The 72,089-nt window shown below is 37.1% G+C and overlaps 1 protein-coding gene across 4 annotated transcripts; it reads right to left on the bottom strand.

The window, feature by feature from the left end:
• Nucleotides 1–30,165: 30,165 nt before the first annotated feature.
• Nucleotides 30,166–52,025, bottom strand: Spam1 (sperm adhesion molecule 1). Of its 4 annotated transcripts, XM_048786057.1 has the most exons (5): nt 51,925–52,025; nt 41,284–41,367; nt 35,679–36,828; nt 35,128–35,217; nt 30,166–30,970 (listed from the first exon to the last, which is right to left on the bottom strand). In XM_048786057.1, the coding sequence occupies exons 3-5, from the start codon at nt 36,630–36,632 to the stop codon at nt 30,350–30,352; spliced, it is 1,665 nt and encodes a 554-aa protein (XP_048642014.1). In that variant the 5' UTR covers nt 36,633–36,828; nt 41,284–41,367; nt 51,925–52,025; the 3' UTR covers nt 30,166–30,349. The 4 variants fall into 4 exon arrangements, with proteins under 4 accessions (XP_048642014.1, XP_048642015.1, XP_048642013.1 ...); XM_048786058.1 differs by lacking the exon at nt 41,284–41,367 and having other exon boundaries at nt 51,925–52,004; XM_048786056.1 differs by lacking the exons at nt 41,284–41,367; nt 51,925–52,025 and adding an exon at nt 44,844–44,942.
• Nucleotides 52,026–72,089: the final 20,064 nt, after the last annotated feature.

The raw sequence follows: 72,089 nt of genomic DNA, 5'->3' as shown, positions 1-72,089 counted from the left end.
ACCTTAGTACACCTTGCATTGCCACTAGGTCACTATTTTCATTGGTGATCCCACTTTCTGTTACTATAACAAAATATCTGAGACTGAGTACTGTATAAATAAAAGAAATTTATCTAGGTCACAGTTTTGAAGGCTCTAAGTCCAAAATCAGGTGACTCTGAATTCAGCCCCTGGTAAGGGTCTTTGTGACTATATCACATCATGGCAGATGGTACCAGGAAGGAGCCCATGCGAGAGGGAGAGATTACAAGGCAAAAACAGGAAGCCAGAGATCAGGGAGGAACTGATCTTGCTCTTTTATAACAACCTACTCTCTCAGGAACTAACTCCTGCTAATCTCTTCTGTGAGCAGTGCCCCAGTGACCTAATCATCTCCCACTAGACTCCCCATCTGTTAAGGGTTCTACCACCTCAACACCATCACCCTGAAGACAGAGCTTCTGACATAGGAGTTGTTTCTTATGAGTAACCACTGTAGCAGTGGTTAGAAATCCCAGTCTCTAGGTCATTCCTTTTTCCTTATGAGCTAATCCTCATAAAGCTAATCTGACAAGCTCCACCCCTCCCTAACCTCCCAAACCCTTTCACCATGTCTTTTGGATGCCATAATCTTCTATGAGTACCCCCTCCCCCAATATTGTCAAACTCTTTTCTGAATGTTCCCTGCACCCTCCTGCAGAACTGAAGCTTAGCTCTGCTCTAAGGATAGCACCTTCTGAAGCTTTCTAGGGTGGTGAATGCTTTTCTGCTGCCACATTTCATGTGTCTCTGCCCAGAAGAGGGGGTGAAGAGTTTCCAGCCCCTGGTTAATGTTCCCAGACCATTGTCTTTTCTTCTTACCCCCATTTTACCAGCAATCTTGGTGATCATATCATGAGAACGGCCTTCTTTTCCCTCCCATGCTGCAGAAGTCTGCTGTCCTTCCAGGTCCTCCTGTCACCACCCCAATATTACTCATTTCATAACCCTAGTGGTGGTAATAGCTACACAGCCAATGCGAGCAACATCCTAACCTCCCTGTCCTTGGGCCTTTTAACATCAGTGATCCTGCTCTTTCATTAACAAAATCATGTCTTAGACCCCAGGTAGCCCCTGCCAAAACTTTAATTGTAACCATTTCCTACTCTGACTACCACCTTTTTCTTTTTTAATTTACTTTTTGACTACTAAAAGCTACTTGTCTATTATTGGGGGCCTGATAGCATAAGAATGAGTTTCCAAAAACAGACTTCCACGTGTGTGTGGACATAACAGGACCCCACATTTAAATGATTCCTGGTTTTCCTTATTGTTCCACTGTCACAGTCTTAAATTTATTCAATATTTTTTTTAACAAATGGCCCTACATTTTCATTTTGCACTGAGACCCACAAATTAAGTGACCAGTCCTAGGTGTGTAGGTGTGAAAATCATCGACATCGCCTCCCATTTTTCTGCTTTCCTCTTTTTCCACTCCAATTCCTGTTCTCACACCACTCCACCCAGCTCAAATGGCATGAACTATCATTATGGTTACTGGTAGTCATATATGGTGGGGGGGGAGTTTTGCCTTTCTTTCACTCTTACTGTACATTTTTCCCCCCAAATTCCAAACCTAGATAAATCCACTCTTTGCCTATTGCATGCCTTCATTTAAGCTACTAATGATGGATAGAAATGAGTTGACGGTCAAATACTAAGTTTAGACTTCAAAACGAAACTGGGCCTCAACACTGATAAGCAATATCAATAGTCTCTCCTAGTCAACCAGTTCTCTGACAACTTCCTGGCTTCTCCTTTCCTTTCAAATCTCTGATGCCCCATCCCCTTCTCACTTACATGCTGGCCTACTCCTATGCACTAAGAAATAGAAACAATCATAAGTTTGTAGAAAATAGAAGAATGAGAGTAGAAAATGTCCTCATCTTCCTACCATCAAACTATCAGCCTTATTGTGTTTGTATATTTATATGTTATGGGTTCTATTCTCAAGAATAAATATCTTGGGCTGGGGATGTGGCTCAAGTGGCAGCGCGCTCGTCTGGCATGTGCGGGGCGCTGGGTTCGATCCTCAGCACCACATAAAAATAAAATAAAGATGTTGTGTCCACCAAAAACTAAAAAATAAATATTAAAAAAAAATCTCTCTTTAAAAAAAAAGAATAAATATCTGTATCCAATATAAGGCCAAGTGTCACTAACATACCTCGTCCCATCACTTCTTAGATCCATGAGGATTTTTACCTGTATCATCAAATTTTCTGTCTCCATTGGATCATTCTCATTAGCCAACAAACATACTTTAATAGTTCTCTTCTTTAAAAAAAAATAAACAAATAACACAAAATAAATAAAATCCCCCTTTCAAAAATCTATTTCTCATTTCCCAATTCCCCTCTGTTCTCCTTCACAACAAAGCTCCATGAAATATTTCCACACTCGGAGTCTCCATTTCCTCATTCTTATTCTCAATCTACTCTGTTTTGTCTCCACCACCCATGGAAATTGCTCCTCCAGGTTTCCAAACCAGTGGTCAGTCAGTCTCATTTCCCCTGACTTCCCTGCAGTGAGGCTGACAGTAGTGCTGATGCTGGGCTGAATCTTTTCCTCCTTTGCAACATTTTGCATTTGGCTCTCCAAGAATTGGACCGACCACCTCCTCTCTAACATATCCTCAACAAGTTTCTAGAGTTTTTCTCCTTTTAAAAGATAAAATTGCTCTTTTACTCTGATATTTCCAATGGCTCCCTCATTTCCTTTTTTCACCTAAAAATTCCTCACCCTGGCAAACAATGCAGTGCAAAGTCCAGCATGGACTCCATCTGCCTTGTATGGTCTTTCTGTGGGATCTTAAACTTCATTCAGCTTGCCCTGTCCCTCCTTACTCACATGTGAACGGAGAGCAACCCTCCCTCCCCGGTCCTTATTAAATTGCTATTATGAAACATCACATTTCATTGTGGTTAATATATACCCTATGTATATTTATATTTGTTCCTGTAGCAGATTGCAAACAGCTCCCTTAGTGAGAACCATATCATCCCTTGTGTTACCTTACAGCTTTGTGTAACTGCATCAGCCATTGCTACCATTTGAGGGGACTTCTCCGTGGAAGAAGTTTCTGTCTTGTAGCCTCAACCTGTTTCTGGAAAGTCAAGTTCCTCTTTCCGAGTTCTCTGTTTGCTGTCGCTATCGACATGTTAGTCTCAACGACAGGGTACGTGGTTCTGCCTTGAAGTATCCTGGTTAAACTGTCTCTTCCTCTTCTACCCTTCACATAAGTGGACAAGATGTTTAAATGACTGCCATTTAAGAAAAGGAAAGGAAAGAAAAGCAAATTTAGGGATTAAGAAAAGAAAAACACCTCCACACAGTAATGTGGGTACTATGAATTTGGGATGCAGGGTGACACATTCTCTGTGCTCCAGCCCTCATTTCCACACAGAGGGGCTGATTGGCAGCCCTCACCCAAGGGCTGATGACCAAGCCCCTGCCTCCCAGATTGTCCAATCTGGAGAGAAAATGGTCAAGTGTGGGGCAGGAATTCCTTCTCCATCCTATCTAAGGCCAATCTTTCTAGTCCCATTTTCCTGCCTAAGCCTCTGTCTTTTCCTAAGAGATTGACACTAAGAATGCCCACCTGCTTTAAAGGAGACTCCACCCCCTTTAAGGGAGACTCCACCCGCTAGGCACTGGACTGTGGCCTTACACTGGCTTTACCAGGATGTCCAGATCAGAAAAGAGGCAAATTCATGTATTGATGGAAGTTATGTGTTGCCGTGTGATGTCCTGGATTCAAATGTTTGCTTTGCCAAGTATCAGCAATGTGATTTGGGGCAAATTCCTAGATCTCTCTGTACCCCAGTGTCCTCTTTTGTAAAACAGAGATAATAACAGACCCTACCTCATGGGGTCATTGTAAGGATGAAGTGAGATAATAAATGTCAAACACTTGAAACAGCACGTGGGACATGGCTAGGACACGTAATACTAGCTAGATGTTGTAGGGACAAATGAGGCAAGGCACCAAAGATAGGAGGAAACAGTTTTATTTAGCTGCAGCCAGGTTCAGAGGTCACAGATTTTGCTGTAATTAGTCAATCCCCTGAACCCTCAGTTCAGGCAGTTTCAGAATTTTATACCCAACATGTAAGGGGAGGGGCTCAGAAGTTCACAGTCTGCAGAAGTTCACATAAAAGCAGCTTTTTCTTTCACTGTTTTGGGCAAGTTAACCCTTCAAGGACAACACCTGAGAAGGGGAGAGCTTCTTCTCCCCTTTCTTTCCTTCCCCTGCCAGATGTTACCATGGAGTCCAGTTGGTAATTTATCTTAAAAATGTAGACATCTCTGTGAAGCCCAGCTCAATGCCAAAGGTCTTGTTTGTACATTTCTAGAAACTACTATACTGGATACATTTGTAAAAAACTAGTAAGGGGGTGTCCAGCACCTGGGGTGCTGGTATCTTCTCAGCCAGTGGCCAAGTAAATAGGGCGACATGAAAATAAGAAGTCTATCTACATTGGACTCTTTCTCAGAGACTCTTTTGCCGACAGTCCTAAAATCAGCCATGGTGAAGAGGGCTTTTCTGTAGAGAAAGGGGGTGCCATTTCAATGTGACTACCATCTGCATTAGTCAGCTTTTTCTCAGCTTTTTCTCTGCTGTGACTAAAGGACGCAACCTGCACAACTGGACAGGAGAAAAAGTTTATTTGAGGGCTCACGGTTTCAGAGGTCTTAGTCCATAGAAGGCAGACTCCATTCCTGGGGGCTTGGGATGATGCAGAGAACCATGGCAGGAGTGGGTAGCAGAGAGAAGCAGCTGGCACCATGTCAGGAAGTAGAGAGACTACACTCACCAGCTACAAATGTCTAACCAAAGCCATACCCAAATTCCCACCTCCTCCAGCCACACCCTACCACTTCAGTTACTACTCAGTTAATCCCTACCAGGGGATTAAATCACTGATTAGGTTAAGGCTCTTAAAATCCAATCATTTCTTCTTTGAACCTTTTTGCATTGTCTAACACATGAGCTTTTGGGGGACACCCCACATACAAACCATAACACCATCCATTCACAGGACCAATGCAGGTAATCTAGGAGCAGTGTGCTCTTGAGAGAGTATAGAGGGTGGAGAATATAGTCAGAATATATTTGCTAAATTGAAACAGAAAATGAGCTGGAGCTCAGCGAAACCTTGAAGGACAGATGAAGTGATTTCCAGAGGTGCCCTGCCTCCTGCTGTTCTGCATTTAGGAGTGAAGGCTCCCAGTGTCCCCTGGTCCCATCCTCATTTAGAATGGAAAGCTATTGACTTTTCCTCCTGTACCAGGATCTTTTGAAGTGCAAGTTTTACTCTAATCTTTAGTGGAGCTTCAGGGCCTCAGTAACTCATCTGCCCCTTTTATTATGTCACAGTGTTTGTGATCAAACAGAATTTGAGAAGACAGAATCTATCCTGTCAAACAGTAAACAAAGAGACTCTCATAAAAGCCCAGTGTTCTCACATGGCCTCAAGCCTTTGGTGTCCCGGGATGCTCCAGATCTGCAGAAAGGCACTAGACTGTTCTGAATGCAAAAAGGGACAAAGTAGCACAGGTCTGGATGTTAAATGTATCTGTTTCTTATAAAGTCATGACTACACCAACCATTAAGCTTTTTTTTAAATGCTGTAATATTCAAGGGGTAATAATAATAATGTTAAAGAGAGATCAACTAACTATTTCTGTAAAGGGCCAGTCTTTCTGACCATTCAGTCTGTGTCTCAACTGAAAAGCAACATAGACAATAGTCAATGAATGGGTGTAGCTGTTCCAATAATATGTTATTTGCAAAAGCAGTCAGAGCCAGATTTGGCCTAAGGGCCATTATTTGCTAAACTCTGGCCTGCTATAATGTTTCTCAGACCTGTGTCCTGTCCTTACCACCATCACAGTTTTTGGAAAGTCGGTGCACATGTGTCATCATATTTATTGTAAAATTATTAAAGTTCACTCTATTTTTAAATAAAATTAATGTTATTACCATAAAAGGAAAACTAGTAACAAAAGGGCAGTCTTAGGAAAGTCACTCAAGCCCAGGAGTTTGAGGCCAGCCTGGGAAACATAGTAAGACACTGTCTCAACAAACATAACAACAAAAAAAAGTAGCCTTGAACTGGGAATGTGGTTTAGTGTCAGAGCACATGTTTACATGCCCAAGGCCCTGGGCTTGTTCCGTGGACTGGCACTATTGGGAGGTAGTAGAAACTATACGAGTTGATGCCAGCCCTAAGTAACTTAACAGGACCCTGTCTGTTAAAATAAAAAAAAAGGGCTGGTGATGTGGCTCAGTGGTTAAGTGCCCCTGAGTTCAATGCCCAGTACAAAAAAAAAAAAAAAAAACAGAGAGAGAGAGAGAGAGAGAGTTGGTGCCTAGAGAGAGGTTTCTTGGTAAATTGTAAAATAGAGACAATAATAAAGCCTTCCTTGTGGGGTCACTGTGAAGATGTCAAACACTTGGAAACAGTGCTTGGGACATGACAAGGACTCACGACGTTAACTAGCAGCAATGCAGAGATATGGCTACTATCTAGTCACAGGACACACACAGGTAATCAGAGCTCTATTCTTTTGCAAGAATACTGAGTATTCTCCTGACTCCATGTCTCAGAAGACAGTGGGACCCCAACCCCTTCTTCATCCTCTCTTTTCCCACACCAGCCATGAAGTGAGCAGCTTTGCTTCACCAAGTACACTTCCTGCTATGATATGCTGCCTCACCACAGGCCCAGGAGCAATGGGACCAACAAACCTTGAACTGAAAACTCCAAAATGGTGAGCCAAAATAAGCCTTTCCTCTATGTAAGTTACTTATCTCAGGTGTTTTATTATAGTAATTAAAAGCTGACTAATACAAGTATAGCCTCTAATAAATTTTTACTACTTAGGATGAGTAAATAAAATAACATTTAAAATTATGTAAAAAGTATTTAGTTGTGATTTTTCTTTTTCATAATATAAATCTGCATTTTATTCCACAGGTCCTGTAAATCTTTATTCTGATAAGTAGGTGAAAGCAACCTTTGCATAAGGGAAATGTTTAGCTGTTTCCAGTAAAGTTTACATCTTCAAGACATGAAGAAGTGAGTGGTGTGTACAGTTCTGACAGTTAGCTTCCTTCAAGTCCTCCCTGATGTCAAGATTGCTTTCTTTCTTGATCAGTGCCTTCAAGTCTCATGAGACCTTGTAAGAATATAAATTTGATATTTTAAAATGAATAAACTTTTTTTTGTACCAGGGATTGACCCAAGGGCACTTCACAATTTAGCCACATCCTCTGCCCTTTTTGAGACTGGTTCTTACTAGCTCATTTACAGCCTCTCTCAGTTTCTGAGGCTGGCTTTGAACCTTCAATCCTCCTGACTCAGTCTCCTGATGTGCTGGGATTATAGCAGTGTACCACCACATTCAGCTGAATATAGTCTCTTAAGACAAAAAGTGTTCATGCTCGTACCATCTGAAATTGTGTTATGTATGTTTTAGGAAACAGTAGAAAGTTAAAGAACACATTTCGGAATAAAGCTGACATGGGTTAAAATCCTAGTCCTGCCCTTTACTAACTCCTGTGATCTGAGTTTCCTTACTTGCAATGCATATGAAACAAGAGCTACCTTAAAGGATTATTCCAAGGATTTTATCCTCTTAATGACATAGAGCAACACTTAGCCCAGGAGTCTTACCAGTAGGTGGTAAACATTAAATAAATACTCATTATTGCTGTGATTATTATTGATAAAATTTACATTCTACATTTTTAAAAGGTAAAAGAAAAGGATTAATCAGTGTATCTTTTCTAATTTAAGATACAGCATCATTTCATCAACATTTCTTTTGTCCTTCATTTAGTACGAATTTAATAAAATGATATTTGGAAAACAGTAAGGTAATAGGATATATTTTACATTTAAGCAGCATATGTATGAGAAGAACAGAAATGTAGAAACTGTTAAGCCATAGATCTAGGATTAAAATAAAAAGACACTCGGTACTAGGAAATTTATAACGCTTTCTTAATATTTATAAAGAGCATTGTTTTAATGAAAGGCATGCTGTTGCTTTTAAATAAAATCTTCTTTCGAGTCCTTATGCAACTACTCCCAAGTCTTTGCTCATAGACCACTTCTCAGTGAGGCCCACCCACACTAAGAATCCCATTAACAATTGTAACCTGCCCCATGTCTGCCCCAGGAATGCCTGACTCCCCTGTCCCACATCCATTTTCCTGTTTTCCTTAGCACTCACTGCCTTTTCACATTCTGTTTCATCTGGTTAGTTATTATAGTTTACCTGTCCACTAACACTTCCGCAAACAGAGTTTTGTCTCTTTTCTTCACAGTGTCCCTACTGTGTACAACAGTGCCTACCCCATATTAGGATCCAGTAAATACAATGTTGGATAAAAGAATCCACAATGACATGGATTACAAAAGGCCTTCCCATAGAAGGCTCTCTCTCCATTGCCAAGTTTGGAGGATTAGCAAATTATTCTATCAAGAGAACTGGTAAGTGTCCCCAATTTTTTTTCAATTTTCAGCTATTCCTTTATACCTTATAATCATGATAAACTTCCAAGTTTCACATCCAAGATTTTTTCAAGACCTTTTCCCAGGCATCTTAACTATACATGTACCATATTTACTTGAAATATATTTAGAGAGAAAGACTGAACCCAAGGGCCTTGTGTATATGAAGCACTCAACTCTACAGTGAACTACATGCCCAACCTGAATTATATCTTAAAACATACATATGAAGATACAGTTTTTCAGTTAGATGGGGTTTTTTGGTTGTTGTTGGTGGTAGTTGATATTTGCCCTCATGCTCCAGCATGTCAAGATCATACATCCAGTTTTAGGATGAATGAATTTAGAGCTTGTGAGGCCTCCCAGCTTTAGCCATACACAAATTGAACAATCAAGTGTATTGGATGTCTCCAATCAAATGATTTATTTTAACAAAAGATAGATAAGATAGGGTCAAGGGTAGAACCTTGCTTTATTTATTTGCCCAGCCTTGAAACTTGAATTCATTTGGTATTATCTGGTACATGTTTCATAATCAGGTTGTCAAGGATATCATAGGAGGCTTGTCAAATGCTTTGCTACTCTCTAAATAGACTGTTTCTATCATTCCTGGATAAGCTAGTAATCTTACTTGAAAAAGAAAAATAAACAATAGGTTTATTTGGCTATTATCAAATCTATCTTATACTCTTATGATCAGTTTTTTTCCTAAAATACCAAACTCGGTTTAATACTTGTTTTATACTTTTATCCCCAGAATCAATTTCACCATTAATAAAATTCACATCCCCATTTTTTGGAACATGTGAAAAACATCCCCTCAATTCACTTTCTTCTTATAAAAGAGAAAAAACAGCAATGCACCAGAGAGCTCCTCCCCGACACCCTTCCTTGCTATTTCTAGAGATGAGACAGCAGCAACACAGTAAGAGAGATACAAAGCCAATTATCAGAGACAAGCTTCCTCTATTCTAGTAGTCTCCAAATGACCATTAGAACCAAGTGGAGAGTGCTTTTCTTTTTAATTTGTTTCTTTATTTTGATTCATATTCCTTGGATTCACCCCTCATGATACACAGATTTAGCAAGCAAAGAGAAGAATCTAGAAATCCCTAGGTAGTTATAATGCAAAGCTGGATTTGGAGACTACCATTCTCATACCTATATTCCTTTTTATTCTTAGAAATGATGGAGAAAATCATTCAGATACAGAAATGCCTTTACTGCATTTTAGAGATTCCAGGAAACTTTATGTATTTTAATATTTTTTAAATTGGGACAGAGCTTACATTCGATAGTGTTTCATCCTTTGTCAAGGACATTCCTTTTTGTTGTTGTTCGTAGTGGTGCTTAAAATGATGGTGCATTTTACAATTAACGGCACGTTCACTTCAATGAAATGTGCATGGTACAAGTTGTAAATTAATTTCACTGTGTTTTATAATTACAAATTTATCTAACTCTTTAAGCTGATAGCAAATACATACATGCTTTCAGTCACAAGGCAAAAATCAGCTAAGATATTTCCTTAGGACTTATAAAAAATCAGCAATCATCTTTATATTGCAACAAAAGTCAATTATGTCTAGGAATTTTTTGGTAACAAAATATGGTCATAGAGGTTTGTTAGTAAATCAAAGAGGGTAGAAGTTTATTGTAGGTAACCTTTTATTTTCCTGCTTTCAGGGAAGTTTCCTTGATTAGAAAATAAAGCTGAAAATGAATTTAATAATCAGAAGGTCGTCTGTGACCCAGGTGTGATCCAAGACTAAGTTGCACAATGAACCAAATTTGATACATTCACATCAGGTAAAAACTGAACTGCTGATCTGATCCAATGAATAAGAGTGGCAGAACTATTCAGTGGCAAAGCATGAGAATGAATCCAGGAGCCCAGCTCCAAGTTCAGGGTCCTTTCAACTCTCATCATACATCTAAGCAGAGTGTGTGACTTCCATGGATCTTGAAAGTCAACACTTTTTTTAAAAAAGTTTACATTATTTCAATGATCTAAGAAACTTAAATATCTTCCTATTATATAATGGTAACTACATTTCAATGATAAATCTGTTTTCTTTTTCTTTTTTAGAACTCCATACTTTTTCAGCAAAAATATACTTTACCTTGGGAAAGAAGTTTGACCTCAAGCATTTCCCTTTCATTTCCTGACAATTACTCAAAAAGAAATAAAAGCAAAACAAAAACCAATTTAAGTTGCTTTCTCAAGACCATGGCACAAATCCAAAATGATGATCAAATCTTGTGGTGGTCTTGGTTTGAGGATCATTAAAATAGATCTTAGAAAATAAGTCTGCATTAGTAGAAAAAAACTTAGAGAAAACTTTTATGATAGATTCCAGATAGATATTTACACAAATAAAAATATATATAGGCAATGGAAAAGAACATTTTTCTCAGCTTTTACTCCATTTGGTGAGTGTTATTTAAAACACTCACTATGGGCTAGGGAAGAGGATGAGGCTGTGTTAGCATGCACAAAGGCAGCACTTCCCAGCACCAAAAAATAAAATAATGAACAACAGTGTTATTTAGGGAAACTTTTTTTTTGAGGGTGCTGAGGACTGAACCCAGGGCTTTGTGCATGTGAGGCAAGCACTCTACCAACTGAGCTATGTCCCTAGCCCCCCATAACAGTGTTATTTAAAAGGTTAAGTTGATACTATAGAGCAATAGTCTGATTAATATGGTGCTAGTTAAATTGGACATCCATTTAAGATTCAAAAAAAATTAATTTTGACCCCCCCCCACTAACTTTCACCATATAAATTCTAAGTGAATTGTCGGTTTAAACATGAGGAGTAAAGCAATGAAGATAATAGAGCTAACAACATTGTTGTCTAGATAATAGTCACACACAGATGATCAGGTCATGAGGGCAGAACCCTCATGTCTGGAATAAGTGCCCTCATAAAGGAAGTGTAATTGATCCGCCTTGCCCCTTCCACCACATGAGGACACAGCTAGAAACTACCTCATGATAAAGGTTCCTTATCAGACACTGAATCTGCTAGAACCTTAACCTTGGACTTCCCAACCCCCAGAACTATGGGAACTAAATTTCTGTTGTTTAAAAGCTACCTACATTTGTGGTATTTTGTTATAGCAGCCAAACCAGACTAAAACATTACCACTACATCCTATTTGAGTTTGACCAAGAAAAGGATGAAAGAAAACAAAAGGTTTCAAAATAAAAATGCACTAGCCAACAAAGAAGGTCTTTGGTCCAGTGTTACTCTTCAGAGGGCCTTTAGGCTTATAAAGCCTGTTGTGGGATCAATGTCCCAAAGAGATATCTGCATTCATTGCAGCTTTATTCAAAGAAAATGGGAAAGATAAATAGGGAAGCAATTTAAATATCCATTGACAAATAGATAAAATGGAAATCTTGCTGTTTCTAACAACACACATAAACTTTAAGGACATGGACCTGAATAATCAAAAGTTGCCATCAACTGTTTAGAGAGAAATCACTTGGGGTGGAAAGAGACCAGATAACCTATAAGAAACCTATTTTATGAAGGACATCTTGCTAAGTGAAATAAGCCAGGCACAGAAAGACAAATAGTGCATGATTTCACTTACAGAGATATTCAAAATGGTCAAACTCTTGGGAGCAGTGGGTACAAAAGAGGTTACTAAGGGCTAGGATGAAGAGTGAAGGAAACAGGGTGATGTTGGTCAAAGGCACAAAGTTTCAGTCATGACGATAAAGAAGTTCTGGCCTGGTGTGGTGGCCCAAGTTTGTAATCCCAGAGACTCAGGAGGCTGAGGCAGGATGATCAAAAGGTCAAAGCCAGTTTCAACAACTTAGTGTCTCAAAATGAAAAATAAATAGGACTAGGGATGTGTTGCGCCCCCTTGCCCGCAAGGAAGACGCAATACTCAGGAATCTTCTTTCAGTAGTTTATTTCAGGCCCTTGATAGTTCTTCTTCTTCCCTCGGATGCCCCTCCCAGCCTTAATAAAGCATCTCAAGCCCCAATGCAAAGCAGCCACGTGGAGCTTTCTCATAGGGTGATGAAAAGTCATGCGCCAACTCTCCCAAATAAGGAGTTGTTTGTCACAGACCACAGTGGAGCCAGCGCCATCTTGTAATGGAGACCATAATTTGCATAAACGGCAGAAGCGGCTCACCACAGGGATGTAGCTCAGTGGCTAAACGCCGCTGGGTTCAATCCTCTGTCTCCCATGTCCCAGAGTGAATAACTTTTGGAAATCTAAGAACAGCAATGTGACCATAGTTGAGGCTGTACTGCATACTCAAATTTGCTAAAAAGACAGATCCTAAGTGTTCTTAACACACACAAAAAAAAAGAAAAGAAAAGGGTAACTAAGTATGTAAGGGGATGGATACATTGATTAGCTTGATAATGGTGATTATTTCACAATGTATGCATATATCAAACCTTAAGTTGTACATCTTAAAGACATACAAATTATATTTGACAGTTATACCTCAAGAAAGCTGGGAAGTGAGGAGAAGAGTAGACTTAGGAGATGGGAGGTAAGGCCAGATGCAGAGACCACTAGGAGATGCTGCAGTTGTCCAGGCAAGAGATGAGAGTGGCTCACACTGGATGAGTAGCAGCAGGGGCTGTGAGAAGTGGTCAAGGTCTGGACAAGTTTTGAAAACTTCCAACAGGATTTCCTCGTGGATGCAAAAAATATAGAGAAGTATCAAGAGTGACTTTAAGGACATGGACCTGAATAATCAAAAGTTGCCATCAACTGTGTAGGGAGAACACACATGGAGTGGAAAGCGACCAGATAACCTACAAGGAAACTATTTGATAGACTGTGTTATTGCTGTCAGACAAAAAAAAAAAAAAAATCTAACTATCAAGTTAGAAGTTATCTCTGAGAGAGAAATAGAATTGCTACTGAAAATGAATTTTTAATAGAGTCATTTGCTTCGGGGTTAGAATGTGTCTGAGCAGCCTCCTAAACACAGATGACATCCCATCAAAATTTAGAAGATGAACTATCACTCTTTCTTGCTTCTGGGAGCTGCAGCCGATGGAGAATGAATGATCTTTCCTTCATCACAGTCAATGCTGACTTCCAGGTCTCCTATTGACCCTACACTACACACATCTTTAATCCTGAAATACTCAATTCTTGTCAAATGGGAATATGATTTGATAAAATTATGAGTAATGATAAAGTAAAAGTTATACATAAACTAAATTAGGAATTATCTGTTGTAATAATCCAAGATAATAAAATAACTGGTGATTTATTTCCATTATTATCACAAAGCACTTCCTCTATGCAAGGCATTGTACTCTGTTATTTTATGCTTCACCTTATGTAATCCTCATCATGATTTCCTGATTTTGTGGATAAAGGGGGCTGAGATGAGTTAATATGTAGCCAGGGGCCAAAGGTCATAAGTGTGTTTCTAGACCTGAAACTTTCATGCCTGCTTCCCCAATTTGAGCAGGCAAGTTAGTCTACAAGAACAAGCTGAACAATTTAGAATTATTTATCTGTCTCTAGCCCACCTTCTCATTTTGTTCCATTTTGATACTTATTTTCATTTGCTGGACTTACAATTTCCCACAAACACATCTCAAAATGGTAGCATTAATATGGAGTGAGGGTTTTTGACAGGTTTCATGTCTGAGGCTCCTCAAGGGCTACTTTATCATAGGAACAACCTCTTTGTAATAGTATATGGTATAAAAGAGAGATTTTCTGGAAGACCTTGAGGTCCTGTTCCAAAAAGTGGGTTGGTCCATCTTTTAAACTGTTTTCTAATCTATTATCCATTATCTTAATTTGTCCTCACAATGATCACATGCATTCAGTAAGAATTTGTTAACATCTTCATGTTAGAAAGGACATTGCCTAAGTGATTTGCCTAAGGTCAGAGAGTGCATTGATTGTATTTCTGAGACTAGAAATGTTTATTTTTATAAAGTGAGCTGTGTATTATTTTTGTTTTTAAAATAAAATTTGCTAAGTTTTACTTTGTATGCAATAAAATTCATCAATTTTTAATGTACATATCAATAAGTTTTTTAAAGGAATGTGACTGTGTACCCAACACTACAATTAAGAATTGGAAAAGCTGTTTCTTATTTTCTGCAATCCATTTCCTCTCCTGACATCCAGCATGCAGGAACCAATCATCTGCTTTCTGTCACTAGAGAATTTCTGTTCTAGAATTTCATAGAAATGAAACCACACATTCTATAATTTTTTGTGTCTACCTCTCTTTTATTTGCATAATTCTGTTATTACCTATATCAGTAGTTTTTCCTCCTTATTGCTGAAAAATATTCCACTGTAGGGATTTACCACAACTTATTTATCCATACATCTGTTACTGGACATTTGGGTTTTTGCATAAAGCTATGGTGAACTTTCACTACAAGTCATTGTGTGGACATGTGTTTTTAGTTTTTTTTTTTTTCCTTGACTAAATCCTAGAAATTGAATGCTAGATGTTAGTTTTCTAAATTGATGGTAGCATTTTAAATTCCACCACCAGTGTGGGAGAGTCCAGTTCTATACCCTCACAGTACTTGGTATTGCACTCATTCTAGTGAATGTGCAATGCTATCTCACTGTATTTACAAAGCCTGGTGAGAATGGAAACTAGAAATAGGGCTTACTTTCCAGCATCATAGACAAGTTATTCAATATGCCTTGGTTTCCTCATCTTGAAATTGTGTCTAATAATGGTACCAACTTCATAGGATGATTGTGAGGACTAGGTGTGTTAAGTTTGTGAAATACTTTGAACAATGTCTAATGAATGTGGCTATTATTTTTGTTATTATAAGTTTTTACCATTATTATTTTAGCTCAGAAATGAGTTGAAAACTTTTGCTATGAAATTACATTGCAAATAATCTTTCTACAGCTGTGAGACCTGATGCTAATGCTCCTTAGCATAGGAGAAACTATACTATGTATCCATCTTCACATACTCCAAATACCAGATGTATTGGCAGGGAGTTTCCTCTGATTTCTATTTGTAGAAAGAGGAATTTCAATTCAAGAAGCCACAGACATTGGCAGAACTGGGGTTGGAGTTAAAGATAAAAGAAAGAAGAAGGAGAAAAGTGCTACAGGATAAGATGCTCCTGGTACAGGAGAGGAAGAAAGAGGAAGGAAGTAGAAGAGTTAGCCAGTGCAGGCCCATATCTGAAGCAAAGCCTGGGCAAGCTCAAGAGGCTTTGTGGACAGCTCTGAGAATAAGGGTTTGGATGAGAAGAAGACAGATGGAGAGGATTAGAACAACAAACTCTAGATCCAAATCAGGAAAAGACTGAGTTGGTGCTGGAAAATTAAACCAGATTCAAGAAAGGAGGAACCTAGCAATTTCCGTGGACTGAAGAGGAAATCTTTTCTAAAATATACCAGTTTCTTCAAACTGAGAATTATAAACTCTGTTATGCATCCAAAGAAAGCCAGCAAATATTTCCACAGACAAAATAGCAAAAGGTTCATGGTAGATAGAACAACCCCACACTTGTGACAGACTGTGGGTCCAAGCCTTTGGCAAACAATCTCCTCACCCACCCTCTCCATCCTAGTCACTAAGCATTACAGTCTGGGTGACATGGACAACATGCCCACCCCTGCACTTTGACCTCTAGACTAATAATATTTCTTCCACAACCCTTTCTAGTTCTGTTTCTGACTCATTTTTTATTCCACCTCCAAACATCAAGACTCCCACCTTAACCCTCAGTACCTCTCTACCTACTCCTCATCCTGACACTTGGACCTTTGAAACCTGCTTTCCTTTCTGTCCTGCACTGTCTAATCCTCATCCTACCCCATTCTCTGATGTCTTCTCAGCCCCAGGAAAGGCACCACACATATATTTAGCCTCTTGTGTCCTGAATTGTAGTAGCATCCCTGTAAAGATGCCTAGTGCACCCCACGTCCACCGCGCTTGTCTCCTTGCTGGTTGAGTGACAGGATTTGGTCTGACATCAAGCTCAGTAGCTATTTCTGTCTTCTCTGGCACAGTGTCTCTGTGACCTTAAACAAGTCAAATAAATGTTTTCACCTATTGCCTGGAGGCAGATGAAAAATGCCCCACTTCACAGGAGATTTGAGAGGACTCATTAAAATCTCCAAGTGTTTTGAGAAACTTCCTGGTTCTCAGGAAGCATCAGTTCATGACAACAGGGCTGACAGTGTTTGCTGTCAGACTGGCAGGTCATAACAAGCTCTCTCCTCTCGGTTTTAAAACAGGTAGGACTGGACTGAAATGAAACCAGTGTGAACAGCCATCACTTCACATGCCACCCTGGTACAAGTCTCCATGGGTGCTGCCTACTTTTCTGTGTCCAAAGTGCTTCACATATAAATATAGCATTTTCCTTATTCTGATTTTCTCATTACAGGCTTTCACACAGGGGACCTAATGGTCAACACAAGTAAGAGTGTGTAGTAAGACTTGCTATGAAAGAGGTTTCAGAGAAAAGCTTCTCTTATGTTATCTGATGGGAGAAATCACTTTCTAAATATATATCTGCAAACAGACCTTTGAAGAGACAAAAACCCAGACCAAAACATGTTGTGTAATCAAAATGTGGAAGAGGGATGTGAAGCGAAGCAGATGATGCCACCAAGAGGGTCCACCAAGGTGACTTTGGGCATAACTGTCTTATGCAGGAAGAAACATTCTCCCCTCTGGGACAAGGGGGCATGAAACACCATTTTAGAATCAGAATCAGGACTCCAGACCATTACAGGTCTGCAGATGACCACATCCTTAGAGCATATCTCAAGAGTGGCAGGGCGGGCAGGAAGCTAAGGCTAGCAAGCCAGAGCCACATCTTCTGTTTCTGTTCCTTGTCACTCTTTACCATGTGACTGGACAGAATCAACCTCAAGGCATAATTCTATAACCTTGAGCAAGATGGAGAGGATAATTTTATACATGAAAAGGGGGAAGAAGGAAATTCAGAAATGTAAACAGTGGTCAAATTAAACTAGATCCAGCAAACATCGTTTCCAGCAGAGCGAGTTCCTCCCATTGATCGAAACTTGATAAAAGTCCTCAGACAGCATGAAAAGCAATGAAAAGGAACACAGTGAGCCTGTACAGACCGTAGAGAAATGAATACTTTGCCTCCTCTCCACGAGCACCTTCTAAAAAATCCATTTTAATATTGGTTGCTTCTTTTTCTTATGCTTTTCTTTCCTGTGCTTAGTTTCCTGAAAATACAGGCGAGACCCTGGGAGTCACAGCTATTCCTTAACCCAATTTCATGTCACTCATTTCTACATTTCAGAAGAAAGTATTTCACTTGAGCCTGACCACAGTGCACAAGTGCCTGAAATTCTGTCTCCCAGACAAGCCGGAGTCCTATGGCGCTGAAGCATGATAACCCTCACGTCCAGGTCTCTTCGCACAGGGGTCACTCGCACAGTGCCTGAGGTGTGAGCAACTAGAGGCGGACCTGAGAGGCAGGCTCCTGGAAAGAAGCCAAAGTGAGCAAACCACACCAGGGAAGCCTCAGGCTGAGCTAGGCAGACTGGGTGAATCCAGGCATGAATTTTACTGGACACGACTGAAGAGTGAGCAGCACCCCGCCACAGTAGGTTCCCGCTCAGGAGGTGTGAGCTGCCTGAGAAATATAAAGACTGAAATAATTAGTAAAAAATAGAGCCAGAGCCAGAAATTAGGTATAAAAAGGGGAACGACTGATAGGTCTTCCAATCCTGATAGGGGCTGGAACTGAACAACTGAAAAAGGGCCCGATTTTTTATTTAAGGGGTAGTACCTCAAAGCAGGTTTCAGTGGGAGGAGTCCTGCTTCTCTATCTGGTAGGGATCAGGCAGTAAGCAGGTTGATTGGCATTTTGGCAAGCCACACCCATCTCCGAGAGGCCTTGTGGCTCCAGCAGGTCACCCCATGTCCAATCCTGTGCTGAACTTGTGGTGGAGATGGATGGGAAGTCACATGAACCGAGCATTCTCACACCAGCAGGGTTGCTGCTTGGAGTCCCTGATACCAGGCTTTCCTGCCTAATGGCTTCAACAGCATTTTAGTTCACGCAAAGTTCATGGATGGCAGGACATAATTGATACCAGCCATCAGAGGGAATTGAAACCAGAGGGTGGAGTGAAGATCCTGAATTTAGTTCTTGCTCCCCTCATCATGGACAGAATGATGGTTCTCACCTCAGGCTTCATGAGGATGAACGTTAAAAATGCAGTAATAGATTACTTGGCAGAAAGCAGAGGTTTTTGCTATTGTTTCTGTTTGGTTTGGTGGTACTGGGGATTGAACCCAAAGGCATTCTACCACTGAACTACATCCCCAGTACTTTTTATTTTTTATTTTAGGTCAAGGTCTGGCTTGTTGCCCAAGCTGGACTCAATCTTGCGATCCTCCTGCCTCAGCCTCCAGGTTGCTGAGATTACAGTCATGCACTACCATGCCAGGCTGCTATTTTTGTTTTTGATATTCATCTCTAACAAAGGAGAAGAGGGCTGTATCCATTTTTATTGGACATTCATGGAATTGGTGTGACATTTGGACAAATACAAGTTTACTGACACAAGTTGATCCCCAATTGTTCCCCTCATACTAAGAATGAGGAAATTAAGGCAAAAAGATATGAAATCCCTTGTCAAGGGTCTCACAGATAAGCAGAAGTGTTGAAATCAAGCCGAGAGTTTGTTCTGTCTTTATAATTGAGCATTTCCAACAAAATTCTTGCTTTTTTAGGGTCACTACACTCCCCACATTCCCCACATTATGGCATCTCCCTTTTTATTTTCTGTCTGAAATATTCTGTCTCCTCTTCTCAACATAATCAACTACTAGTCTTAAAGTTGTAACTCTAGTATCTACAGGGCCCTTGTGATGGATTTTCTAAAGCCATCAAGAAAGTGGGCTTCTGCCACCATTAGACTCACATCAACCTTTATTATCACATTTGATTTGGGGTTTGGTCAAAGCTGATGTCTTTGTTTACACCAAGATTCTTAACTGGATGTTCACGGAAGGATACCAGAGGGAGGTCAGGCAATCGGGCATGTGGATATCACACAGACCCATGTACACACAGAAACATACACAGCAATAATTTTTTATTTGGTTTTCCCAAATCATCTTGGCATACATGTTATTTCTATGTCTATTATGAGTTGCTCCTGTGGACAGGTACTCAGTACCCTTCATTGTTGTCTAGAGCAGTTTCCCACTGGCAGAGATGAAAGAAAATGTGTCCTGCCATTGTTGACTGGCTTAACTTAGAAAATGTCAATGAAACTAAGCAAGAAGAAATATTACATCTCCTTTGGCTTTGCTTTCTTCTCTGTGTGTTAGAAGACCAAAGCCCGTGTGCTGTTTGTTTGACAACATTCTTGCCAACAGAAGGAGCATGAAGCCAAAAAACGATGAAGGGACGTCAGGTGCTTTCTGTTCCAAAAACAGAGTAGAGAGTAGATTCATTTCAAGAAAGGAAGGATAGAGTTTAAAAAGACAAAATTCTTCCCAAAGTTCATCTTCCCTGATGCAGCAAGGTAAGCTTTAAAAGAACAACAGGTAACTGGTAAGCCAGAAATGGCCAAGTTAGTGTGTAATTTGAGAAGAGGAAGTAAATTGAAGTAGTGCCTCTGTAAAATGAAATTATCTATTGAGCGATGGTTGGCTTTTAAAAATTAATATTTTTGAGATGGAGGAATTGAAAGTTTCTTTATACAACCAATTCATGTCTAGAAGGATGGATTTCTATTTAGCAAGTCCTTTATGAAATTTCAAATCCATGAACATCTTAAGAATCCATGTTTCTTCTGCAAATAAACCTAACAAGACATTTGGTGAATAAACAGGATGCTTAGTAATAAATAAACAGAATGCTTAGTGGTGCTTAGTAATGCATTTCAGAGTTTCTCTGCTCTCCCTGTGGAAGTATCTCCAGGAGGAGTAGGCCCTGTACTCTCTGTGGTCCTGCTCTAGGCACCAACTGATGGTCATTGCCTCTTCAACATGTTTTTATGATGTGAACACTGAGTATGAACTTTCTCTTTTATAAACCTGTGATACAGAAATATGCAGACAACTTGAAACTCAGCACAACTCTTTAAAGTACTTCTGCTCAGACAACCTTAAAATTGAAATGTGGGTTCTTAATCTTCCCTTTGCTGATATTAAGAGCATCCCCTTGCTGAAGATAAAGCTCAGTGATGTGAAGCCAGTAGAAATTAAAGGAAATAAATCCCACACAGTCTTCAGATCTCTTGGTGCTCCCTCATCACGAGCCTATTGCCATGAACATGAGCTGGTCCTGGTGGCTACAACCTGTGGTTCTGAGCCCTACTTTTCAGTGTTACCATCAAAATAGAAAATCTTCAGGAAAGTGCATGTGCTACCATGCTAAACGCCATTCTGTAATTTCAGTTTCTCATTAAACCCAGGGGAAAATTCTCCAATGGCTATTTATTAATTTAAGTTCTAAAAATTAAATCCAGGGCCATGCACATGCGAAGCATGCCAGTATACCATCGAGGTACATCCCCAGTCCTAAAATTTATTTTTTGCCAAAATTAAAGTTTATTTTTTCTATTTCATTTGCACACCTTGGGAGGATATTTCCCCTCATCCTTATCTTTAAGAATTTTGCCTGAGACCAGGCGTGGTGGCCCAGGCCTGTGATTACAATGGCTTGGGAGTATCCAGTTCAAAGCCAACCTCAGCAGTTTACTGAGGCCCTAAGCAACTCAGCAAGATGCTGTCTCTAAATAAAATATATAAAAAGGATTGGGGATGTGGCTCAGTGTTTAAGTGCCCCTGGGTTCAATCCCCAGTACCAAAAAGAAAAACAATAAAAAAGAAGTTTTCCTGAAATTAATTTTTGCACACAAATATTGATGAAAAAGGCAGAATTTGTTATAGAAAGTATTTTAAGTCAATGCAACAAAAAGTCAAATATGTAATTTTTCTTATCATCTTATGCAAATATCTTTGGGGAAAAAAAGTCATAGCTTTTGTCAAATACCCAGAGCCCCCATGATGCAAAAATCATCAAGAACAATACCATAAAAATATGACTTTCCTGAGGAAAGTACCATCTTTGTGACCTGCCTTCTCCCCAAAGAACAGGTAAGTGACCAGTCATAATTGGTTATATGAGTCATGATTTTTCCCATCCTCTACAGGATATTGACCACCTGGCTGAATGAATAGGCATACCTATGAATTTTAATCTAAAAACTGGATGTAAATCTATTTCTTATCAAGAGAAGGAAGAAAGCCTCTTCATATGTAGGACCTTGTAGATTAGAGAAGGAAGGTATTGGCCAGGAGGATAAAGAAGAAAAATTTATTTAGCTTCATGAAATTATAAAATAGTGGGGAAGAATATGTTTCTTTACTCCATAGTTCAGTTTTAGATTGGATTCATTAAAACTGAAGGCTTCAGTGATTAACATAAATGTTAGTTATCAGTGGAGCATGGGGCTGAGCATTGGACTCCTTCAAAATTCACATGCTGAAGTTTTAAATCTCAGTATCTCAGAATGTGATTACATTTGCAGACAGGACCTTGACAGATGTAATTAAGTTAAAATGAGGTGTTGGAGGGGTACTAATCCTATATGACTGGGGTCTCCATATGAGAAGGAAATTTGCGTACCAACAGGGACATAATGAAGACATGAGGAGAAGACCATCATCAGCAAGCCAAGGAGAAAGATCTGGAACAATTGTGTCCTCACAGTCCTTGGAAGGAAGTCATTTTCCCAACACATAGACCCCAGGGTCCCAGCCTGCAGAACTATAAGAAAATGTCTTTGGTTTTCAAGCAACCCAGTCTGTGGTACTTTGTTACAGCATCCAAAGCAAACTAAAACACATCTACAGAATAAATTCCAAGGGACTCAAGGCAAAAAGTGAATCCAGACTAAGGCAGCCTGAAGGAAGCCCTGAGCTGGGCACAGAGCAGCAAAGTTCATTCATCTCTATAGCCAGTCTGGGCACAACCCAAAACTCTTAGGACTTGAAAGAGATCAGCAACTCTGAGGTTCTACAATGAAAGTGCTTCACAGTACAGTGAAGGTATTAGATAATGTGATGCCTCAGGCCTAGGATTAAAGATCCATGTGTCAATTGGCTTTTTTGTTTGTTTGTTTTAACATCTAAGTATGAGAAAATGGTTTTTTTGTTTGTTTGTGGTACTCTACCACTGAGGCACATACCCAGCCCTATTTTGTATTTTATTTAGAGACAGGGTCTCACTGAGTTGCTTATCACCTCACTTTTGCTAAGGCTAGCTTTGAACTCGCAATTCTCCTGCCTCAGCCTCTCGAGCCACTGTGATTACAGGTGTGCACCACCACACCTGGCAGAGAAAATGCTATATTTTTTTAAAAAAAGAAGGATAAAATCTCAGCATTAGGGGTTATGGATGAGGAGAATTTATAAGAACAGACTCAAAAGAAAATCTTACCTGACTGGGCCACAGTTGCAAATGACTGCTGACCTGTTCTCCTCCTGCCTCCTGCACTGAGCATTATCAATTGCTTCTCTCTGCCTTCACCCGCCAGCCATTGAGAAATGCTGGTGTTTCTTGGATCCCCGGGAGGTTTCATCCATTCTCATGGTCTCAAATATCATTAAATGGATTTAGATTCCCATTGTCCTTCAGAGCTGGGTTTGCATCCTGGCTCTGCCTTTAATTTCCCTTGGGTTACTTGGAAAAAATGCTCAGCCTAATGTCTCAGTTTCTTCTGATAATAACAGTTTCACTATCATAAGGTACTATGGAGATCAAATGAGAAATTGCTTGGAAGATACTTGCACAGGTTTGCCCCAGAGCAAGTATTCAATAAATGAGAGTTAAAAGCAACAGCAATACAACAAACAAACATATGGTGCTTCCTATGAATCAAGTGCTTATCTAAAAGCATTACATGTCAACTTATTTAATTCTCTCATATATGAGGAAACAAAGGCACAAAGAAGTTATGTAACCTGCCCCAACTCACACAGCCAATAGCTAATGGGCCGAGAACTCAAATGCAGCCTGCCTCTAGAGAGCTTGTTCTCAAAATGGGTTATGACTCTCAGTCATTATCCATTGTTCAGATGCAGCCCTCAACTATCCCTTGAACTTTTAAATCATACAGCTGAAAATTAAAAATTTAAAAAAATAAAAACAGTCTGGATAATCCACAGGCAGTTAGACTGCAACGTGCCCAAAGCAGAGTCCTGGAAACTAACTCTTCCACCTGTGCTCCTTTTTGGAAGACAGTGAGTAGCCCTAGCAAGGAACCTGGTGTCAGATTAGAATCCCTGCTTTGCCTAGACCATCCCCACATTCAATCAGCCAATCACTGGTTCCTAATTTAATTCCCTTCTCTCCATCCCTAACACTTTCTAGTTCAAGACTTCATATTCTCTGGCCTAGGATAATGACAAAATGTCTCCAGTTGTTCTTACTGCCTCCTGGCTTACAGACCACTTTCTCCTCAGTGCATCTTCTCTGCAGATTTAAAACACAAACCAGTCATTCTAATCCTGCTTAAAGGATTAATTACAGGTAGATTAGCGTCACCAGGAAGAAGATGCTTCTCATCTGACACCTATCCACATTCCAGCTCACCTCACCTCTTCTGAGTCCCACCTGTCCCACTCACAAATTCCCAGAGGCTGTGCTCTCTCCATCTCTCTCTCCCTACACACACACACACACACACACACACACACACACACACACATGCACCTACACCACATTGTTCACAAATACTATACTACAGTCTACATTCTAAAAACTTAGCATGTTGAGAAGACTACATAAAACAATAATAAGGAACACATGATCAATTTCCTACCCTATCCATTCCCTCACCGCCAAAATATCCACAAAATTAAATTTTTGCTTGTAAAAATAATTCATTTTAAACTCTTTCACTAATAGAACATCCAGGACAATGAAACCCAGCACCATTATTTATGTATTCTGTCTTTAGCATGGTAATATGTGTTTTTTTTTTTTCTTGGTCTGATTAGACTGATTTTTTTTTTCTGGAGTGGTAATGTGCTGGCATGTGATTAAGTTATCATTCTGTTTACAGAAACCAAAAGACTTCAAGGACACAGAAACATTTCTGTTGAAGAAGCCCAGGGGACTTGACACCATTATCTTACTGTCCCCTGCTGCTCTCAATGCATAGTTCATTGTTTTATGTCCTGAATGGGGCCCAGAAAATGTTGAAGGATGTAAACTTCTATATTAAACTGAGTTTCTTTTATCTTCAATTGCCAGTTTCTTCTTTAACCCATTAAAATCTATATTGAAAGTATGTATAAACTTAAGTGCCCCCCTCTATTACTTGTTTCCTATGGTATGGCACTCTGAACATTTCTTGGTAGTGGACACATAATTATGGTCAGATGCCATTTTGGAACCCTAACCGAAAAGGAAGTAGGAACCAGTTTAAGTTCCTTTGTGCTATGATGCTATTTCACCTTGCTGCCTCGTGGGGGTGGTATTGTGCTGTGGTAGAAGTTATGGACTCAGGAGTCAAATCCACAGACCCAGCTCTTTCTGATTTTAAGATTTATTAGCTGTGTGGCCCAGGACAAATCACTCAAACTAAGACTTAGTTATTTAACCTGGAAAATAGAATTAAACCAGAAGTTGTATGTAAAGCACCTGGATTAAGTCTTTAGTAAGAGACAGAAGTTCCTATTTTTGAGGAATTACAAAGCAGTAATTGACAATGTCATCCAGGCTAATTCCCAGCATCTCTGTGGGAACAATACATCACTGATATTATTAGTCAGTGAAATTGACCCTTACCACTTAGTGGCTGAAGTTTTCTACAGCATACAAAAGTATACTTAACTCAAAAACACATGTGTACCACATACTATGTGGTCTTGATGTTTCCCAACTTTTACAAAATGGTAGATACAGTATAAATGCTAAACCCAAAAATAGTTTCTATTTCCCATCTTTAATTAAAACTTAGCAAAAATGTCATTTGTAATGATTTATACACTAAAAATTGCATAATTTTGTATTGATCCAAGCCTATCCTTGTCCCTATATCTGTGATTTAGATTTAGCAAATTGGGATAGAAGTAATCTATCTCAATTAAAATTGTGTGATCCACCTACTATTTGTTAATTAGATATGTGCTATATGGAAATGACTAGAGACCAAATAAGTGAACACAGTTGTATTAGGACAATGTTTTGAATTTTTATAGAATCTAATTACAGATGTAACACATCAGTCATAAGATAGAGTACATCAATAAAATAGCACTTTATGCTAGAATTAACTTGTAGTCTGTAGTCAAGTTAAACATGTTATAAATGCATTTTACTTAATATCCTATCCTTCAAACTGAAACTATCAAGTCAATTTTATATTCCAAATGTAAACTTTAAATCATCAAATAGAGGGGAATTTTTGAGAAGTATATAAAGGTTTCAAATAGATAGCTATTGCTGCTTAGAGCACACAGTGCTCTTGTACAAGCACTGTCCTGATGACTTCTGTTTATTTGCTCTAGTCTTCTCCACAGTTGACCTTCTATAGTTGAAGAAGCAAACTCAGAGAGGATGAGTAACTTCCTCAAACTCAGCAACTTACAAATAACGGAACTAGCATTGCTTGCTTTTTCCCAGCCATTCTGTGATCAACAATTGGATTTCCTATGAGAAACTAGCAGTGCATGGGTTTTAGAATTTTATTTAAATGATACTTCTCTTAAAAAGAGCTGTGCCAGGAGAAGTGGTGCACACCTATAATCCCAGCAACTCAGGAGGCTGAGGTAGGAGGATGACAAGTTCCGGGCCAGTCTAAGCAACTGAGTGAGACCCTGTCTCAAAATGCAAAATAAAAAATGACTAAGGATGTAACTCAATGGTTAAGAAAAAAAATGGGTGTTATTTGGAGTGGGAATGGAGTTCAGAGATACTTGACTAGCATGCACAATGTCCTAGGCTTCATCCCCAGAACCATACATGCACAAAAGTTATTTCCCAAAACTGAAATTTGATGACCCCATAAAGTAAATTAATTCAGTAGATAGTTGAATTTATAACTACTTGTGACTCTTGTACTTTAAATATATAATAATTATCATGGTCAGATGCCACTTGAAACATATACAGGAATAAAAAATGAAATGTTCTTTTAAAAGCTTGTTTTTGTTTTCATATTATACACACACACATGCATTTGCATCCATATTTCTAGAAATTTCTGGAATTATAAGCATGGAACTGTAACCAAGAGTTATCACTAGAAGAGGGAGGGAAGGAGACTATTAGTTTTCTACTTTGTATTATTTTGCCTTGAATGACGATGACTTTACAAAAATAAAACGATTGCAGACTAACATAATATAAAATACTACACAGTGTTTCAATTGTTTAAAAATTGTTAGTTTTAAATATATAATAATATTTCAAATCATTTGGGGGAATACCAGGGATTGAACTCAGGGGCACTCAACCACTGAGGCACATCCCAGGCCCTATTTTGTATTTTATTTAGAGACAGGGTCTCACTGAGTTGCTTAGTGCCTTTCTTTTGCTGAAGCTGGCTTTGAACTCGCTATCCTCCCTGCCTCAGCCTCCCAAACCTCTGAGATTGTAGGCATGCGCCAAGGCGCCCAGCCAAATCATTTTTAAATTGCTTGTACAGCTCTTTCAACTCAGATATTAAAACTTAAAGAAACAAGTTCTGTAACAAAATAAACATTTCCCTTTTTCTTACAGAAAATTGGATGCCTTAAAGAGTTTAAGACCTTAGTGCCTTTGACTGTAACATAATCAGATAGTACAGAAAAGAAGATGGATTTGGCAACATCCCAAACAGTACCATTGCTTTGTGGCTTTATTTCTTTTTGTTTCTAAAAGGGTATCAGAGGCAAAAGGAAAGGGAGAAAGCTTAGTGACATTTGTGAAGGTCAGAACAGGTATTCAAGTGCAACATCTCTTGAATACTTTAACAAGAAGTTGAAGGCTAATAATGTCTGAATCAGAAGTTCCTTTTAACCCAGTGAAAATTATGTCCTCAATGGAACCACAGAAAACTCCCTTGTTTTGTTTTCTTCTTTCCCTCCCTCCTTCCTTCCTTCCTTCCTTCCTTCCTTCCTTCCTTCCTTCCTTCCTTCCTTCCTTCCTTCCTTCCTTCCTTTCTTCCTTCCTTCCTTCATTATATCTATCTATCGCAAGCAGAGGATAAAAGAGAGATATCTAGGTTGTCTAAATTTTATCAATTAGCTTTATTGGTGGTGCTTCACTTTCAAGTACCTTACCGGTTCATGTCAAAATTTAATTCCATCAACATGTTAGGACCTTGTGCAGAATGATTGTGTTGAAACAACCCTGCAGTTTTACAAGTGAAACAGAGGATATGAGTCCGTGTCCTCTAGACTGTAGGATACTGATAGGAAAGCTGTTGGGGCCTGGGATATGACGGATCTTGAACTCAGGATTGAGAATTCATGCAAAATTGCAGTTTTTCAAGTTCAAATGGAACCAATATTTACTAGGTGGAGTAGTTCAGAAAGGACTTTCCCAAAATAACATTTCAGCAGGAGTTTTTCCTACCAATTAGTCTAAAAAGCACACTTTAAAATGAAAATATTGCTCATTTCAGTTAACATATAAATCACCACAGAACTGTATAGTCATGAAAGGTGTTCATTCCCTTTTCCTCACAGGTATTTGTTATTTCTGCTTTTTGTGTATTATATTAACCAATCTCAGGAACTCTAAAAGGTATATTTTATTATACTTTTTATTAAAATGTAAGATGAGCCAGGTTAACTCTCATGGGTTCATACATCTAACAAATATTAAAAGTTAGAATTTTCCCTTAAAATTGTTCAATTCCCATGATGGTTTAGATGTAAGGTATCACCAAAAAGCTCATGTGTGAGACAATGCAGGAAAGCCTAGAAGTGAAATGATTGGGTTATGAGATCCTTAAACTAACCAGTGCATTAATCCTCTGGTTGGGATTAACTGGGTATTAACTGTAGGCAGGTGTGGAGTGACTACAGGTGGGTCAGTCGTGGGTGGTGTGCCTCTGGGGTTTACATTTTGTCCCTGGTGGGTGGAACTCTCTGTACTACCTTGTTGCCATGTCCTAAGTTGCTTTCCTCTGCCACACATTCCACCAGGTTTTGCCTCACCTTGAGTCCAGAGCAATGGAATCAGCTGTCATTTAAATAGAGACCTTTGAAACAGTGAACCAAATGAACCTTTCCTCCTCTAATTATTCTTGTCAGGTCTTTTGGTCACAGTGGCAAAAAAGCTAAAACAATTCCAAAATCCATTCCCTCTCCATTGGCCTTGCTTCCTCCTTTGTTTCTAAGTCCTAATCGGTTTTTACTCTGATGCCCATTAAATGTCTTTCCCAGGTCATTATCAAGTTGTTTCTTTTCATGACTAACTTATGAAAACACAGTTGGGGTGGAAGAATCATAATTAAAATGGAGAATGAGGGAGACAGCTGAAAAACTCTGAGGACAGCATTGGTCCAAGAGTTCTCAGGTTGTGAAAAGTGGTCAGAACCATTCTCATGTTTAAAATCTTTTAGTGAGTCTCCATTGGCTTTAATTTTCTCCACAACTGCTTAATGGGCACCCCCTGAAAACCCAGGTACTGTTCATCACCACTGAAGGTAGAGCTGTAAGCAAAATAGAACAAATACCTGTCCTCCAGATTTTTACTCTAGAGCACTTGATAGAAGTGGGGAATATTGGGCAGGTATAAAGACTGAGACTGTCATTATTGTGAAATCCTAGCTTATTAGTGTGGTTCATCATTTGGCTATCATCTGCTTTAAATGACTCATCACCACACTCAGTGTTCCATTCTGAAGATTCTTCTCTCTGAGACTACCTAATACCTGTGTAACCCTAAGGCAACTTACACACTACCTCTTCTCAGGAACCTCTGACACACCAAATTCTTATTTGCGTGCCAGAGCATACTAAACTTATCATAGCATTTACAACACACTATGTTATCGTTTTCCACACTCAATTTCTGCTTTCTTCAAACAAAAGAAACTCAGCTGGCAAGAAGCATGCCACTTCATCTTGCATCTGTGACTCTTAGTGCCCAACCTGGCAGAGAATGAGCACTGGATAAAATGCTCTTTGAAGGATATGAATGCCCAAGTACATGGATACCTAGATGAAATGAGGCATTTTAGGTATGACAATCAAAAGTGAAAAGAAAATTAGAATATTTTTATAAATGTGAATTCTGGAGACGTCATTATGTGCAAATATAGAGAAATCATTTTCTAAAATTTACCTTTCCCTAAAATACAGTTGGAGCACTGTTTCCAAAAGGAAAATAGCTAAAAACCATAGTTCTGTGAGATAGATTGGTACATATGGCATGCTACCTTTTAAAAACTACACCTTAACATTTTCTTGACTTTTAATTATTTATTTATTATTAATTATTAATTATTGTATTATTCCATTTATTAGTAATTAATTAATTATTATTTATTATTCATTATTTGATTATTTGGATTTTAATGATTATGACTGCTTATTATGACTGTTTATTAATATTTTCTTATTCTGACTGTATTTTTTTTAACAAATCACAAACTATTCATAGAGGCATTTATTTACAGTTAACTTGGCTTTATTCAAATATTCAACTGTTCTCAGAAGAAAACTAATCCTTCCAGAGTTATAGAATCTGCAATCAGTCTTTGATACAAAAATAGACCTTTTGCTCTTGAAACTCAAATCGGATTTCTTTTTGTAAGATGACACCTACTATCTTGCATTGTTTAGTTTCCACGAGCCTATGCCAAATATTTCAAATGCTGTGAATACATGTATAGAATTAAGAGTCCTCCACTGATGTTGTTCCTAGGAATCTGTGGAGACACTGTGGCAGAGGATGTGAAGGACTCACTGCTGTCCTCGCTCTCCCCGCTCTCCCCACTCTCCCAGCTCTCCCCACTGCTCTCCCCAATGTCCAAACCTTCATTCTTCTCATTTTGGGAAGGAGGAGTCTCTTGTTCCAAACAGGGGGGAGTCTTATTACTGGAATCTGGGTTTAGTGAGGTGTCTATACAAACGTCTTCAACAGCACACACATTAATAAACTTAACTTCTTCTAAATCAGATTTCTGCTCACAATTCAAGTCAGTGTAACAGCTGCAATGAAATTTTTCAGAAAAATGCTGTAGGTCTTCAAATGTGGGTTTTCCATGTATTATGTACTTTCCATTTTGCCCAATTTGAATAGCAAGGTTACTTGGATTGAGGTGAAGATAGTCATCTGAATTCCAGTTTTTCCTAATGCAAATTCCCTTCTCCTTGCAAAGCACTTGGCTACACATTTTGGCTGCTAGGGTTACATTAATTAAGTAAGGATTCAGTGTAATCTTCATGTAATCCTGTAGGTTCAAGCAAGCCTTCTGTAGAATTATAAGACAATATCAGGGTATAAGTTAGTTCGCATGTAAATTAATTCACAGCAATAAGCATTTTTTTAAGAACAAGCAAACCAGACACACCAAAAAACAGGAAACATTTTCTCTTTTTACCTTAAAAAACAAAGTTATTTCCACTATTTTTGTAACATTCACATGCCATTTCATGCCACTGAATAATTGATCTGTTGAAGCTTAACATATCCAAGCCTTGGTCTTCCTCAATAATTCATAAATTAATCAAGCAGATAGAATTGTACAGCTGTTAGAATATCTGCCCTGGGGTTCATTTGCCCTGACTGCAGTTCCGGTTTCATCAATAACAACTTTATGAACTTAGGGATTCTCAAGCTTCTAAGTTTCCTATTTTGGTGACCTTGATTAGATAATTTGGTTATTCTTTATGCTTCAGTTTCATCACCTATAAAATAAGGTAATTTTGGAATCTATCTCAAAGGGTTGTTTTGAAGATGAAAAGAAAAGATGTATATGAATCTTAATACAGGACCTAACGTATTTTCAATTAACCCTCAATAAGTTATAAATAAATGTAATAAGAATCACATTTGTCAGACACATTTAAACAGCACTGAAAAGAAATTCCAAATGGCTCAAAATAACCAAACAGGTTCAACTGAGTATATTTTAGATTAAATGTTACATAAGAGTCAAATTTTGTGTGAGTAATGACAGCTCTCTTATAAATTTGGCAGAGTATGAATGATGAATGGCTAAAATGATTCATCTTGAGACAGGGGTGTTTTAAAATCTGGACATCAACCTTTCAAAGACATCAAAGATAGTCACTTTGATGTTCAGCAGTTTCATTGAGTTAACTGGCTCTGTTATTCCTTCAGCAGACCACAGGGCATGGTGGAGGTACCCTGGCAGGCAAGTAAAAGAGTACTGGCTGCTCCCACTCATCCTTTTAATATTTCTTATTACTTTCTTTGAGCTGATATCATCTATTGTTAGAGTAATAATGACCTTTCAAAGATGGCTGTACCTTAATCCACAACATGTAATGATGTTAATGTACATTGTAAAAGAAACTGTGTAGATATGATTGAGTGAATATAGCATGTGAAGGGGAGATTAACCTGACTTATTTGGAAGAGTTCAATCTAATGACATGAGTCATTGAAAGTACAGAAATGATTGTAGCTGGGTTAGAAAGATAAGATGAACGAAGTGGAGAGATTCAAAATGTAGAAGAAACTTAAATTACCACTGCTAACTTTGAAGATAGAAGAAAAGAAGCAGGAGCTGAAAAGTGTAGGGACTTCTCAAAGATTGAAAGGCCATTAGCCAATGGCCTTTCAGATGATAGAGATTTCACTGCTATAATCACAAGGAACTAAATCAGCTGAATACCCAGATGAGCAACTGGAGAACCTCCTAGAAAGAAATGCAATCTGCTGCCACTTTAATTTTAACCCGTGGAGACCCTGCTGGGCTTCTCATCTACAAAATTGAAAGGTGATACATATCTGTTATTTAAGACATTAGGTATTATAACTTTTATGGTAACAATAGAAAACTAATAAAACCATCTGCCTTCTAACTCTCTAATGGATTTGCTTGGAGTTTAGAATAAAAACTTCTCTTGACTTCATAAGGTCTTTCATGGTGTAACCCTTCCTTCTTTTGTACAACCCTCCCCACCACTCTTCCTTCAACACAGTGGTTGTTTCACTAGCATACCAGGTTTATTTCAAACTGCGTTACTGTTCCCTCTGCTTGGAAGGCTCTTTCCCTCAATTTTTATCATAGTTGACTACTCCATCTTGTCCTTCTGACAGTTCTATAATTAGACGTACCTTTCTCAGAAAGTTTTCTTGCTAACTCATATCTCTCTATTAATTCTCTGTATAGTACTTATCATTCCAAATGTTTTTATTGATGCACTCTAAGCATGCAAAGACTTTGTTAATATTCTTCAGTATTACATTCCCAATATCAAGGACATAGAAGAATTTATACCAAGTTCAGGTGACATTGCAGTTGCTTCCCCAAATCCATAGGGGTAGGTAAACAGAGGAGTAAAAAGATGAGAATAATTTGAAACCCATTAGTCTAAATAAGGTGTAGCCTATGGAAAGATCTAAAACTGGTTCTTTAATTAATAAGGGCTAGTTTACAACATTTGAAAATTTATCATGATGTAGATACTCCTACAATGGTCAATTTCAAGTACCAATCTGATACTACTGAATGCAGAACTGGTAATTGAGTACACCACCATTACACAATATGGTGTGCATTATGAGGTAGCAACTGTTACATATTATTTCCTTTTATATAGAGGCAATAGATATATTTCCAACAGATATAAATAACCTCAGACATGTATTATTAATGTACTAATCAGTACATTTTGAATACCTTTGTTTTTAAAATAATTTACTTTATTATGAGTTTGTATGATTTAATTTTTTAATAGTGACAGTGTTTTAACAACTGGCTCACAAAATTTCTGAATATTTGTCAATCAAGTATCACAAGCTGGGGCCAGTTAAAAAGGCTCCATCACACTGCTGGGTCTAGTGAAAAGGAGTGGAAAGAAATGGTTTACATAACTCTTGTTTTAGGTCACTTCCAGCAACTTCAAGTAAATCTACAATTACCAGTTTCTCAATTTCTCAATGGTCAGAGGAAACATGACAAGTGACCTGTGTGTCTATTGACATGTAAAAAGGGAGAAGTAATGATAACACTAACTTTCAAAATTATCATAAATTGGGAAAAGTAGCAGAAATGTATGGAACAGTGTCTATAAGGGACAATGTTGAGACAGTGCCCTTAAATAGTGAATTAATTAAATAATCCTATTAAAGTCAAAGGACTGTCCCTGAATTATTTTTTTTTTAAAACTCAGGATACAACCCAGGGACACTCTACTACTAAGCAATATCTCCAGCCCTTTTTCTTTTCTATTTTGAGACAGGACTCAATAAATCATCCAGGGTGGTTGGAAACTTGTGAATCCTCCTGCCTCAGACTCCTGAGTGCCTGGAATTATAGATGTTCACCATGCCCCTTGCATGAATGAATAATATTGAAGATGATTTGGGAGGCACAGTAAAAGAATATGAATCTAAGATTAAAGTGACATTAGAAAACAAGTGTGACACTTACATAGTATATCATAACATCCTAATTATTGTGAAATGTCTGATTCATTACTCATCAGACTAAGGGTGGAGTTTTTTAAAAAACACTAAGGGTGGTTTTATTCCTAAGGAAGTTATGTGGAATATGCATGAATGGTTCCATCATAGAATGAATAGTATCCCCAAGAAAGGGGTTCATGGATTTGGAAAAACAAGTAATAAAAGTTGAGAATATACTTAGGAGAATCACAATTTTAAGATAATATTCTCACATACAAAAGGTATTACCTAGAGACATATATCTCTCCCTGAATTTGTATTTTGTTTCTTTTTTCTCATTAGAGATCAAACTGGAGATAATATATTTATTTAAAATAGGTAAAAGTTCTGAGACTACTTTAAAACAATTTCACAAATGTTACTATACTTTTAAACAAAGTAAGAATATTGCCAGTCTATCTAAACGACATAAGACAGATATAATACCGGTCTTAGAGTACAATGTCTATGCTCTGAGGACAGGACCTCAGGCCATGAACTGCATGTGAAATTCTCCATGGGACATTCACCATTAGTATTTCCATATCCATCAGAAAAGGAAAAGTTTGGCTCCAATTTAATAGTGTCCACATATATAGCTTTTCACTTTCATTAAGTCACAAAGATTGAAGAAGGGGCAAAGACCTGATATGGAAAATTAAACAAGAATGAAAATAGACACTCATCTTCTGACACCAAACTCCACGCCAAAAACTGAAATCATGGCTTTGGTTTTGCTACTTAACAAGCCATCTAGCTTCAGGGAATTTCAATTAATCTCACCAAATTTCTGATTTCTCACTGGAATATTCTTTGCCTTATAAGCTAACCAAACAAATTCAAGATAGTTCAATTCTGCATATATTCATTGAGCACCTACTACTTACTATCTGCCAAGCATAACACTGATTTTCTTACTTAACACACAACAATTCTCCAAAACATTAAAGGTAGAAATATCTTCATCTTTTTCTTACCAGTTCAACTTACCATACTCCGTGCTAAACTAAGAGTTCCCCATATTACAATTCCAGTGGCTCCCAGAGCAATAGTCTCACCAATTGTATTCACAAGGTCAACCTGGTGAAAGTGATAGAAAGAGGGAGCAGAGAGGAACAAAATGAAAGTGTTATGCACAGGACATTAACTACAAAGCTGAGCCTGCTGCTTTGACAACAGTAATTTAAATATTTCTTCATCCACATCCCTTTTATTAAAAAAGAATAGAGAATTCTTGTCTTAATTACTTCTACTGACAAGAGAGCAGACCCATGAAAAAAAGAGATAGAGCTTCTATATTGTGTATACTACCTAATGTTGCATGGTTGCTGAGAGATTACATGATGATATTACATGAAAGAGAGAAAATATTCTCATTCTGCATTCATATATATAATGACTTAGAACTACTCTTGTACGTATGACTAAATGACATCAGAAGCTAAACTTTACTTCCCACAAAAATGCTCTTCGGTCTCACTGCACACCATGTATGGACCCTGTTTCATAACTCTGAAACTTTGCTACTTTGATTTACTTACCTGAGAAAGGAATTGCAAAGTAAGATCAGTAAAAACCAGGCGGGTATATACAAAAACTGGAAGTGGGTTTCTAGCATTAATCATTTTAGAAACCCTAATAGCTTCCTGTACACGATTTCGCGAGAAGAGTGCCGCTAGTGAGGATGACTGCAAGTTGCTGTTCAAATAAATGGATGGGAAAAGGGCGGTGCTTTCCTTCCACAACCAGTGCAGATCGTCATTCCTTTTCTTTTCTATGTCAGGGCAAGCTCCGGTGTAATGGGATTTTTTGTAGTCATGGTTGTAACAATCAGGGAAAAGATAAAAACCCCAGAAGTGATTTGGCCGAACTGATTTGCCCAATTTTAAAGTCTCTTCCATGAATCTCCTTCCTGCTGTTTCAAACTCTTTTTGGGCGATCTTAGTGGCTTCTGTGATATTCAGTCGTAAATTTTGTTGCTGGACCAACTCAATAGACTTTTCCCTATAAATAGTCTTAGGTGACCAGTTTCTTTCCCAGGTGGGCCTCCAGTCTTCCCAGTCAATGACAACCAAGCCCATGTTGTCTACTGGTAGGTAAAAGAAAATGTCTTTCCTAGCTTTGTCCAAATGCTTTTGTAAGGACCCCAGCTGGGGGATTCCTCCATGCACACTTGTGTCTGTCTTATCTATGTATGGATAATAGCCAAGTCTGTCCGTATAAAATATTGTAATACCTTGCCCTGTGATACCTTTCTTGGGACTTCCTATTAAAGAGAAGAGGCTCATATCTAGCGGCTCGTCAAACTTTCCAGTACAAGCTTCAGTTGGAGCATTCCAGACCCAGAGGAAAGGCATATTTGGGATAAGAGGGGGGGCACTGAAATCCACAGTCAGGCAACATGGAATCAGAAGGGAGATGAACACTGTACGGGATGCTCCACTGGACTCAACAAAGCTCCCAACAAATAGATGATTCAAAGTCAGCATTCCCATTGCAGAATAATGACGATGAAAAACAGTGATTTCTTCTTCCACACTTTAGCTTATCCAATATTTGATGCAAGATATGAGCACAGAAGAAATATAGTATAATGAGGCCACTTTGATGGGTAAAGAGGTAGAATAATTATGTTATATTTAAATACTCTTCTTGTTTCATGTTTCAGCAATGTTTTGAAAGTTGCATCATCTATAAATGAAAAAAAAAAAAAGGAAATATAATACTTTCTGTAAAGGTACATTACTGTATCCAAGATAGTAAGCTTTACCAGGTTCTCAACTTTATGTGAAAACAGTTTAATTCCATTTTAGCAGATAAAAGACCAACGATTTTGTTTAAGTCAATAATATGAATTTCACTTATGTGTGATACAAATTCTATATACTAGTTAACATTTGTCTCATTTTCTCAAATCATAACAGAGCCTGCAGAGAATTCAATATAATTATTTTTCCTTTTGCCATTCCAGGTGTACAGAATGCTGGACCAAGCAAAGCCTATTGAATGAATATAGATTCCAAGTCAAATCTCATTCTCATTTATTTCTTCTTGACAGACCACTTTTTAGTGGTTTGCCAAATATTAAAAAGAACCTCTCATAGAATTAAAAAATTTCATATTTTCCTAATTCTTTTTTTCTTCTTTTTATTTATTTTTAAGTAGGACAGAAAGGAAGAAGAAAAAATCCACTTTGTCAGAAGAAATAAATCAAAAGTGTGTTCAAAACTATTGAATCAACCAAAAACTCCTACCAAGTGACAAGTCAAAGTACTTTTTGGAACACTGATGGATCAAAATCTTACAGTAATATACTCTCTTAAGTTTAAGTTAATAAAACATTTTACTACTCCACATCTTCTACTTAAAGAATTGGTTTTAGCCTACTTTAATAAAAGCAAGATATAAATATTGGCTTTTTAATAGTGTTTGATAAGCAAGATTGTGTGGTTATTCTGATTGAGACAAAGTGAAGTGCTATAGACAAATTTTGTAGGGCCATAAAATAGTCTGAGGCAAGGATAAGAAATAATGCATTAATCATCCCTTGATAGTTGCAAAAATTACCTGCAAGAAGACATTATTATTTTTATTTATTTATTTTTAAATTTTATTTATTTATTTATTTTATTCAGTTTTTTGTGGTGCTGGGGATTGAATCCAGGGCCTTGCACATACTAGGCAAGTGTTCTATCACTGAACCATATCCCCAACCTAAGAAGACATGTTTAAATGTTTTGTTTGTTTAAAAAAAAATTAGTTTGAGGAGGAAACAAGGCTTTTTCTCTTTAACGAGATAGTACTACTACATAGAGAAATAATGAGAATTATGTTGTCGAAAATGTTGTCCTTACATAGCAAATCACTTAGCCATTCATAGAAAATATTCTAAAAATAACAACAGTCATAATCTTAAAACAATGATTAGTGTCATGTTTTAAAGATCATAATTTTTCCCTCATGTTTATAATGGTAGAGTAGCTAAAGATATTTAGAGTTTAAACCTTTATAAACTTTCTTATTCAGGGTAAAGCTTCAACAAATCTTATGAGTAATATCTCCAAAAAAATTCAATTACTATCTATCTACACCAATAGCTTAATGGCAGGGAGTGGGAAAAGAAAATGAAATAAAGAATTAGCTTTCCTGTGTCTCAGGGAAAGAGGAAACGCCAAACTTAGGAAATTAATATTCAAACCTCAACTCCATATGATCATTTAATATTAAGAAGTAAAAACATGAACTTTTAGGGTAGAATGAACCTACTGATAAGATCTCTACCCATAGAAATCTTCAGAAATAGGTAGCCACTTCTCTCCTTCAAAAATCAACTGGATGAAATGTCTCTTTAATATAAATCTTCAAACAAAGTTTTAGGACACAGAACTAAGGATAGATTTAGAAGTTAGATATAGAACAGTGCCTTCTTTTTATTTAAAGTATCTGCTAGAGAACCTCATTTCCTTGGGACTGATTTAACCCCAGATAATAGCTGACCTTTATCTATCCACTAGCACAGGGGTTGAGCACCCCTAATTCAAAAATACAAAATCCAAACTGCTCAAAAATTCCAAACTTTTTGAGCACCAATATCAAGCTACAAATGAAAAATTCCACACTGTGAAATCTGGTCCATGCACAAAACTACTTTAAAATTGCAGCTTGGAATGTAGCTCAGTGATGGAACACTTGCCTAGCCTGTGTGAGACCTTAGGTTCAATCCCTAAGGATCTATTTATTTAATATATATTTATTGCATATGTATATATACATATATATGGAATCTGAATGTATATATTCCATATACATTGAATCTATATCACTTCTTATCTCATGTGTTTCTGTACTAAGATCCTAAGATCTGTACTCAATCTAAATCTATTAAAGTTGCCTCCTCAGTGTCCTCCTTGCCCATTTTTTGGAATAATTGTTTCTAAAGTGCTCCAGCTAAGACCCCAACAATGGTACTGGTCCAAAAGCCTGCTTTCTACGTCCAGCCAACCACTGCACCTGTCTTGCAGTTAGTTTCAAGGCAAGAAGCAGTCTGGTTTTCAATGTTTTCTTAAAACATTGGTAAGCCGATTACACCCCCTTAAAAATTTTTTTTCAAAATTTAAGAACTTAAGAATTGAATACATTTGCAACTCTATTTAAGATTAAACTCTTCTTGTAAGAAATTTTATCACTGGAACTCATGCTGGTTAAATCCTTTGAACCAGGAATGTCTTGTCTGAGGAATTCCAAAAGCAGTTTATAATAAAAATTATACAGCTATGTGTAGATACTTACATATGTAGCATTCATCTTTGTGTATTGCAAATCTATAAAATGAGAAAAGATAAAAAGTAATTTCAATACTCAATGGTAAGAAATGCTTAAATGCCATACTTCAGACTGAGGGAATTTGTGCAGCTAATGAAGCAACATAAAGCTAGTGAAGTAACATGCAAAGGTATTCATACCTAAACTACTGTGTGAATTAAAGTTTAAAAATTCACTTACACTCTAAATTGATGCATACAAAAACATGTAAGCCCATAATTAAGGAGCTGAAGAAAATTCAGATATATGAAATAATATTCATACTTCCAGAGAATCCATTATATATTTTTTATCTAGTCTTCTTTCATCTAATTACCATACACTTTCTCAAATAAGAAGAGGAAACAAAACAAAATTTAATGCTAAAAATTAGTTTGCAAGGACAAACTGTCCGTCTTCCTCAGAAAAAAAAAAAATAATGACCATAAATTTTCCTATTCCCCATCAGAATGTTTGTAGAAGGAGATTATGTTTTTATGAAAAAGGAGTTGGTGATTGGTAATTTTTTTTTTTACAATTAAATTTTATTGTATTTATTTAAGGTATACAATATGATGTTATGGGATGGGTCAAATTTTTGAAATTGGGAACAGAGGGGAATAAAAGAAACCAAATTTCTTGGTTAATTCTCTGCTTTTCCACAGCAAATGATTTGTTTTTGTGATAAATGCTTTCTTCTTGAGAATCATGACTAACAGATAAAGAAGTCAGTCAGGCCACTTTCTCCAGAATCTATCCTTTTGGTATTTCCAGTCTATGTATCTGTTATCTCAGTGGACTTAAGAACTGAATTCAGACACACCTTCCTGTCATTAAAACTACCATAGACTTATAATTATGCACATAAAGGGAAATGTTTAGAAATATGGGCAAATGTTGATTAAGACAAGATTATAACTGGTGGGGAAAAAAAAAAGCATAGCATTACCAAAAGGAGCAAAGGGCAAAGGAGAGAGTCCCAAGGTCTAAGTTATTCACAAGGAGCCTCCTTAGTCTCCATTACCCTATATCCCCAGGACAAATATACATAGTTACAATACTGAACAAATAGCCCTCAGCTTAGGAAGCCTCTGGATAATGAAGGTAGTTTTAATATAAATTACTTCATAAATATGATGGGAGTCATGCTTTAAAATGAAATATAAAAACAAAAATCCCTTGTTAGCAATAGGCCCCACAGTCATTACCCTTATAGATTAATCACATTTAGTACAAAGTGCTTGGTTCACAATTTCAACAAGGAGGCTGAGATCACCTCCAGTTACAAGTTTCAGGGAATCCAACCTAAGCATTTTGAACAAACATAAGAGATCAGCATAAAAGCAAAATCAGGAAATGTGCAAATTTCTTCTCTTAAAAAATTTACATGTGTTTTTTAACGTTTCAGCAAGACTTTTCCAGAAAATTTTTTTTCTTAAATCATAATATTTTATAAATAATTTGGCCAGAAATAGAGATTATAAACAATTCAACAAGAGAAATAAGTGCCATTTGAAGTAACTTTCTATCAACTCCTTTTTATTTCCTGTTACTCTTTATTATTATTATTCCTTTTCATTGTTTTTTTTTTCTGCCTTTGTTTTAACTTTCTGAGTGTCTACCAGACATGTTTTGAACCCCTGGAGATTGTCAAAGCTAAAGAAATTGCTAATCCTTAATCTTTTTAACCACTACCAGATATAATGAAATACCAGAAATGCTTCTCAAAAAAATGAAGGAGGTTGTCTGAAGAAAAAAATGTGGCATATTACAGAAGTTCTAATCCTTTTCCACAAAACTACACCTGATTTTCCCTACTAGTAGAAAGAAAAATGGATGACTTACTTATGAAGTAAAAATGACAAAGTTTTCCTCTGTGATGTCATAGATCAGAAGTTGCTCCAATCTATTAGCTATGCAGTATTTAACCTGTTGGGTGAGAAAAGGTGGCCCTTTGTCCAGTCAATTACAAAAAGACTTAATCTTTTGATATGTTACTTTATGATGGGAAAGGAAACCTGTGCGAGTGTGTTTGGGAGTGAATGTATGTGTGTGTGTGTGTGTGTGTGTTTGGTGTTTTAATCTAAGCAAATTCAAGTGCCTATGGCAGAGCAGATTAGCTAGGATAGTAAATTAACATAAGAATGCTATAAATTTTTATTAGCACTTGAAATGAGTTTAAGAGGCCAGTAGTAATACAAGCACTCATTCCAGTTGTTTTAATTGTTCAGCATTTTGTTAATGACAGATTTCTGCATTAGAAGAATGTTTTCAAAAAAGGACAGCATTTAATGTAAAAATAATGTCTCCTTAAAAAATTAATAAATTAGAATTAGTATTTTCAAAATGATAAAGGAAGCCATGCTTGATAAGTTGTCATAGGAAAATACTTATTTTGTGAATTCTTTTCCTTAAGGTGGGAAAGGACAGAAAGAGAAAAATAATAAAATCCCTCAAGAACAGCTCTCAGCATCAAATTGTATTTAATTACTGTGATGGAATATGGAACAAAATTACATATGTTGAATTTTGCAGTAAGTTTATTCTGTTGTTCTATGATATAATTAGAAAATATTACACCAAGAATCTAGCAAACCAGTCTGATTAAACATGAATCTAAAAGTTGAAATTTTTAAGCAAATTAAATCAACGTTATAAAATATTCATACTTCAGTTTTTAAAAATGCATATGTAGTCAATACCAAAGGTGTTTTACTGAAAATAAGAAAGTAAGTAATTATATTCTTGGAAGGGAATTCTTTTGGAGAGGATGCCAATAACATTCTATTTCCAAAATATCTTTGTAGACCTCAGAGTTTATGGTATATAATATACACTTAATTATAGGACTGGGTCACTGTTTAACTTCCAGAGCAACTCAGTTGACAATAAATACTAAATGAGTTACTGAAAGAACCTGACGTACTTTGAATTTCAATAAACTCGAAATTATGGCCAATGCTAACACTGTAAAAATGAAGATGTTCAAACAAAAATCCAAGCCCGCCAATCAGAAGCCATAGGTTTGTCAGACAATCAACAACAACAAAAAGAAACACAGCTGGCTTTTAATTAAAGTAGTAAAAATAGATTTTAGTCAGAAAAACTATTGCAACAGGAAAAATGAAATCTCAGTTTAAAACTGAGCTCAATTCCAGCTACAACAAGGAAAAGTGGGAATTCATATCCACAAAGCAGGGTGGGGGTCAGTGGATAGAGAGTTACTAAAGTAAAATATTTGAGATAAGTGGGGGTTCTGGCTTGCTGAGGACAAGGTGTGATAAGCTATCACCTGGGGATGTTGGAGGATGAGGAAACTACCCTTACCCCTGTAAGGGCAATCTGTTATGGAGTGCCTATGGCAGAGCAGATTAGCAAGGATGGAAAATTAGCATAAGAATGCTCTAGTGGATCAGGGACTGATATGAAGGCTCTGGGACTCTTGCTGAACTGACAAGGCAGGATTCTTGCTAGAACTGTACTCTACAAGGATGGACACAGAAGTCCTGGGTTTGAAACCAAATCATAAAGAGTGTAAGATGAGCCTGATTCAAGTTCTGTCAAGGAAAGAATCTTTGTCAGTTCTCCCTCTTGTGCATGTAAAAGCATTAATTAGTTGACTAACTAAATAAACTTGATGAACTTTGCCTTCCGGTAAACTCGGAATTTTAGCCACAATGATACTTTAAAAGGAAGATGTTCAAACAAAAACTGAAGCTTATTATCCAGAAGCCACAGCTCCAGCATTATTCAGAAGACAAATATGTCTTCTATGGTCAACCATGAGGCTGACACACCCAGACATGACAGCCCAAGTAATTGAATAAAGACTCTAAAATCTCCAGTGGCCTCTAAATTCACATCAGTAGTTATAAACACAATAGTTTTTCTATGCTCTATGCAATGGCACTTGCTGAGCCCCAGGTGATACCAGACTTTGTCAGTGAACTCAGCATCCTACCCTCACAAACCTGAAACCAATTCAGTGATTACAATGGCTCAGCTGCCTAACATTCATAAGCAAGAAGGCTTAGTACCAAGCCAAATAAAAGTTTAAGAAGAATATCGAGCACCATTGTTATTACTGGTACATTGCATCAATGAAATTCACAAAAGCACTAAGACCAAAAAGTATGAGCATTGAGTTAACAAGTCTATTAATAATAACCACTGTTTATCTTCTCTCAACCATTCATATAACGTCTACCTTTTATGTCTCAGAAGAGCCAGAGCTGTGGTTAATAAATCTTTTAATATTCAGATTATATTAAAGATATAAATGGCTACTATAGTCAAACACAAACAGCAAATATCTATCCCATAATCCTTTGTCCAAAGACACCAGGGACCTGAACTCATCAAGTGTCGTTGAATACATTAAGCAATGTAGAAGATAAATAAGAAAAATATACCAACTCACCTTCTAAAGATAATACAATAGGTAATTGTCTTCTTAAATAAAGTACTTGGAGACTGTCTCCATACTAGCCTATAAATGGAGTACTAAATTTTTTCTTCAAAAAGAGGACTAATTTAAAAATCTTTGCCAGATTTTTAACCAGTTTATTACTTAACTTCTTTTAAAAAATCATGCTAGGATGTATATCTGAAGAATGCATTCTTTAAAAGAAAAATGGCTAAAATCTTTAGCAACCAAATGTCCTCCTACCATATATCTTTGCCCACTTTTAAGAAATGTGTAGGAACTGAGTCTAGGCCAGCTTTTCAGTCAGAATCTACAGGAAAATAAAAATTCAAATTTTTTGTTATTAATATGAAAGTTCTTGTTCTTAGAGGAAGGAAGATTTGATGATTATAAGTTCTTTGGGGATAAAATGAATGAATGTTTCTGCCACCATGATCCTGCCTTGCACCACCTCTTGCATAAATTTCTTTGAACTAGATTTTTTTTTAATTTTTAGTCTTTATTCTGAGCCTAGAGATATATCTCTCTGAGCCTAGAGATATATCAGTAGGTTGCTCCTACTGATGCAGGCTTTCCAAACAGATCTATAGAATCCTTTAACTCAGATCATCACCAAAGCCACTTTTAATTTATCAAAGTTCTCACAAAAATTGTACCTATTTTCTTAACATCACTCACAAGAGACTGTAAGCCCACTATCATTGCCCTCATTCCCAGGAAAGTGCCTGGTACATAGAAGGAGGTCCATCATTTCTTAATTGAATGGGTGAATAAGTGAAAGTATTCATCTATGAACATAATGACCAAATGATTTTTCTTTTTCTACAGTTTTACAAAATTATTTTTAATCTATTACCAAAGCACAAGGACATCTATTAGACACAATGCAGTTTGCCCTGCCTGGCTTAGTCCTTTTGGGCTGCCATAACAACATATCATGGACCAGGTAGCTTATATACAACAGATATTTATTTCTTACAGTTTCAGAGGCTGGGATTGGATTCCAAGATCAAGGCGCCAGCTTATTTGATGTGTCTTCTTCATAGAACTTTTATAGCTCTCTCACAAGATGGAAGGGACAAGCAAGTTCCCTCCTACCTCTTTTATACTAATCCTATTCAGGAACTCTCAGGCCTCATGACTTAATTACTTCTCAAAAGGCCCCACCTCTTGATATTACCACATTGGGGATTAAGTTTCAACACATGAATTTTGGGAGAGCATAAACATTCAGAACAATATTTTAAACATTAACAAGATTTGGAGTTGAAAAGTGAAAACTAGTAATAGCTACTTTTAACCTTATTTTATTATATAGATAGGAAGATGGAAGATTTTTTTTTTTGTGTGTGTGTGTGTGTGTGTGTGTGTGTGGTTCTAGTACTGGGTATTGAACCCAGGGTGTCTCTAGCACTGAACTACAAAGTGAAACCCCAGCCCTTTTTTATTATTATTATTTTTTTTATTTTGAGGCAGGGTCTCACTAACTTGCCCAGACTGGCTTCCAACTTATGATCCTGCTGCCTTACAAGTCACTAGGATCGTAGGTGTGCATCACCATGCCCGGCTGGAAGATGTACTTTACGGGTTACAATTCGAAAAACTTTTAAAGATCATTTTTTTCCTCCTATTCTAATCCTATTCTTTCAGATAGTCCCCAATTGCCACCACTCTCCTTAGTTAATGATGTCATGTAGTACACCCTCTGGATACCTGTACTACAATGCAATGCAGCACTAGAAACATTTACCGGTGCTTTCTTCACAATATCATTTGTTACCTCTTCTCTCATTTACTTTTCACTTTTTCCCTTCTTTCTTAACTGAGTCTTTGATCTGCCCAGGAGAACCTGGAGACTGGTGACACACATACCTGAAAGTATTGAGGAGACAAGACCTGTAGATAGACTGAGACTTTATTTCCATTTTTAACTCCATTATGCAATAGATGGAGGACCCAAATTATTCAAATTTTAAGTATCACTTAACTTTTTAAAGGTATATTGGCAATACACAGATCTATCCAACTCCCAGGAATGCTATGATAATGTGTGAAATGATACCTGTTAAGGTATTTTCTATAAAAAAATATGTAAATCTAAAGTGCAATGTTATTTCCCTTGTACCACCAATACATTGAAATCTTGCTTTGTTCTCATGGATCATTTGCATTCACTCCAAGTTATAAGCAATGCAGCTGTAACAGGTGTGGAGAATTCTTTCAATGCACGTGATTAGATTAGGAGTATCTCGAGATGAATTCCTAACCCAAGAATTGCACAGAAGTATTTACCAGAAACACTGGTTGGGCAATGCAGAGATGTTTTGTGATAATAGCAATAATCTAAGTCTCCTTTAAAGAATTTGGGATTACAACAAAAAAGAAGGGATAGTAAAAAAGTCATACCTAGCTCAATTAATCTCAGCGTGTAGAAACTCAGTACAAATTATATAGCAGTCCCTTCGTACTTGTGATTTAGCTTTCCATAGTTTAATGCCCATGGTCCAAAAATATCAAATGAATAATTCCAGAAATAAACCATTTGAACATTTTAAATGACTTCTATAATTATACTATGTTGCTATAACTGTTCTATTATTGTTGTTAATCTCTTACTATGCTTAGTTTATAATTAAACTTTATCGTGTATATATGTAAAAACTCTGAATATTTTGAATCGGGTACTATTCAGGGTTTCAGACAATTGTGGAACATTCTGGAACATATCACAGGCCTGTGCTGAAGGGAAAATAGAATAGTGAAGTAAACCTTCCACAGGAGGGCTCTGTCAGCTCTTCCACATTTGGGATCATCTCTGGCCAAAGCCTATTACAAAGAGCACTTTCAGAGCATACCCTAAATAAACATCATTGCATTAATCCTATGTATTTTAGGCACAATGTAGGGTAACTGCAAGCAGAGTGATCCAAGAAAGTGATTATAAGCTGACACCTAGCATTTTAGTCAAATTGAAAGTCACAACCTATTAGCCATAAAATCACTTTAATTGTCTATGATGAGTTTTTGTTTAAAAAAATGAGTAAAATAGACAATAATAGAGTGGAATAGGATAGAAAGCACCACCAGGTGCCATGGTATTTAACAAGGATATTATTCTATAAAGCTCTTCTCTCAGTTATCGTGCACTGGGAGAGCAAAGTATCTACTTTCCTTCTGTTTACACACCACAACAACAAACATATAAGAAGTGTGTGACCTCAAAAGGTGTGCAGACTTCTCTCTGCCTGCAAGAAAGCAATTAATTCTTCAGTGGATACCATCTGGGTATCTTCTAATCCAATTTAATTCTGACACCATCTACTTGGAGATAGCATCAGATCTCACAGGTTGGGGGCTCTGACCCCAAGACACCCCCTACACTCAAATTTCAGTCACGAGCTGCCGGGTTGTTTTACCCTGTGCTATAAATTAGGGTTCCCACACATCCTCCTGATTTAATTATTTAATTATTTTGCTCGAGCAGCCAACAGAACTAAGGAAACACTTAAGTTTGCTGGATCTTACAAAGTTCACAGATGAAAAGATGCTTAGCATGAGGTATGGGAGAGGGGGTGTGGAGTTTTGCACTCTTCCAGGTACACCTCCCTCCAGGAACTTCTGTGTATTCAGATACCCAGGAGCTCTCCAACCCTGTCCTTCTGGGTTTTTACAGAGACTTCATTGCATACATATGGTTGAAGAATGCACAACTGTGTCAAAAAGTGATTGAACAACAAGAGTGTGATCTAATACCAACAAACTAGGTGAGGGAACCAAGCAGAACAGGCTATTTCAGCTTTCATCCTCTTTTTCTTACTTCTCTCTCTGCAGCCTTCCTCCATACTATGGGACTGGACACCTTTGGAAAGAGGAGGGGCACATGACTTACTATTGGACGGGGTGGGTCTTAGAATTTATAGTGAGCACAAAGACAGAAAGTCAGTCTATGATTATCATTTCTATGACCTGCCTTAGGGAGAAAAACTCTTACTTTCCATGGCCTATCTTAGGAAGGAAATTATGAGCCAAGAACTGTAGATGAAAACTAAAATTTATATATCATAATTTCAAAGTTATGTATTTATATATGGGTGTAGTGAGTGATAGTGTAAAATATTTAATTTTTCACTGTAGAATCAATCAAATAATTTTGCAACACAAAAACTTTGGCATTGGAGACACCTAGGTTTTGAGTCCCAAAAGCAGACACTTTCTAGTTAACTAGGTTAAGCTATGTTACTTAATCTCTTTAATTTAATCTCTTCAACAATCAGAAGAGAATTCTTATCTGCCTGAGGATTCCTTAAGTAATGTCTATAAGTGTATAAACTACTGCACTAGATAATTTGATCTTCTAGATTAGAACCAAATGGCATAGTATCGGGTCAATCTAAAACTTACCTTTCCCAGAACTGTTTGACTTGATTTCTTTACTGTACTTTATGCTTTGAGATTTTTATTTGTGTTGCTTTTTTTGTTGTTGTTTTGTTTTACTTGTTTGCTTTTTAACTGTAAATTGTGGAAAATAAAGCAACTATATAAATCAATTATAAAATTATTTTAAAAGTTCATGAAACAGCACAATACATGTGAAGGGGTTCAGAAAATGCCACCCTAAAACATGCTACTGTGGCGTATTGTTTCTTTTGAACTAAAGATGATGTAGCAACAGTAGTTGCAGGAATAGGTCTTTGACCTTCTCCAAGACATTTCTCATGTACAGAGTACCCTCCCTGTACTACAAAAAGAACATTCTTACCACTGGACATTGGGAATGGATGCTTAAATGAATTGATACAAACAAACCTACTAAAATAGCCCTTATTTTCCTCTCGTTTTCCCCACATATCTCCCTAGTCACTTTCCCACAAATTGTTCCCTCTAAAAGATTAAACCTCTTTTTTCTTTGTTTTTTGTTTTGTTTTGTTTTTTAAATAAGTATATAAGCTATTGGTCCTAAAAGCTTTTCTGGGTCTTCTTTGTTGTTTCCCTATGAAGGCTCCTGGTACATGTAAAAATACTAAATAAAATTTGTTTGGTTTCTTCCTGCTAATCTATCTTTTGTCAGTTTAATTCATAGGCTCCAGCTACAGAACTGTGGACAGCAGAAGAAGATTAATCTTTTGTTCCTTCAGTTTTGAAAGTAAGAATAAGGCATTACTGCCTAGGATACCCTGCTTACTGCACAGGCTGCAGCTGAGATATGGGGGACATCTGACAAGAGCCTTCAAATAGTGAAATTCTTACATCAGCCTCCAGAATCTCAGCCTGAAGTGAACCTATTGTGAACCTTACTATTCTAGTGAACCTATTCTCTTACTATAGTGTACATACTGACCAGAAAGAAAACTTTCCCTACTAATACTACTCTAGACATGCTTTTGGATTTTGTCATGCCAATGACGTCATCTGGAAATCCTCTGGATTCTTAGTCTCTTCTGATACTCCAATTGCCTTTGGGCATATAATGGCTACCCTTTTACAAACTGTTCATCTCCCAGCTAAAATTGCTATTTGTTCACTGTCTGGCTCATACCAAGGACACTGATAATATGTCTCTTGAGAACAAAAGGGCTGACAAGCTAGAAATATGTGGTGGAAAATGGGCACCTTTCCTTTCTTTCTCCACCCAGTTTATAGATTTCTTTTATTCCTGACTGATATTATTGATCAGCTGGCAGTCTGAAAAAAACTGAACACATTAGACTCTCAAATAATTACCAGAATGTTTATATGGTGGCCAAACAGACTTCCTGTAATCTACTTTCTTGTGATCTTTGAGCTTGCTCTTATCTGCCATCAGGTGAGACATACATGTGGTTCAGGGAGAATTAGGAACTAAAGACAAATGGTTCTGCCCTATTTTTCACAGAATTTTTGGCCAAATTATTTCCCCGATGCACTCTTTATAAATTTTGCCAAACTTCTAGAAGTGATTAACATAGCCGTAGGAATCCTCCATGGCCCATACTTCCCTTATGATACTCTGTGTTGATTTTCTAGCTTTACCTCAAGGCTTAGGCTGTTCCCAGTAATGGAAGATGTCCTCATGTCTGGTAGATGAACTGAATGCTATCCAACTAGATGTTGACATCATGACAATGGCAAAGAAATTAACAACTGAGATTATTTCTCAGTTTAGCATTCTTTTACAAATGGAAGTAGACTAAGGAACTCATTTTTTCAGCAAAACTAAACCACTTGCTCACAAAAATTCTATGGCACTCTTTAAAATTTCATACCTTATGTCATCCTTATCATCAGGGCAAGGAGAATGTAAAATTCTGAACAAAAAGGATTTGAGGGAAAAATATCTGTCAAGAAATAAGACAAATGGTTCAGAGCATTAAATGGTTTGGACCTTATAAAAATCCAGATTTCTCCAATTAGGAGACATGAATTAACCCCTTTTGAAATAGATTTGTGTGATCTTGTATCAATCAGCATCTCTAACCCTCTCATTTCTGTATAGAGTGAATGTTAGGGAGACTTGAGTTGATGTGATGTGATGATTTGCTATACATGAGAACTAACTTTTATACTTGTGGTCTATCATTAAATCAAAAAGCAATGGCCTCCACTGACTAGCAAACCTTGCCAGTACTTTCAACCAAGAGGTCAAGTATCCACCAAGATTTTTAGAGGAAAGTATATACTGTTACCTTGCTAGGAAGAACCTTATGAAGTACCGTTAACCACCTATACTGCCATCAAAATAAAAGAAAAATCCTCTGGACTCATGTGATCCACACCAAGCTAGACTCAGATGATCATCCCTTACAGGATAACTAGAACACCATCCCTACAGTGACTTCATAGTATAGATTTCCAAGCCAATTCCAAGGCTCTGGAATCAGATGACATCACAAAGTAGACAGCTTTCTCAAGATCACAGATCAAGAAATTTTGCTTCTATCTTTTTTCCCCTTTTAAGTCTCTTTTATTTCCTGAAAAAAAGGAGGGGAGCCTTTTTAAACAAAACCTTTCATTTCCCCCCACCCTTATTGAAAAGTTGACTGGAGTTTGCTTGTCTCAATCTAAACTGCTCTCCCTGTGATCCTCCACTGTAGGTTCTCAAACTTGTCTGCCTCCTATCAGCCTTGCCGTTTTCTTAGCAAGTCAAGCACAAACCTGACACTGCCCCTTACACCAGTTTTCTAAACTGTAGCCTTGTTACCTACTCAGTCTGACAACTGGAGATGTCAACATATTATTAGATTAGAAACATATTCTGATTTCTGCCAGGGACAGCATGTGGTGGAACCACTGAGAAGATGGACACATGTAGGTTATACATGGCCAGAAAAACATCACTCTGCTTGTGCTTCTGGAGAGGTCATCAGGCCAAAAAAGGCCTTTATGAACATTCAAGGTTGCCCCTTAGTCAGATGAAAACATTGGAAGGGAATTCTTCCCTTTGTATTGAACACAAATATGATACTGGATTCTTCCTAATTAATAAACCAAGACAATATTGCAATCAAATGCTATGACTGCACCTCAAACCATTCACGGAGGTCACAAGTGCTTCCAGCACCTCATTGGATGGTAAAAAACTTTTACCAATTCTCCAAATGTTTTGTCTGGTTCACAGGCCACTCTTAACATGACATGGCTAGCTCTGCTGCTCCCCTGATTATGCTCCAGAATTTAAAGTTTTTACATTGGTAGAACACAAATCTGGACTAACTTGGCCAGGTGAAAAAAAAACAAGTTTTATAGTAGTCAAGACCAGACTTCAGGCCTCTGGTGTCAAATATTTCACAATATTTCTTAAACAGACATACCAGGCACATGGAGGTGTGAAGATGCCAACACAACTGATGACAAAGTTCATGAGACTGGACCCAGGGAACTGCAGGCTCCTCCCTCGCCATGCCCGGGAATAACTCTGACATTTTTGCCAAGTGGCAATAAGCTATATGAAGTATTCCTACCTAAGTGGTCGGGGCAATGGGGACTCAGATACCTACTTCCTTCTGACGTCAGATATTCCAACTCAGGCACTTTCTTTCAGAAAGTCGTGGAACATAAGCAGATGAGACTGCATTGAGACTTACTTGTATGTTGCTTCTCCAAGTTATTTTCAGTGTTGAAGATCATATTTCCAAGTTTTGGAATCTGACAATTCAGTACCACTATGAAAAGGCAGGAAGCACACCAATCAGAATTTAATAGTTTAGCCTCTGTTGAACTCCAAAATTTTTGCATCCTAGATACATGACTGCCCAACAAGAAGTTTATGTAATCACTGGTGGGAAATGCTGCTTGTATGTGAATCATATAAGACAATGTGACTAATTTTTACCTTTGAACAGAGAAGATTAACACCATCCATCAAACAAGTGAGACTCAGCCATTTTATTGAGCGGACCCATTCCCAGATTTGGGAGACAATAGGGGAAAACAGGATATGGGAAATGTGCTTTGAATTGTTCTTTTCTGTGAACTATTTTCCTTCTAGTATACATTCTTCTCTGCCTTTTCAGATCTCTTAACACTCAGCTACAGCCACTAATTCAGCATTTATTGTGAGAAAAATTACATGACCGTTTCAGGCAGGGAAAATTACACAAGCCATCACAACATGCCATCCTAAAATATGCCACTTTGGCATTTTGGTTAGCCTTTGACCTTGACTAGCCATAAATTTTCTCATGTACAGGGTACCACCTCTGTACTAAGAAAAAGAGAATCTTCGTATCATTGAAGACAGTGGATGCTGAAAGGGATCAATACAAATATAACTTTTATCTTTCATTGTTTCTCCCAAATATCTCCTAAGCACTTCCAAAAGATAATTGCCCTAGAAGCTTACATCACTTCTCCTCTGTTACTTCTATGTAATTTATTATTTTGTTGTTAAAAATTTATACAAACTCTTAACATTAAATGCTTCCTTGGGTCTTCATTATTCCTATGAAGGATTTCATGGTATATAAAAATGTTAAATAAATTCACATGCTTTTCTCTTGCTAATCTGACTTCTGTCAGTTGGATGCACAGACCCTCACCATAGATTTTAAGAGTAGAGGAAAATTGTTTTTTCTTCCTTACAACTGGCAAACAGAAAGCACCCCCAAAAATCCAAGTCATTCCTGTTGTTATCTTTATTAATATTGTTATCCCTTGCCCCACCCATCTTCTATATGTAAAGTAGTACCATACTTGCAAAAATTACACAAAGCCCAAGACGATTTAATGATTCATATAGACCTGATAGCATAAAGACTTCCCTAGGAATTTAAAAAAAAAAAAAAAACTTAACCTCAATATGTGAGCCATTAACCAATTGCTCTTGTAGAAATGAAATGCTCAGCAAATTCATACTGCCGTGGAGCCACATCTGACCATGGCCCTATGTGAGCTTTAGCACACAGTGTGTTCCTGAGAGGCAACCTGCAGGAGGAGGTCTTCACGGATCATGAATCTATCAGCAGATAGACTGACTTGCGCCTCTGTGTGAATTGCATTAATTTGACTGTCTCTTTGCATCTTTGAGAGGAGTCTACTAAGAAAACACCCTCTTTAAGTTCGAACTTCAAACTGCCTTTCCTCAGCCCAATTCAATTATTTTTCTGACATTTAAACTGCAACTTATCTGGAAAGTTTTTAGTCTTTTAAATTGTTTTTGTGGAATAAACAACATTGAAGTAAGGTGGCATTTAAAGCAAATAGAGGCAAAACATATTATTGATATAGAATTCAGATATTTTTACAGTGTTTGGTGGTTGTATAATATAGTATGGCCAACCAGGCCGTTTGTGCTTATATTTCACAAGAGGAGGCAGAGAAGCTATCAAAAAATCAAAGAAGCAAAAGTTAGTATTATTTCCCAATATTAAACTCAAACCAACTTACTCTGGCTATTAGCATGCTTTTTTACATCTATGAGTAATCATCAATAATCATTATTGTTTTCGTTTATTAAAAGAATCAATACATTTAGCATATAGCATTCAGGAGAAATGTATGACAAAAAAATTATCTGCAACTCAACGTTTTAGGCCATTCTAAAGATGCATTAATATTCATAGTTCTTTATGCCCCTTTTCACTACTCCATAAGTAAGTGCGGACATTTACCCATAGGAATGAGAAGAGCAGACAGTTGTGTTTGTCTCCTCCCCAAGAACAGAGGATGACAGGAGCTCCCTATGATTCTCACCTGAGACAAGAGAAACAGGATCTCCTGCTAGAGCAACAGGCAGCTAAGAATCTGCCTAGTTAATGTCAGGATGGGAGTGTCCCTGAGACTCACCAATTGGGAGAAGGCACAGAAAAGGAAGGAACTCTGAGAGGATCTGGGAAATCAGCTGTGAAAATGTTCAGGAGAATATTATTAGGTTTGGGAACTCTTCTGCTTTGGAATTTTTGAAGAGTTTGGACCAAGTATGAGGTTGGAAAATGGAGACAAGATCTTTGGAAAACCTACTCCTTTGTTTAAAAACAAAAATAGAAATAAAAGCCCCAGAATGGATAGGTAGCAAGATAACTTCAAAGGTTAAGAAGAAACTTCAAAAGGCACATGCTCAATTGTAAATATAATTACAGGGCAGTGATTATCCTGTAGTTGCATCTAATTAGTACTTTAGCTACTTAATAGATGTTTATGGTTGACAAAAAATATATATTCTTGTAATTCAGTAGTGTGTGGCTTGTTTTTTTGCTTTTAATTCTTAACATGAAATAGCTGTAGTTTTAAAAATGTAATCTATATGTAACATTAACCAATGCTCTAAACTATTTTAATTATGTGTTATCTGATATAATTTTGAATGTTAAAATAAATACAGCAATTCTTTCATTGAATTTCCATTGGGACATTGTTAACTACAAAGCAATTTCTACCAAATCTTTAAAATCTGACAGTCCACATTTGATTATGAAGCCATCTAAGCTCCAGTACAGTAAACATTTAATTATTACATTTAAATATTGCACTAAAACTCTGGGATAAAAAATTATCTTCATTTTCCAAATGAGGAAATAAACATTAGAAAAAATTCAGTAATCTTCCCCCAATTCATAGCTAGAAAACCCAATTCTAGCTACTCTTAGTAACTGAGTCACTGTCATTATTACAGAGATAAAAATATGAGCAAACAGAATATTATCAAGAGAAGAAAGACTGAATATTTTAATTGTCCCATACAATATGTGATAGAAATCTTTCTGCTGCATAGTTAACCATTACACTTAGCTATTAGAATCAACATCACTTGAAAAACAAAAAGGAATTAAAGTTCAGTCTAAATATCTTCAAAGGTATACATTAATTAGACCCCAGTACAGAACACTTTCCTTTAAAACATTTACCTGTTTTCAATTTAGATAACTACTTTAAAAAAGTAGTTACAAAGTAACTGCCTCATCTTTTAATTTTTACCCAGCAATTTTTGTTGTTCATTTACCCCCAAGTGATTAGAAATTTTAGCATAGCAATGATGTTATGTTTTATGCTTTGACTTGGTTTGCTCAGTTTTGATCAAGAAAATGAAAGTGCTGGGATCATATTCACTAGCTTTTGACATCATGAGACCTAAAGGTAGCCTGCCAATCACTTTTGGGTTCTTGCTTTTTCTAAATTGAAGCTTATATATGTTCATGTGGTCTTTAGCAATCTTCCTTATGGAGAAGGTTTCAGAAACGACTCAGTAAATGACAAGGATGTTTTCTCAGATAGTACAGTCGCATTGAAACGGTGATCCCCTAAGATTGGTGACCAGTGTTTATCCTCCTCGCCCCCTTTCCTTGAAGAGTTTACTGTCACAAGCCATCCATGGGCTGTGTGTGTGAGCTATCACTTCTGAGTACATGAGGGGACTGGTCTGGCTCTGCATGCTGACTGGGCTGTGCCATGCAAGTGTGCCTTTCCTCTCATTCTGCCTGTGATCCCACACAGCACCTGAGATGGGTGTGACTGCCAAGATGTCAATCAATCTACTGACCACAAGACATCACCAAGCAAGACTCCACCTTTCGAAACCTTGTCCCTTGCTTTCTTTGGGTGGAATATTCTATTGAATGTCTTCTCCCCAATAAATAGGGGGGTTCTGGGTGTGCTCTCTCTTTTGCTCTTTTCCGTTCTGTCCAGCACAGAGCTGACCCTTGGGGTCAAAAAGCAGTCCTATCCTTGAAACTCATGACTGTGTGTTCCATGGTTTCTTTGCCATTTTCTTAGTTTGTTGTTGCAGCCAGCAACTTTTAACTCAACTCATCTCGTCAGCCCAGCCAGCTGGAGGGAGCTTACTCTGGTAGTTATTATTTCAACCTTTTAAAGGGTTTTTTCTTTTAGAAATTAAAATGTTGGGGAATGAAAAAAACAAAACTTAATTTTATGAAGGATAACTTGGAAAAGTAAGCTAATTTAAAATAGGTTGCATAAAACAAAATAAAGTTATGATTGCTGTTACATATTTTTTTAGTTATGCATGACGGTAGAATATATTTTGGCAGAATATGCCTATATAAAGTATAACTTATTCTATTAGGTTCCCACTCTTGTGGTCATATATAGGAATACAAGGCTAGGAGACTTACAACCAATTAATTCTACTGTCTTTCCTATTCTCCACCTACATCCTTTTCCTTCCTTATCCTTTGTCTGTAACTATTATTCCTCCCCAACCTCCCTTGTTTTGGGTTAGCATCCACAAATAAGAGAGAACATTCAGCCTTTGTTTTGGGGGGAAGTTAGGCTTATTTCATTTGGCATGATTTTCTCCAGTTACATCCATTGTGGGCAAATGCCATAATTTCATTCTTCTTTATGGGCTGAATAATATTCTATTGTGTATATATAGAACATTCTCTTTATCCATTCATCCAAACTAGGTTGTTTCCATAGCTTGGCTACTGTGAGTTGAGCTGCTATAAACATGGATGTGGCTGCATCACTCTAGTATGTTTAAGTCTTTTGGGTATAGACCGAGGAATGGGATAATTGGGTCATATGGTAATTCCATTCCAAATTTTCTAAGGACTCTCCATACTGCTTTCCATAGTAGTTGTACCAATTTACAGTCCCACTAGCAATGTATGAGAATACCTTTCTCCCCATATCCTGGCTAACATTTATTGTTACTTGTATTCTTTATAACTGCCATTCTGACAGGAGTGGATGAAATCTCAGTGCAGTTTTGATTTTCATTTCTCTAATTGCTGGAGATGTTGAACACTTTTTCATATATTTTTGACCATTCATATTTCTTTTTCTGTGAAGTATTTGTTCAGTTCCTTTGAGCATTTAATGGCTGGGTTGTTTATTTTTTTGGTGTTAAGTTTTTTGAGTTCTTTGCATATCTTGGAAATTAAAGCCTTATTTGAGGGACTGGTGGCAAAGATTTTCTCCCAATCTATAGGCTCTCTGTTCACATTCTTGATTGTTTCCTTTGCTGTAAAGAAGTTTTTCAGTTTGATACTGTCCCATTTACTGATTCTTGATTTTGCTTCTTATGCTTTAGGTTTCTTGTTGAGGGACTCGGTTCCCAAGCTGAGAGTTGGGCCTACTTTTTCTTTTAGTAAGTGCAGGGTCTCTGGTCTAATGCCTAGGTCTTTGATCCACTTAGAGTTGAGTTTTGTGCAGGGTAAGATATAGGGGTTCAATTTCATCTTATTACCTATAGAGTTCCAGTTTTCCCAGCACCATTTGTTGAAGAGGTTATCTTTTCCCCAATGTATGTTTATGGTGCCTTTGTCTAGGCTAAGATAACTGTATTTATGTAGGTGTGTATCTTCTATTCTGTTCCATTGGACTTCAGGTCTATTTTGGTGCTAATGTCATGCTGTTGTTTTTTGGGGAGTCTGGTACTGTGATGCCTCTTGCACCATTTTCAAGCTAAGAATTGCTTTGGCTATTCTGGGCCTCTTGTTTTTGCAGTTACATGTTGTTTCACATAATGGTCCAACATTTCTCTGAGGCTCTTTAATTTTCCATTGTTCTTTTTTCTTTGTTGTCTTAGTATTGCTTAAACTCTGTTGATTATTAATTATTAAATGTGCTTATATTTCTCCTGCTGTGTTCCCTCTACTATTGAATCTTTCTAATGAATTTTTTTATTTCAGTTATTACATTTTCAATTCTAGAATCTCCATTTATTTCTTTTTAAAGTAATTTCTATGTCTACTGATATTTTCTATTTGTCGGGACATAAGGTCATCTTTACTTCTTTTACTTCTTTAAGCATGACTTTTGTTCTTTGAATATTTGTAATGGCTACTTTGAATTATGACAATTGATCACTTATAGGACCAGATATCACAGAAAGACTTTTTGCTTGTTTGTTCCTTCTTTTTCTTCCCAATGTATGTACAGATTTTTTCTATTGCTTTGCACATCCCATAAATTTTTGTTGGGATATTTTAGATAATACATTGTAGCAACTTTGGGTCCTTGTCCCATGTACTACCCCAGGGCTTGTTGTTATTTGTTAGTTTACTAGTTTAGCAACTGGCTGGATTATTCTAGTAGTGATATTTATCTCTCCAGCAATGTAAAGTCCCTGATGCTGTTCCTTAGAATGGTAGCCTTTTATATGCCTTAGTTTACCATGGTGCTATCGGGGCTTTCTTTACTTCTTTCCCTACTACACCCAGTTGTTTAGCTCTATCAGTAGAGTACTGATTGCTCTATTGTTTTTAACAACAGAGGAATTCCCTGAGGAATAGATTTATACAGACAAATTCCATCTCCTTTGAAGGAGTTCCTAATGCTAGTGTTTTAGGTTTTTTTCGTAGGCCTTCAAATTCTATTTGTCTCAGATTCTCTCCAGAAAACTTGCCAATCTACAATTAAATCCATATCTCTAATCAATTAATCAACCTTCTCCTAAGTGACTTTCATCATAACCTCTACTCTGTTTAGAGCATCCTTAGGGGCTTGGACCTCTCCATACTCCATTACAAATTAAGTCAGTGTCTTTGGGAAAGCATTTGGGGCTGACTTTTCTGTAGACAACTTTTTGCTTGCACATCCTCCCTGGGCCTAAACTCTGGAACTTAAGTGGGACAACGATTTCTTATTCCTGAATGATAGACAGCTCCTGCTTTAGGACCTGAGCACTCGGTGGAGATGAGAGTAGCCTCAGCTTTTCAGGGCTTATGTCTTTCAAGTCCACCTGATGAGCCAGGGCAAGAGCGATGGGGCCCCAGGAGTTTCACTGGTGCTGCTCCCAAGATTGCATTTTCAAGTCAAGAGTGAGGGCTGGGAAGAAGATGGTATTCCCCATTTATTGAATATTATTGCTTAGAACTTAACTTCAGCAACAGCTGGGATTAGGATGATAAATACTGGCATTGTGTTCCTCCTAAGAATAAATCCCTCCAACTGCAAGCTGCAAGAAGAGGGGTCCTGTGTTATCCCAATCAGGAATGGAGTTTCTGTCTTACTGAATGACACTTCCTAAGCTATAACCAACTGTTAGCAGATTTTCTTACTGTGCCTTGGTAGATTTTCTTGAACAAATGGTTCTTCTGGTGCCGTATACTTTTAGTGCCATTACCAGGGAGTTAAAATTTATATATTTTTCTTTGTAATATTCATGAGAATAGCCTATGGAGCTCCTTACACTGCCATGCCAATAGTAAAACCTAGGCATTGGATTTTACAAATTCTTCAAGTTAACTACAATATGCATCCAAAGTAAAGGACCATTACTATTGAGAAAGCATTCACAAAACAGGTTACTGAGAACCAGGGACCTAACCTGTAGTAGCTCCTCAAAATCATCTCTTTAACATACAGGTACATGTTGTTAACACTGTAAAAATGTTTAAAAATCCAAAGTGTTCTCAGTGACCTCTATCTTGTTCTAAATGTGTCATTTGTCATTTTTTCTTACTTAATGTAGAGGCAGTAAAATCTTATTTTCACTCAAACATGCAACATTCTTTGAAACTGAAACCATTTTAAAAGATGAATAATCCTTTCCATACCACAAAGAAAACCCCAAAATAAACTAACACTTTGATCTTGAATATGAAAAGCAATAAAGTCAGATCTTTTGGACCATATATTTCAAAATTTTTAATAATATATGAGTCTGGTTTTTCTGTTTGTATCAGTGATACATTAATATCTTATTAGATGGGAGTGCAGGTTAGCATATATAAATTTATTTAGGAAAAAATAGGCCTCTGGTGATGTTATGCCATTAGATAAAGTTTTGTACTTTAAAAAAAATGACATATCACGAGGACCAGAACTGTCTGTTACAAAAATAGACGAAGTAAATGCGTGATCATGTACCCGACTCAATTATCCAGTTTTTCTAAACTTTAAGCATAATTCAGTAATGAATGTCAGATTTACAAATCATTTTATAAAATACATATTCTGAGTCAGATGAAGTTCTTAATTTATCCAACTGTTTGTTTGTATTTCTTGGACCTCACTGAGCTTTTCAACAATCATTCTTTTGAATTTTGTGGCTAGCATTTCATCTACTTTTATATCTTTGGAAACTGCAGTCACAAAATTATGAACTGTAGGAGGTCACATATTAAGATTTTTTCATATTTCTTGAGATTCTATATTAAGGTTTATACATTTAATGGGGTGCATATCTCTTATACTTTTATGTGATGGCCTTCTCAGTACGCAGCTTTCTTCTGCTTGGGTATCAATTTGTTGTGTAATGTTAAGTTCATTCCAACTGGACTCCAAAGTACCTCCTTGTAACTTCTCTGGTTGTGATTCATGGTTTGGGGCACAGAGTGCATTGTAACAGAATTGGAGATACCTAATATTTTTGCAAGTCTTGTAAGAGTGGAAACACCCGTACTTCATGTAGACGTGACCTAGGCATCAGAGTATGTGGAATGTGCTCTCTGTGGTTACTCCTACTGTAAGTGTGGTAGCCAAGTGATTGTCATGCTGGTTGCCTGAGTTGTGTGAAGCTCTTGTCCTTTGGAAACTGAAGATTTAGGTGGTACGTGGGGAGGAGTGGAGCTTGAATCCCAGTTTTCTCTCTGTGACACTCACCTTCATTCTTACCAGCCCTACACAATCTTACCAAGTATAGCTGTGATCACTGTAGAGGACCCAAGATGTGCAATCAGCGACCTTTGTGTTATTTACTTTCTGCAGTTACTATGGGGTATCTGCACAAGAGAAGAACCTCAACCTCCTGCTAGTTGTGCACTCCTGACATTTGGGAGCTTATGTCTCCACTTTTATTGAAGTAGAAGTGTTCATCAGCATCTGAAAAAGACGGAGGTGTGTCCAGAGCTGGTCTGAATTCCTCTCAGCTGAATTGGGGCTGTAGCTCAGAGACAAAGCATCTTCCCAATGTATTCAAGGCCCTGGGCTCAACTCCAACACTGGGAAAAGGGAGGGAGAGAAGGAGAGAGGGAGGGAGGAAGAGAAAAGAGTGATGAAAACAGTAAAACTAGAAATAGAAAAAATAAGAGGAAATTTTTGAATTAAAAAAATTAAAAAGCAGAAGGCAGGTAGAATAGACGGAGGGAAAAAAAGAGTCAAATATCCATCCACGCCAAGAAATATAAGCAGGGGTGGATGATAGCAGGCTATGCCAACCTAATCTTCTCTCCAGATATTCTAAGGTTAAAATCTTCCGGATATGGTAGGGAAGGGAGGCAATAGTCCAGGTGCTGCTTGTTGAAACTCCCTTCAGGTTCTGCCAAATGAGTTAGGAGTGAATGCACACTGTGTCAGGCATTTCTGACTGATTGAGTTAAGGTAGAATGCTGGCCATGCCATGTGTATATTCTTTCCAGAGGTTTTTAGTTCTGGAGTTCAGTTTAGTTCATTCACCTTGGGGATAAGGGTGGCAAATGTTAAAGCCCAGCAAGAATTTTCCCTGACCAAATTTGTATAGAATGCAAGCTGCCACATATGTATATTTGTTCTCAAGAATTTTAGTCTGTGTACCTCAGGGCCAGATGCCTTGGAGGGCTAAGGTAGCAAGTGAACCACCAAGTTCTGAAAGTGGGGTTTCAGAATCCAAGTGATCTCCTACCCTGGATCACAGCACCTTCACCCCTGAACCTACAGCAAACCTAATGAGGTTGGTTACACTTTAAGTCATTGAAGTCAGCTTCACTGAACCGTTAATTCTACAGTATATTTTCCTCCATTCCCTTCCCTGACACAGCCCATGCTCCCCATAGCATGAAACTGTAGATTTGTGTTTGAGACACTCCCCCAAGCCAAACCTGTCTCATGGTGGCTGCTGCCCAGACAATTCAGTGTGGTATCCACAGGAATACTGAACTATTATGCTGGGTTCTTGTCTCCCTGTGTAGGGTAGACTCAGAAAATAGGACCCATCTCAAGCTGGCTCTTGGCTTTAACACTCAAAGTTTGCTGAGAGATGCAGTGATTATTTTCTCTAAAGTTAACTTGTGACTTATTCACCTAATACTTATTCACCTACAGGGTGCAGTATTCCACAATATACTGTGATTCTCTTTCACTTTTACTCTCTCTCTGAAGGTGGAATTCTCTTCCCATGCATCATGTAGCAGATTCAAAGTTCTGGGGTATTCCACTTGCTTTGTTATTCTGCTGAATCGCTAGATTTCACTGGGTGTTATTTTCTCTGCTGTCAAGTTCTCACCCACACCTCTTCACCTCTAGTTGCTGTAACCTTTTTGAAGCCAAGCTCTTTTCCTGGAGTGGTAGCCTAGGCAGGCTGAAGCATGGGCAGTGAGCATAGGCCCCAGCATTGTGGGCTGTTACTACACCAGTGTGGGCCTCAGGCACAGCAAGCCAGGTCTGAGGGAAGGCAGGGCATGCCAACCTGTCATACCGTGGCATCCTAGCTTGGGCCCAGTGAGAAAGCCTGCTGCACACAGCACCAGAGCCAGAACACTGGAGCACTCATGAGTAGAAGACTTCAACCTCCCACTTCCCAATCAATTGCAAGAAAATGGAAACAGGGCAGACCTGAATGAAGTTCAGACTCCAGCAATTTATACCCAATAACATACTTTTCCAAGCCCTGATTAGCATATATTTAGACCAATAGCACTGATTCAAATGCTATATAAAACCCTAGATTAGCACACTCAGGCAGCAACCCCTATTGGATCCCCTCTTGCCTTACAAGAGTTCCGTTTCTGTTCTTCAGACTTGAATAAATCATACTCCTTTCATCCTTGCCTTCCATTGTCCAGTGAATTTCATTCTTCAGATTTTTGAGACAAGAACCCGGAAAAAGTTGGCAGTGAACTGATGGGGATCTATTGAAACACTGAAGGGCATAGTCCACCATTTAGAGCTAGAACCTGACAGTTGCAACACACTACTCAATGGTAGTGGAGAAGAATCAGGCTTTGCCAACTCTGATCCTCAGAAGTGACTCAGGTAGGCATCTCCTAAAACAGATTTTCTTTGCTGCAGAGGCCTGCAGTTTACATAGTCTCCACCTACCAAGAGAAGTGAAGAATCCAGTTTCATCTCAAACTCTGTTTTTATTTTCATGTTTCTTGTGTTTCTATGTTGATATATCCATGTATCTAGTACAACAGTTACCTTTTCCAGTTTTATGGAGGTTTTCCCCATAGGAAGTGGTTTTCTTCCTGCAAATGAATGTGAAGGAATCAGTTGGGTTTGATGTGCTAGTTTTGATTATAGGTAGACTCAGTTTCTTTGGCTGTTATTCTGAAATTCCACTGGGGGCCTAGGTTGCTGGCACCACCCTCTCACAGACTATCGGGCTGATCACAGGTACCTAGTTGCATGATGGGTCAGTCAACTGTGTGGTGAACTCATTGGGGATTGAGGCCCCTACCTGAAAGCCTTCCAAGTTAGATTCACACATACACAGGTATTATGGGTCATCCAACCTTCTGATAGATTCACTGTGGGCTGCTTTCTGGCTGGATATCAGGCCACAATCAAGTGTATATGGACATCGATGATTGGCCAGCTGTGTGGTAGACTCTCTGGGGCAACAGAGTCAATACTTGTCTGGCTCTAGGGTCAAGCCCTGACAAATGCAGGCAATCACCTATGTGTCAAATCCCCTCTGTGTGAGTCAAGCTCTTCCTTGAAGCTGTGTAGGTTTTGGAAGCAGGAGACTCAGCTTTTATCTCATGTCTATGTTCTGAGCAGCCAGGGCTATGGTGTTATAGTCACCCATGTGAGTATGGTGAAATGAAGACAGAATAGAGATATGTAGTGACTGCTAGCTCCAGGTTGGGACCTACTTTACCAGTAGGTCTGGTTTCAAGATTTTGCTGACCTGAAGCACCTTAGGACAACACAAGTCAATAGGGCAGGGAGCAGGTACAGATAATACCAATTTGGGCTCCTACTCTGTGGTAATGACCTCTAGACAACTCTTCAAATTTTGTAAGGTTTCTGGGAGATCTATAGGAGTCTCCTGTACAGTTATCTATAGCAGCAGCAGCAGGAACTATTTTATCTTAAAAAGGGTTCTATTTTATGAGACTATATTGCATTTCTTCAGTCATTCTACTTGGAACTAACAAGTTGGATAACCTAGGAGAAATAGGAAACTTCTCAGACATGCAACCTACCAAGACTGAGTTATGAAAAAAAAAAATAGAAAATCCGAAGAGACTAATGCATAAGGACGTTGGATAAATAGTAAAAAAGTACCCCATCAAAGAAATCCTTCAGAACCTAAATAGCTACACTGACAACTTCCAGCAGACATTTAATGAAGAATTAACATCAATCTTTCCTAAACTCTTCCAAAAAAAAAAAATGAAAGAAGGAGGAATACTTCCAAATTCATTCTAGGATGCCAGAATTATCATGACACCCAAACCAGACAAATACTTTATAAAAAAAAAAGAAATTACAGTCCAGTATTCTTGATAAACATGTATGCAAAAATTCTTAAGAAAATACAAGCAAACTGAATTCTACAATACATTAAAAATATAATTCATCATAATTAATTGGGATTCACCCTGGGTATGCAAGTATGGTTTAATATGTCCAAGTCCAATTATGTGATGTTTGATGTAAACACAATAGATTGTCTCATTCAGATGAAAAAAAAAAAGCAGTTGACCAAATTCAGCATCCTTTCATGATAAAAATTTTCACCAAATTAGGAATAAATAGAAATGTATGCCACAATAGTATAGGTCATATGATAAGCCCTCAACTAACATTATATTTAATGGGGAAAGTGGAAAGACTTTCCTAAGATCTGGAATAAGACAAGGCCTACTGTAATCATTTCTATTCAATAAATATTAGAAGTCTTTGCCAAAGCAATTAGACAAAGAAATAAAAGGCATCCATATAGGAAAAGATTAAGTATATTGTCAACATAACCTTATGTATAGAGCACTCTCAAGACTCCATTGAAGAGCTGTAAGAATAAATAAATAATGCAAATTTGTAGAATATGAAATTAACAGGCAATCAATAGAGTTTCTAAACACTAATAATGAAATAACTGAAAAAGAAATCACGTCAACAATCCCATTTATAATAACTACAAAAAATACTTAGGGATAAATATAGCCAAGGAAGTGAAAGAACTGTACACTAAAAAATAAATAAAATTCTGATGAAATAAATTGAGAAAGACACAAATAGGTGGAACGACATTCCACGTTTGTGGGCTAGAAGAATTAATATTGTTAAATATTCCATACTACCCAAAGTTTTCTACCTATTCAATACAATCTCTATCAAAATTGCAATATTGTCTTTTATAGAAATAGTTAATTCATAGGGGAACACAAAACATCCTAAATACCCAAGATGATTGTGAGCAAAAGGAACAAAACTGGAGGCATCATACAGATTTCAAAGTATCCTACACAGCTATAGTTATTAAAAAGCCACTGGCAAGAAAAATGAACATATTAACTAATGGATTAATTAGTTTAAAACAATCTAGAAATGAGCCCACTCATGTGTGGTCAGTTGAGCTTTGGCAAAAGTACAAAGAATACACAATGGGAAAAAAATTATTTAATAAATGGTGTTGGGAAAACAGGATATCCACATGCAGAAGAGTGAAATTACACCCTGATCTCATACAATGTACACTATTCAACTCAAAGTAGATTAAAGACTTAAACTTAAGACGTGAAACTGTAAAACTGCTAGGAGAAAACAGGAAAGCTATACAATATCATTCTGGGCAATGACTGTTTTAATATGACTCCCAAAGCATGGGCAACAAATAGAAAATAGACAAATGCTATAAAAACAAATTAAAAAGCTTCTGTGCTACAGAGGAAACAATTAAGACTTTAAAGAGACAACTTGAAGACTGGAAGAAAATATTTACAAGTTACACATTTAAAAAGGGTTAATACCAAGATACGTAGGGAAAACTCAAACAGCATGATAGCAAGAAAACAACCCACTAACAAATTTATAGGGAACCTCTATAGACATTTCTATCTATCTTTATTTTTTTCCCCTTTTCTATCTTGGTATGGGGAATTGAACCCTGGGGCACTCACTCTACCAGTAAGCTACACCCTAAACTCTTTTTTTTTTTTAATTTCAAGACAGACTCTTGCTAAGTTGCCCAGGCTGCCTCAAACTTGTGATTCTCCTGCCTCAGAATCCCAAATCCCTGTGATTACAAGTATGCAACACTGTACCCAGACATATCTGAAAAAAGACAAAAAAATTGCCAACAAATACATAAAAATTGCTCAATGAAGTTAATTCTTGAGAACATTCAAATTAAAACCAAAATGAAATATCACCTCTCACTTATCAGAATGGGTATTATTAAAGACAAAGACAACAAGTGTTGAAAAAGATGTGGAGGAAAAGAAAAGTTTATATACTTTTGGTAAGAGTGTAAATGAGTGCATTCATTATGGAAAACTGTATGGCGATTCCTTAAAAAATTCAAAATACAATTACCGTATGATCCATTATTCTCATTTCTGGTTACTTGTCCAGATGATTTGAAATGATTTTGTTGGACAGATGTCTGCACTCTCATGTTCATTGAAGCACTGTAAACAATAATCAGATCATGGAACTAACCTAATGTCCACCAACAGGTAAGTGGATAAAGAAAATGTGATCTATTTACCTAATGGCAAACCATTCAGCCTTAAAAAAGAATAGAATGCTATCATTTGTGACACCATGGGTAGAATTGGAGAACATTATGCCAAGTGAAATAAGCCAGGAATAGAAAGACTAATAACTCATGTTCTCACTTATACTGGGAATCTAAGAAACTCATAGAAGCAGAGAGTAGAGGGGTGGTTACAGAGACCAAAGGGGTGAGAAATATGGGGAACTGGTGATCAAAGAACATAAAGTCTCATTCAGGAGTAATAAGCTTTTCTAATTCTATTGAACAGCTAATAAATAAAGTGAATAATAGTTTATTTTAAATTTCAAAATCATTGAATGTAAATTTCAAATGGTTTCACCACAAAAAGTATTTTAAGTGATGGCTATGTTAATTAGTTTGACTTCGTTGTATTTGTGAGTTATAACATCACTTTGTATACCATAAATATATATAATTATACATTTTCAATTTACACTAATTTTTAAATGTCATAATGAGTCTTTTCCACATTTTGGCATGTGATTATTTCACCCCAATTTTACTAGCTTAAATTCATTTTAATTAATTTCATTTAGTTTTTGTTTTTTTTTGTTGTTGTTGGGTTTTTTTTTTTTTTTTTTTTTTTTTTTTTTTTNTAGTTTTTGTTTTTTTTTGTTGTTGTTGGGTTTTTTTTTTTTTTTTTTTTTTTGCATTTATACATCACCTGCTTTCTTTGCAGACTTAGATACATTCAGGGAAACACTGGACTAGTAATCAAGAGACCAGAACTAGCATCTTAGTTCCAATAATAACTGTATTTGTAAACTTGAGAAATCCCTTAATCTTTTTGGTTTCATTCTTTTAAAAGAATATTTCTAAGGAAGTTGTTGACTTTAGATTTTTTAGTATTTTGTGTTTATGCATGATCATTCTTCATAGATGACTAAAAGATCCACTTTAAATTAAACTCATAAGATATTAATGCTATTGCCATTAAGTGTAGACACTTTTAGAAGTACACTCAGGTAGGCTGCTGAAAGACTAGAACACTAGTCACAGTCAGAAGACAAGACAGGAGTTCTTAGGAGTTCTTTAATTTATGAACATTCACCAGGACACGTTTAACATTTTGTACATGTGCTTACTTGACATATCATGTAAAGATCTAGATAACTAAGAGTTAACTCGTTGTTAAGGGTAAAATATACCCAAAATGAAATAGAGAAATATACATTGAAATATTTATATATACACTAACATTCAACCAGAATTATTTTGTGAAATTCTGGGCCTAAAGAAAAGTTTCAGAACCATCCTTTTCTTGATCTTATTCTTTTTAGTTGGAAAAAAAAAAATTTAAAAACAGAAACAAAAAAAGCTTGCGCGCTTGACCTACCACAGTAACTTGATTGAGGGATAAGTTCTCTTATACAACTTAAGAAATCCTTTTATCTTGGTAAACATACAAAAAGTTATTGATACCACCTTTGATTAGAGTTAAAAACTTGAAATCATAGACATATTAACAAGAATGCTAACATTTAAAATTTGAGTATTTCCATAGTCGACTTGTAGTTTTGCAAGACTCTGTGGTGCTTCACAGAATACTATGTGTAGTATTGTACAGAACGAGCACAATATTTAGCATTCAGAAAACACTGGCTCAGGATAACTATGTATGGTAATATGATAATAACTAGATATTCTCAAATATCCTTGTACTATAAAGCTATTAGATTTTAGATAAAACATGCTTTAATGCAATGCTGATTTTACAGGAAAGATGGGGAAATCTACAATCCTTTGCCCCAGAAGACTGACTCAGACTGAACTAGGAAGTGTGAGTTCAAAAAGCAAAAAAATACTCTTGTCAGGATTTCTTGAGGGCACATATTAATATCACTGCTGACTTCAAAAGATAAACCTTAGCCTATCTGGATGCTGTTACAGTGGAACTGAGACCTTTAGCAATCTCTCATCCAATCCTCATAATTCTCACAAAACTTGGGGCTCTCAAAGGAAACCAAAGTAGCTCCCCTAGCAGCATCTATATCTCACAGATGGCATGAATGCAGATGCTCTCTGGAGGACATCAGTAAAAGCACAAGGGGAAAAAAAAGGCAAAAGGAAAGAAAAAAATGCTGAATTAAATTAAAGGATTAGGTAAATTGAAAGTTGAGAATTTAAAACTCTTGTGCTCCAAAGCATATCATAAAGAAAGCAAAAAGAAAGCCCAGAGAATGGTAGAAAAATTTTCCAAATCATATATTTGATAAGGGACTTTTATTTAGAATACATAAATAATGCTTGCAACACAATAGTTTTAAAAGAAACTTTTAAAATAAGTAAAGAATATAAATAGACAGGTTTTAAAAAATATATATATATATATATATATATACACACACAAATGGTAAAGAAAACTTCACTGTGTTAGTTTTCTAGGGCTACTATAACAAACTATTACATATTAAGTGAATCAAACAACAAAAGTTTGTTTCCTCACCATTGTGGGGACTAGAAGTCCAAGATGATGACAGCATTGGTTTCTCCTGAGTGACTCTGCCCTTATCTTATAGATGCCCATCTTCTCCTTCTATATTCACATGGCCTTTCCACTGTGAATGTCTGCGTCTTAATCTCCACTCCTTATATGGACACTGGTCATATTGAATTAGGGCCAAGTCAATGACATCATTTAACTATAACTACCTTTTTAGAGAACTCATCTCCAGAAACAGCTGCATTTTGAGGTACTAAGGGTTAGACATAATACATGAATGAAGGTGGGCAATTCTACCCATAACACACTTGAAAAGATGCTCAACATTAATAGTGATTAAGGAAATGCAAATAAAAACCAAATTAAGTGCCATTTCGTACCCACTATGATATCTATAATGAAATAACTAGTAATATAATAACTGCTGTTGGTGAGAATGAGGAGAAATCCAAACTTTCATACATAGAGGAATGCAATATGGTGAAACTACTCTGAAAAACAGTTAAACATAAAATTACGTATGACCTAGCAATTCTATTTCTAGGTATGTAATATAACACACATTCAGACACAAATATACACACATACACACACACGCACACACACACACACACACACACACAAATGCTTGTAGCATTATTAATAAAAGATAAGCCAGGTACATTAGTATATCTGTCTACCTGTAGTCTCAGTTACTACAAAGGCTGAGCCAGAAGGATCATTTGAATCTAGGTGGTTGAGACGAGCCTAAGAAACATACTGAGATGTCATCTCAAAAAGAAAACAAAATCATGGCCAAAAAATAAAAATAACCCAATAAAAAGAAATTAAGTATAAATATATGGTACAAAAATGAGTGAAATCCGAAGACATTATGCTAAGTGAAAGAAGCCAGTTAAAGAAAGTCACATATTTTCTGACTTTATTTGTATGAAATATCAAGAATAGGCAAATCTGCAGAGACATAGTAGCTTAGTATTTCTATAAAATTTTTGAGGTATGTGAGAAAATGCATACTAACCACTAATGGGCCCAAGGGTTTTTAGGGGTTGATGAAAATGCTCTAAAAATGTATTGTTGTAATGGAACTTTAAAAGATTGACTTTCCGTAAGAAGGAAAGTGTCAGGTGTAATGGTGCATGCCTGTAATCCCAGCAACCCAGCAGGCTGAAGCTGGGTTTCACAAGTTTCAGGCCAGCCTCAGCAATTTAGCAAGACCCTACTTCAAAATAAAAAATGAAAAGAAATGGAGGTGTAGTTTAGTGGTAAAGGAACTGTGGGTTCAATCCCCAGTAACAAAAACAAAAACAAAAAAAAAGGTGGGGACTGGGGTTGTGGCTCAGTGGTAAAGTGCTTGCCTAGCATGCATGAGGTACTGGGTTCGATTCTCAGCACCACATACAAATAAATAAAATAAAAGTCCATTAACAACTAAAAATATTTTTTTAAAAAAGGAAAAATAAGCTAGAAAGACATTTTGATATATAAAAGGAAAAAGGTAGAATGAGGAAAGAAAAAGCAAAAGATTTATGCTTATAAATCTAAATAAATTTCATACAATAAATACAGTCATCATGTTTAATTTGGGAGGCCAAAATATGGAACAGAAATGCAATTTAACTGGAAGGAGTGGAGAAATAATGAAGGTAGGGTGGATAGAGGAGGGAAAAGAGGAAAGAAAGAAAGATTAACATCTTGTTATGATTCTCATGACTCCTGAGGACAATCTAGTTGTTTCTACTGCTACTATTCAAGATATGAACCAGAACTCCAATTACTGCTCTTCCCATTACTTCTTCTTTTCTTGTTATTTATTTTAATGTGCATGTTTTTGTAGAAATTCATAATATAGTGAATTAGAGATCTTTTTGAATGTAGGTCGTAGGCCCAGGAATGTTGTGACAATATTGTGACAACTCTCCAAGTGTTTTTTTTTTTTTTCATCATGGATCAGGAATAACTGAATCTTTATATTCTGTTTTATCCAACAAACATTTTTAAAACAGCTTCTGTGCACCTAATCTGAGCTTGGCCTTGGAGGATAGGAGTGAACAAGACAGTCGCCACCCTTGAGGAAGTTTCAGTGACTGGGATAATACAGATATGAGAACGTGCCCTTTGTGCAGGATACAGTGGTGGCAAAAAAAGATAATTTTTTCCTATCTTGTTCCCTTCTTAAGTAGAAAAGGAAGTAAAGATAAATTTCTTAACTGTATAAATGGCAAGAATACACACAAATTAAAATTAGAAAATTTTTTGTTCTTTAGTGGAGGGACCTAGCACCCTGTTGTTCTTAGGTGCAATGTAACAAGTTATACATTAGAAATACAACATTCACTATATACTTTATCCATTTGTCTGTTGATAAATCTTTCTGGCATTTCAACATATTGTCTGTTGTAAATAGTGTTTCACTAAACATGGGAGGGCTAGTATCTCTTTAAGATTTTTATTTCAATTCTGTGTGTGTGTGTGTGTGTGTGTGTGTGTGTGTGTGTTGCTAGAGATCAAATCCAGGGCCTTGAACATGCTGAGCAATTGTTGTACTACTGAGCTATGCCCCAGCCCTCTGATTTCAACTCTTTTGAATGAATACCCCAAAGTAATACTGCTGGGTAGTAAGATAATCCTATTTTTAATTTTTAAGAAACTTCCATGCTGTTTTCTATAGTAGCTACACCATTTCTTATTTCCATCAACAGTGAGTAAGGGTTCCAATTTCTCTGCATCCTTGC

The sequence above is a fragment of the Marmota marmota genome, unplaced genomic scaffold, assembly GCF_001458135.2.
Source record: "Marmota marmota marmota unplaced genomic scaffold, marMar, whole genome shotgun sequence".
Classification (NCBI taxonomy): Eukaryota; Metazoa; Chordata; class Mammalia; order Rodentia; family Sciuridae; genus Marmota; species Marmota marmota.
The sequence above is the reverse complement of the archived record's forward strand: the minus strand, read 5'-3'. Positions and strand labels throughout refer to the sequence as shown.

Bases quoted from the DNA above. Each gene is read 5' to 3' on its own strand.
- Spam1 (XM_048786057.1), bottom strand. From the start codon at position 36,632: ATGGGAATGCTGACTTTGAATCATCTATTTGTTGGGAGCTTTGTTGAG. The intron at 35,218-35,678 runs GTAAGTAAATCA...CACTTTCACCAG, and splicing joins CTTTGCAATTCCTTTCTCAG to GTTGACCTTGTGAATACAAT. The intron at 30,971-35,127 runs GTAAGTTGAACT...ATAATTCTACAG, and splicing joins TTAGTTTAGCACGGAGTATG to AAGGCTTGCTTGAACCTACA.